The sequence below is a fragment of the Musca autumnalis genome, unplaced genomic scaffold (genome assembly GCF_047663935.1).
Source record: "Musca autumnalis isolate F117 unplaced genomic scaffold, ASM4766393v1 scaffold_1, whole genome shotgun sequence".
NCBI lineage: Eukaryota > Metazoa > Arthropoda > Insecta > Diptera > Muscidae > Musca > Musca autumnalis.
In genome coordinates this window covers 25,070,210-25,142,298 of record NW_027411644.1, presented here as the reverse complement: position 1 = coordinate 25,142,298, position 72,089 = coordinate 25,070,210, and the positions used below count along the sequence as shown (strand labels likewise).

The 72,089-nt window shown below is 37.6% G+C and overlaps 2 protein-coding genes across 6 annotated transcripts in view; one reads left to right on the top strand and one right to left on the bottom strand.

Moving 5' to 3' along the window:
* Kap-alpha3 (karyopherin alpha3) overlaps positions 1 to 2,788 on the bottom strand; it is a 6,667-nt gene extending 3,879 nt beyond the window's left edge. Inside the window, exons 1-3 of one of the 2 annotated variants that reach the window (XM_073970559.1) lie at positions 2,526 to 2,788; positions 1,940 to 2,180; positions 1 to 226 (exon numbers count right to left, since the gene is read on the bottom strand). The exon at positions 1 to 226 is cut by the window's left edge and continues 986 nt beyond it. In XM_073970559.1, the coding sequence (XP_073826660.1) occupies positions 1 to 226; positions 1,940 to 2,005 (292 nt within the window). In that variant the 5' untranslated portion in view covers positions 2,006 to 2,180; positions 2,526 to 2,788. Of the gene's footprint in view, positions 227 to 1,939; positions 2,503 to 2,525 lie in introns of those variants that run through there. The other variant, XM_073970548.1, reaches the window with a different exon arrangement.
* Positions 2,789 to 18,715: 15,927 nt separating this feature from the next.
* Positions 18,716 to 66,874, top strand: Rga (CCR4-NOT transcription complex subunit regena). Of its 4 annotated transcripts, none has more exons than XM_073970520.1 (9): positions 18,741 to 19,690; positions 19,957 to 20,458; positions 47,940 to 48,075; positions 48,249 to 48,406; positions 51,835 to 52,084; positions 61,903 to 62,574; positions 62,810 to 63,014; positions 66,241 to 66,405; positions 66,485 to 66,874. In XM_073970520.1, exons 3-9 carry the CDS (start codon positions 47,943 to 47,945, stop codon positions 66,708 to 66,710), a joined length of 1,809 nt encoding a protein of 602 aa, XP_073826621.1. In that variant the 5' UTR covers positions 18,741 to 19,690; positions 19,957 to 20,458; positions 47,940 to 47,942; the 3' UTR covers positions 66,711 to 66,874. The 4 variants fall into 4 exon arrangements, with proteins under 4 accessions (XP_073826628.1, XP_073826613.1, XP_073826621.1 ...); XM_073970537.1 differs by having other exon boundaries at positions 18,751 to 19,690; positions 51,835 to 52,066; XM_073970527.1 differs by having other exon boundaries at positions 18,716 to 20,458; positions 51,835 to 52,066.
* The last annotated feature ends 5,215 nt before the right edge of the window (positions 66,875 to 72,089 follow it).

Here is a 72,089-nt window from a genome sequence, read left to right as displayed (position 1 = left end):
ACGATAACAGTTTGCGTGCAGCTTGCACAGCGGCCAATTGCTGTTCAGGCTTTGATGAATCAGCAGCAGCTTCAGCTAATTTTTTCAAATTGATTTGATTTGGCAACTGATCATCTTCGTCTGTGTTTGAGTCCATATTGGGGACATTACGACGCTTGAGTATGGTTTCTTCACGTTTGTTTTTACGCAATTCAACTGTAACTTCATTGCGTCGTCGTCGCATTTCCTATGGGAAATAAAATAGATTTATAATAAATGAAAAATAATTAGAGGGGGAAGAAAACTTTAGCTATTGGAAAATCACATACATTAATGTCTGACAAAAAAATCAATTGGTACCAATGAAATAATAGCTATAACCTAATTGAGTACATTTTAACAGGTTAGTGGATTAATATCTCAACTTTGTGACAGAGAGTTCACTACCTTCAATGACAATAAAACTCTGCTAAAAAGCAATAATGGTCTGGTCGGGAGTTTTGTAGTAATTCGAACGAATTAGAATTCGAATCGTGAGGAACAGGCCATTACATTATTTCTTTAATATTTATTGCAATTTTCCTTTCTGAACTTCAAATACTCAGTTCATAATAATCGCTGCATCACTGTTGCAAAGTGATGCAGCGATATTACTTCACAACATTCGGTATATTTTCTGATGTCTCTCACCAAGAGAGCTTCCGTCATAAATTGAATTTTCTAACAGCTGGCGGAAAAATCGGAAATTGTTTACCACAGGTAGATCTTCTCGTCCTAAGGGCTGAAGTCCATACTTCCCGAGATATGGGCCTCTGAAATTACAAAAATTTCCTTGTTTACTTGGAAAAAAATTTACAATTTAAAAGAAAATTCTGTTCTTGATCTGCTCCTGTCCATAGGAGAAAATGTTAAATCCCCGGGCGAAGGCCGGCAATCTAGAGATACATTGCATTGTATATGATAGTGTATCCCGTAAGCTGTACAATGCTACCCATATTGTCATCCGTTCAAAAATTACGAAGTTATAAACAAGGGAATTTCCGAAACTTCAAATGCCCATATCTCGGGAAGTATGGATTAAAAATTAGGACGAGAAGATCTACGTGTGCTAAAAATTTCAGGTTTTTCCAACAGCTGTTAGAATAATCAATTTGTTCCAAATTCTGGGAAATTTATCCATTAAAATTAATTTAGTTGGTAACCCTATTCAATAATTAATGATCTACACAGGGTTGTATTGTGATAATTTGCAAAGAATTTATAAACAAAAGAAAAAAATGGAAAAATGTACTCTCTCTCTCGCTCTCCACACCATGTTCATTAACCTGTGCATGTGTGTGGTGTTTTTGGTGTGCAATAAGAGAAACAAACAGTAAATAAAGGTGCAAAGAATAAAAACGAAAAAATCACCGTAATTGAAGCAGCAACCACGAGGAATGATGGCAATGAACACATTAAGAAAACGAACGAAAAACGCCGATGACAGTTTTTTTTTTGTGTGAATATTGCAATAGGGATACATATACAAAAAATTTCATAACAAATTTCAATCATTTAGAATTAAATGACAAAGAGAAAAATCAATAAAATGTTTTTTTTTTTTTGTTATTTAAATATCTGAAAATAGTACATATAGACAAGACAGAGGACAGGAAATGGAGGTTAAGCTAATCATGTTCGTTTCTTTTGTATTTTGCCAATTCTCCCTCCTCTTTTGCTGGCTGTGGCCGACAAACGATGATGATGGGCACCTTACACATTCACACGCACCACCACACCACCATCATCAGGCTAGACGACGAACAACGACTGACTACATGATTACAACAAAAACATGTGCCTTTCTCAAGGAAATTTACACAAAAATGTGTTATTTTTAAAAAAGTCTTACTTTTTTACAAGTAATATGGGTGTGGTTATTCCAATAGCATTTGATTTTTGAAGGAAAAACAATACTTACATCTTGATCTTTGCCTTTGTTTTTGAAATTTTGCAAGCGATTCACATTTGGTTCCAGAGACGTCATTTTTTCAATTTTTCTTTTGTTGTTGTGTGTGTGTTATAAAGTTGCAATATATTCTCTACTGACTTCAACTGCTCGAAATTTCCGCCTTTAAAGGATTATCAATATTTTCCGTTTCTTAATTTCTTCTTAAATAAAATTTTTATATTTTTCTTTTCAGGTCTAGTATCAAAAATCACTGATTAAGTGGAAAGACGAACGAATCGCGGCCGACGTTTGATGACGAGCGAACGGATGAACCAACCAAACGAATTAAATGGCGAAAGAGAATAATAGAAGAGCAACGAATTTCAAGTGTATCGCCGCCGCCACAAAAGAAGACACACACAACAAACACAAAGTCAGTTGAAGTAACAGCAGACGGCGTTGAAAACGATTTTTCGGCAGGCATCACCAGCAAAATTTTCGATATTTGTTAAGTAAAAAAATAATGAAAAGAAAAAATATAAAACAAAAAATATTATTTTATATTTTTTATAAAGGAAAATGCTAAATTCCACAAACCAATTTTGTCACAACTTACATTTCTTGTTTCTCTCGTTCTATAATCAAAAAGTTTCTCGAATAATTCTTTTCGTTTGTCAATCGTTCCTTCGCCTCGCAATAAAACTTTGAAAGCAATTTATGCTGCTATTTAGCAAAACAAAAATGTTCCGTATTCGCGTTACTTTTATTATTATTCTCAATAATTGTTTTTTACTACGCTCCGTTTTTCTTATTAAAATTAATGTTCTCGACGTTTTTCTTTGCTTTGATCCAACACGAAAATAATTTATTATCCGGGTCGGATATTTTTTGCAAATAACGGCGTCAGTAAAGGAATGTCTTGCCGGCATGACTTACGCAGTTTGAAATGTATCACATTGTGCGTAACGTATGACGTTTTATAATATGTTTACATCAAAAATTCTTAAAACAAGCTGCGATTTGGTCGTTTAATCAGTACAAGTGTACATTATAATTGCCGTTGGAGTACACCTTTTCCTATGAATTTTACAAGAGAGCGCGCAGCTAGGATGCACTCCATTTTGCTTCCACAGCACACAGCTAGGATGCACTCCATTTTCGATCCAAACCACAGCTTTCGATGTAGTCGTTTGGATTGAATTTAAAGGCACTCTTCGGATTGCGTTTTTAATCAGTCTAAAGATGCAATAAAAATGCGAGCCATTGCGAAATATCCCAAAATAAATAAAAATCATTTATTATTTGTGTAAAACAAGAACACAAAGAACTTTATTATATAAACATAAATTAAAAAAAAAGTTTCCATTAAATTCAATCACATTTGAGCTTACTTCCTCCGTTCTCAATTTAATCCAAGCGCATCTGATTTTGCTTCATCATCCAAAAGGTTTTTTATGTTGCCTTCCCATCACTAGTTCAGCTTTCGACAAGGACTCCAACTCCGCTCCATTAAAAATTTCCGTCTCGTGAATTACCGCAAGAATGTTCGCAACTTAAGTTTTTATTTCTTTATTTTATAACAAATGGTCTGTTCCTTTACTTTAAAAAATGGTAACAGTGGCAGAAAATGGTAAAAGTGGTAAACTGCTATCATATAAATTGTATGCTATTAATAGTAAGGGAACACTTTACAGATTAAAAATGGTAAGAAATGGTAACCTCAGGCACGTAAAGGAACAGAGCTATTTTCTCCGAAATGTATACACACTCTTGTTTGTCTTTTGATGAAATGTGTAGGGATCAACCAACTGTTTTTTTCTGTAGGGATCTCTACAGCAACTGCTTATAAAATGTATCTAATGGCCCCGGCACATACGGTCCGTTGTGCGTTGCGTCACGCGTTGAAAACAACAACCACATGAAAAATGTGTAAGTGATGCCAAGTTTGTCCTTGAGTTCTTCATGTGGTTGTTGCAACGCAACGCCGTATGTGCCGCGGCCTTAACGGAGTGCATTTTTCATAACTCTGTTGGACTATATCGAAAGATGTTGTGAAATCATAACTCCAATTGCACAACTTCCAAAATTTTTTGCTGGGATAATAAGGTGTAACGCCAAAAATAGCTGATCTTCATACCAGTTGTCAAAATGCGTTATTGTGAATAACATCACATACAAAATGTAAACAAGCAATTCACAGTAATGCATTAATGTGAGCAAATTTGGCGTTTGACATGATTTGATGTAACCATGGTATAAATAGAAAGGTATAACAGAGCTCACATCTGATTTCAATTTTTTTTCTGAGTGTGTCCGACTTCTGTCAATGTGAAGTTTTTATTTTGTGTGTGTATGTGTTTGTTTTGAAAAATATTAAAAATGTTTTCAAAATAGATTCAAAATAAATTGCCGTTGTAGAATATATTTATCAAACTTAAGGCCTGCGTACATAAGCTGCTCTGCCTGATTGCCTTGCTTTTCTGCTTCATTTTTGACATAATAAAAATAAAAGAATAAAGAAGGCCGAGGAAATTTCGAACTGGGTTGCCCTTTTCTTTTTTATTCTTTTATCAGAAGTAAGCAAGGTAAGCAGGCAAGGCAGCTTATGTACGCAGGCCTTTAATTTGAAAATAAGTTTTTGACCGTGTTTCGATGTATTTGTGAAATCAAACATTTATGTTTCATTCATTTTCGCGCTGTTTTAACGAATTGGATAAAATGACAAAAAATATCAAACAAAGGCAACCTGTTGCATATGCCAGTATAACAATTCTGACAGGAAGCGGGCATGCGTGTAGGGTTGAATTTCTATCGTGTTTTCGAACCTGTTCTACCTTCCTTATTGTACCATGGATGTAACACCTTCTTATTCCACCATGGTTTTGACTGTCGATTTTTCTAAAGTGAGGTACACACGAGCTCTGTTCCTTTACGTTCAAGAATCTTCAAGTTTTACCACTTTTTACTCGAAAAGCGTTCCTTTACTTCAGGCACAGTACAATTGATATGGGAGCAGTTTACAACTTTTGCTACTTTTGCCGGTTTTACCATTTTCTGAAGTAAAGGAACAGACCAACGATCAGTTTTGACTGTCAGTTTTGCTCAACAGTTTGACATTTATCGATATTTATGTCAAAATATCGATTAATGTCAAAATGTCCGGCAACGACAAAACAGTTTGTGGTTGGCTGATGACGGGCAAAAATTAACGGCTACACTGACAAGAAACCGATTATTTGAGCAAAACTGGGACTGGATTCTTGTTCTATGAAAATTTGAAATGAAAAATTATTTCCTTTATGATTTTTTTCATTTGATATTTTTTTTCCTTTATAAAAGTTTTCATTCCACATTTTCATAGAAACAGAATTGAGCCCCTGATCGTGTGCAGCCCGCTATAAGGTCTATTTGAGAACCCAACATATAATTGTTACCAGTTCGTCTTCGGACGGCTAACCGTGAAGACGTAAATTTCAGTGTGGAGACTAACCCTGCGTTTGCGCATGACAGGACAGGTGAGTACATGTATTGATTGTCAAAAATCATGGTGGTTACTTTCCCAGCAAGAATTGACCAGCAAGAACTTTCTCAGAGAGTAAGAAGTTTTTATTCTCTTTTGCTAGAAAATTGTAAAAAGTAAACAGACAACTTCCCAGCAGAAACCAGCAAGCAATCAGCTGGCTTGCCCAAACAGAACAATTTGTCCGCCAATAAAGGAAGCAAACACGTTGTATTTTATTAAAAATAAAAAAGAAAATGTCCCAAAAAAGGATTTTCCCACTTTTCAACTTTGTTCTCCAAAAAAGCAATACAATTGCGCTTTCTATTTCCACAATAAAAATGTTTTTATACCCTCCACCATAGGATGGGGGTATATTAAGTTTGTCACTACGTTTGTAACTACTCGAAATAATCATTGTAGACCCCACAAAGTATATATATTCTTGATTAGCGTGCAATTCTACATCGATATAGCCGTGTCCGTCCGTCTGTCCGTCTGTGGAAATCACTCTAGCGTCCGAACAGATTGACGTAGGTTGATGAAATTTTGGGAAAATATGTTATATTTACGTAGGACTTTTGGTATTGAAAGCGGGCTATGTAGGTCCACGCTTTCGTATAGCCCCCATACAAAATGACGCGTCGCCGTTTTAAGGAATTTTTAAGATATTTGACCCATTTTACCACCGAATTGGTTGTAATTTGGTACTTTGTGTCTCCAGAGGCCAAAAAATATTCCTACCAAATTTGGGTTATATAGGTCCACGTTTTGGTATAGCCCCCATATAAGGCCCCATATAAAGTACGCGTCATTTTAATATATTTTTAATGTATTAGACCCATTTGACCACAGAATTGGATGTAATTTGGTATTTTGTGTCTTTAGAGGCCAGAAAACATTCCTACCAAAGTTGGGTTATATAGGTCCACGTTTTGGTATAGCCCCCATATAAGGCCCCTTATAAAGTACGCGTCATTTTAATATATTTTGAATGTATTAAGCTGGAAACACATACAACGTTTGGGTAAAGTTTTGTGTCGTTTTGGCCGTTTTTACACTGTTGGGCATGATGCCGAAAAATTCAAATACATTTGAAATATATGCCGACAAACAGATAAACGCTGGACTTTGGTGTCGTCGTCGCCCTGTTGTTGTTTTTTCTCGACGCCCAACGCAAAACTTTAATCAAACGTTGCATCTGTTTTCAGCTTTAGACCCATTTTACCAAAGAATCGGTTGTAACTTTGTATTTTGTGTTTCCAGAGGCTAAGAAACATTTCTACTATAAAATGTTTATATAGGTCCACGTGTTGATATAGCCCCCATAATACAATATCTCCCGATTTTCGATATTTTGAACGTTTTAGCCTCATTATCACACCGAGATGGCTGAAATTTTGTATTTAGTCTTCTTTAGGCGTATAAAACTTTCCCCCAGAAATTTGTAGGTATAGGTCCACACCATCATATAGCCCCCATAGAACGGTACCTTCCGAATTTCGGTATTTTGAAGGTTGTGGCCACATTAATCCACCGAAATGGCTGAAATTTGTGGTGGAGGGTATAAAAAGTTCGGTCCGACCGAACTTAACGCTTTTCTTACTTGTTAATTTTCACAAACGTAAATCAACGAAAATGTTAAAACAGATGATTGATTGTTTTCAGGAAGAAGAAGAGTGCAAGTGCTTGCTAGAAGAAATTTGTCCAGCAAGAATTTGCAAGCTCTCAGTGAAAGAACTGTCAAAATGTCTCTCTCGAATCGCTCTCTTTTGCTGACTTTTTGCGTCAACAAATGTTGACGTTTGGTGTGGTAAATGGCCCGATTATTGTTATCGATGTAACACCTTGTTATTCCGCCATGTCAAAAATACAAAACTTGCCTGTGTGACGTAGGCGTCCAGACAACTGCAAAAACATTTGTAAAATTATGAATGAAAATCGTCAATTTCTTTTCGTTTTCCGTTCACATATTTTGTTTTTGTTCGTGTTATTTATTTTCAACACATTTCAAATATTATCTCACTTATTTTTGAAAAAATTTCAAAAATTTGTTAAGCCGACTATCTGTGAAAAATTGATAGACAGCTGGGAAACAGCCGACAGATTTATGTATGTGTTAGTAAATCAGAGTTGTATTTGCAGACAGTCTGTTTTGTGTAAACACCTAGTAAGCCTACGGGCTTTAAAATTAAGTTACAAAACGGCGATTTGTTACAGTACGTTTATATATAACCGGATTTAACAAACCCGCCGGGTTTTAAATGTCAATTCCTATGTCGAAGGTCACACTAGAGTGGTTTCATTGAAACTTTAAGGGATTCTTAAATCGAGTTCCTCACTACAGCATACGTAAAATAAATCCTCAATAATACCATGTTTATATATAACCGGATTTAACAAACCGACTGGATTTTAAATGTCAATTCCATTGCTTATATTTCAAACAAATCCTCATAAAGAAGGTTAACCCTGCAAAAAGCTCTAATATAAACAGCATATAATATAAACATGGCTTTAAGCCAACGCTTGGCATGTGCGTTGCCGAGTAGTAACCTAACCCTGCGTTTACACATGACAACTGAAAAAACTGTTGTAAAATTATGAATGAAAATCAACCTTTTTTTTAAACACAAATATTTTGTGTTTTTTCATGTTCTTTTGTTTTCAACACATTTCAATTATTAGGCCTGTTCGATAACTTCGCAAGTAAAAAGTATTTGCAAGTTCTTGCGAGTACTTGCAACACCTCCCAGTCTTCTTTCGCTGAACAAGTTTGTTATCGAACAGTATTTTGTAAAAGTTTGTACAAACTTGTACAAACTTTTGAGTTATCGTACATACCTATTATCTCACACATCTGTCTGTCACACGATCGTCTGTGAAAAACTGAAGGACAGCTGGAAGACAGCCGATAAATGTATGTATGTGTTAGTAAATCAGAGTTGTATTTGAAGATAAACTGTCTGGTGTAAACGCCTGGTAAAAAACAAAATTTATCCAAAAAAGAACTTGTAACAGTTGGTCCCAATTTACATTAGGCGAGTTTACTTGCGGCAATTGTCAGTTTGTAGGTGAGAGAGGGTGCTGAGAGGCAAAGGGTTACCATAAGCCTCACCTCTCTCTCCTAAAAAATGACAGTTGCCGCAAGTAAACTCGCCCAATGTAAATTGGGACTTAGGCGAGTTTACTTGCGGCAATTGTCAGTTTGTAGGTAAGAGAGGGTGCTGAGAGGCCAAGGGTTACCATATGCCTCATCTCTCTCTCCTACAAAATGACAATTGCCGCAAGTAAACTCGCCCAATGTAAATTGGGACTTGGTCTCGGTCCACACCAAGGCATATTCATATAAGGTGGAAGTGACAATCAGCTGTATTCTTACTTTTTTTGTAAATTTAGTTTTCAAAATGTAATAGGGTCTACTCATGACATTTGAAACTTCGAAATCTGCTACCATAAAATACTGCTTTTCATCCTAAACGTGTAATAAAAATGACCTACGAGAGTTATGAATGCTTTATATTTACATTTTGCTTCAAATTTGTTCTATTCTAGAGGATTTTCAAAATGCATTTATGTTTTTCCTGAAAAAATTTTGGAACGACCCTATTATTCAATATTTTCTTTGACAATTAATTTTCAATAACAACAATGTTGTTTTTGTAAATTCGTTAGTTGTTGTAATTCATGCATATACCTTATAATAAATATACCTTGGTCCACACTAGGGTAATGTCAATGATATTAGGCCTGTTCTATAACATCGCAATTAAAAAGTATTTGCAAGTTCTTGCAACTACTTGCAAGTTCTTCTCATTTCTCTTTTACTGAACAAGTTTGTTATCGAACAGCATTTTGTAAAAGTTTGTACAAATTTGTACAAACTTTTGGGTTATCGTACAGACCTTTTTGACATAAAATTTGGCATTTTTTGGGAAAAACACATAATTTCAAGAAACTAGTGTACATGCTTTCATGTGTTCTGGAATTTTTCTTTGTTGCAATATTCGTATGAAACAAACTTACAGTTTTATTTTACATTTTCTTTTACTTTCATGTTAAAATTTCAGTGAAATTACTCTTAGTGTGGACCGGGTGTCTTTTTCGAAGACGTGTGTTTGTGGGAGAACCCCCGTGGAATCCGTGCTCTTCAATTCGTCAAATGAGTTTCCTGAACTAACCTGAATATCCATCCATGTGTTTGTGGGAGGATCACCTTGGAATTGTGCTCTTCATTTCTTCAATGAGTTCCTGTAATGCGATTCTCTTTCTAATTTTTTGTGTTACCGACAAATGTCGCTAAAATTAAAACGCAAAATTAGCTGTGTTCCTTTGCTTACCTGAGGTTACCATTTTTAACCTGCAAAGCGTTCCTAAGTCCCAATTTACATTAGGCGAGTTTACTTGCGGCAATTGTCAGTTTGAGAGAGAGAGAGGTGAGGCATATGGTAACCCTTTGCCTCTCAGCCCCCTCTCTCACCTACAAACTGACAATTGCCGCAAGTAAACTCGCCTAATGTAAATTGGGACTAAGTCCTTGGTCACACTACAGTGTTTCATTGAAATAATTTCATAAAAACAAGGGTTCCTAGGTCGAGTTTCACAGTAGAGTAATATCATAAAGTTGCTGTAGTGGGAACTCGATCTATAAATACCAAAAATGTCAATGAAATCACTATAGGGTGACCTTCGACTTAACACCAAAAAGTGGTAAAACTGGCAGCAATTTTTAAGAGAGTGAGAGAGGAGAGAGAGCTCAAATGCCTTTCTCTTCTACCACAGGCTACCAGACAAATTTCTGCAGGTAAAAAATGGTAGAACTGATTTTTCGACATTTGTTTGACGATTATTTCACAATGAAGAAAAAGAGAAGAAAAAGCGAACGCTGACATAAAAAAAATTAAAAACTGTTAAATAAAAGAAGAAAATTGAATTTTTATGTTTCTTTTTGACATTGCTACCAGATCTAACATTTTTTCGTTCCTTTAAGGGGTGTTTACACTATCTATCAATGTCATATGAGCTGTCATTTCTTTTATCCATTCGACAGTTTTAGTTTTTTGGTTTTTGCGTTCACACTAGCATACAATTTCATATGACCACAAAATATAAATCACGCAAATAACACAATTTATATTGTTAAAAACTTTAATCGCACTCACATTTTCGTTTTCTTTACCTATTTCCTTCATTTTTTGGTAAAATTGTTTTCTTCTAACAATTAATTTCTCAACTGCATACGAAAATACATGGCCGAGCGCTCCCTAATGGGTACTTTACACGATATGTTTTTTACATATGAGTTGTCACTTCTCCCATACAAAATGTATATGCAAAGTGACAGCTCATATGTAAAAAACATATCGTGTAAAGTACACATAAATGAAAAATTTACATATGAGTTGCCACATCATTTTGATAGATGAAAATTGTCATAGTGGTCACACTATTGCTGTGTTCTAGAACCTGCAAGAAGCTACTATTTTTTACTACGATAACATTTTTTCCTTTATGTTATCGGAAAAAATAGTAAAAATTAGTACCTTCTTGCAGGTTCTGGAACAGAGCATATGTGTACAACATTCACAGGTAGCAACTTTGACATCTCATATGACATTCATAGATAATGTAAACATCCCTTTACTTTCTGGTAAAAATAGCTTTGTTCCTTTACTTTTTTAATGGTAAGAGTGGTAAAAGAGAAAAGTGTCAAAATTGCTCTCTCATGAACATTTTTACCAGAAAAGTAAAGAAACGGAAAAATGGTAGATCAGGCAGCAATGTCAGAAAAAAAACATAAAAAATCATTTTTCGTCTTTTATTTCACAGTTTTTAATTTAGTGTTGTCAGTGTTCGACTTTTTCTTCGGTCAATCGTTAAACAAAAGTCGAAAAATCAGTTCTGCCATTATCTACCTGCAGAAATTTTGCTGGTAGCCTGTGGTAGAAGAGAAAGCCATTTTCGCTCTCTCTCCCCTCTCACTCTCTTAAAAATTGCTTCCAGTTTTGCCACTTTTCGGGGTTAAGGAACGCTTTGCAGCATGGTAGAACAAGAAAAGGTAGCAGCAATACCCAGCTGACTGAACTGGGTTGTAGTGTTAGTGTCAAATTCCATTCGACATTTTATGTATTTATTTCTATGTTCGATGTATATTAGGGATATATATTTTTGAAGAACAAATTTATTCATCAGAAAAAAAAAACTATTTCCCATAAAGACGGCTTCATATCATTGACATGTAACCTCCTCCAGGTCCGAACGACATGCCGCACACTAAAACACCGCTTATAGAGGCGGTACAATATTTGTTAATATGTGTGGTATTTTCTTAAACTTGAAAAGAATGAAGCCCTAATAAACATGTGCTTTTTTGTTTTCAAAAGCAAATGATTGAAACATCTTCTCTTTTTTCAATGAATTACCAGCGACCCGAAACATTTTTGCAAGTATTCTACTTTCTGCGAGAAGTTATGCATTTAGTGGAATGATATGGAAACATTCAAATTGAAAATCTAACGAGTTTTCATTTATGTTTTCCAAAATATTCAATCAAATGTGAAAAATTATTAGTTTTTTAAATTCCAATAATTTATAGACATTTCCTTGTTTTGTTTACATTTACGTTGACACTAAGGTTTACAAACAAAAACAAATTCCTTTGTGGTTGTTGTTTGAGTTGTATTTGTTGTAGTATTAACTTTACCTTGTATTTGTTCTACCATGGCTTTGCAGGTTAAAAATGGTAACAAATGGTTAAAATGGTAACCTCAGGTAAGTAAAGGAACACAGCTAATGTTAATGAGAGAGCAATTTTGAACAATTTTGACAGTTTTCTCTTTTACCACTTTTACCATTAAAAAAATAAAGGAACGAAGCTACTTATCGAAAAATATCGTTAATTACCGATATTATAAGCATTTTTATTTTACCGATTTTTGTCGCTAACTCAAAAAATTAGTTACATAATGGCACTACTCATGGTTCAATTATAAGAAGGTTGGGCAGGTTCATGAAATTATAAAAAAAAAAAACAACTTTAGATCTGTTCCTTTACGTGCAAGAATCTTCAAGTTTTACTACTTTTTACTCGAAAAGCATTACTTTTGGTCCGTTCCAGTACTGCAAGAATCTACTAATTTTTATTATTTTTTTCGATAACATAAAGGAAAAAATGTTATCGTAGTAAAAATTAGTAGCTTCTTGCAGGTTCTGGAACAGAGCATTTACTTCAGATACCATACAATTCATATGGGAGCAGTTTACAATTTTTACTACTTTTGCCTGTTTTACCATTTTCAAAAGTAAAGGAAAAGACCATCTGATGCCGGTTTGCTTATAACTTCAAATGAATAATAACAAATGCAACAGGTTGTGTTTATTTGAAATATTGTCAAATATTTAAATTGAAATATTTTATATATGTATGTATGTCAACGTTTTTCAGATTTTAGTTCAGAAAACTTGACGGTGGAGGATATAAAACTTTCGGCTCGGCCCAATGGACACTGAGCTCGCCGGAGTCAACTTGGTAGCTACCTTTAACATTCGTTAAGGGTAGTGAGTTAGCATGTTTACACATAAGAACGATAAAAACGTGAGTTGGACATTGGGCTAATAACCCTCCAAAACATCGTACAAGAAGAAAGAAACAGAAAACAACCCTCACATAAGTTACGACCTCGCAAAAGTTTTATAGGTTATAAACAGCGAATCTGCACATTGAATGTTCGGACCCTTTATTGAAAGTGCAGTTTACGCTTTGGCAGATGCATTTGAAAAATACAAGACCGATATAACTGCCATACAGGAAATACGATGAATTGGGAAAGGTGCCACAACAAGACCTAGCGGTGACGCAGCTTCACACCAGTGATTGAAAGACTTGCTACAATTCGTATAGAAGCAACATCAGTTTTATTTGTGCTCATGCATCCACAGAAGACAAGTACGAACAGTTAACAAATTTATTTTGTGAGCGCTTAGAAGAAACACATGGTTGTTGTGCTGCTAATGGCGAAATTGGAGGGGAGAATAACATTGGCCCAACAGTCCGAAAATTCAGTCTCCCCAGTGAAACTTCTGACAAAGGAATCTGGTTGATATACCAGATTTAAGCATCTCGACATTCATCTTTCCAAGGAGCTAACATGGACGCGGATCACCATATTGTTGCAGCAAATGTACGTGCTACGTATCCGAATAAACGTTGCAAATAAAGTTCGAACAGACACCACACGGAAGTTGGACATCGATAAGCTGCAATCACAACACATATCCACAGCACATTCCACTAATGCCTATATCACACCATATGCGTTTTCACATGTATGACATCAGCTGGTTTGTATATTAGTATACACAAAGTGACAACATACATGTAAAAAAGCATATGATGTGATATAGCCATAATCTGGCCCAATTGTTTAATAAGTCCCAATTTACATTGGGCGAGTTTACTTGCGGCAATTGTAATTTTGTAGGAGAGAGAGGTGAGGCATATGGTAACCCTTTGCCTCTCAGCACCCTCTCTCACCTACAAACTGACAATTGCCGCAAGTAAACTCGCCTAAGTCCCAATTTACATTGGGCGAGTTTACTTGCGGCAACTGTCATTTTTTAGGAGAGAGAGGTGAGGCTTATGGTAACCCTTTGCCTCTCAGCACCCTCTCTCACCTACAAACTGACAATTGCCGCAAGTAAACTCGCCTAATGTAAATTGGGACTAATGTAAATTGGGACTAAAAGCGCCCGTCGGCAATGTTGAAGTTATTTGTGTTTTCACAATAGCTGTGTTCCTTTACTTACCTAAGGTTACCATTTTTACCATTTGTTACCCCGAAAAGTGCAAAACTGGAAGCAATTTTTAAGAGAGTGAGAGAGGAGAGAGAGCGAAAATGGCTTTCTCTTCTACCACAGGCTACCAGACAAATTTCTACAGGTAAAAAGTGGCAGAACTGATTTTTCGACTTTTCTTTGACGATTATTTCACAATGAAGAAGAAAATGAACGAAAAACAGAAGAAAAAGTCGAACGCTGACAAAACTAAATTAAAAACTGTGAAATAAAAGACGAAAATTGATTTTTTATTTCTTTTGGACATTGCTGCCAGATCTACCATTTTTCCGTTCCTTTACTTTTCTGGTAAATATTTTCATGAGAGAGCACTTTTGACACTTTTCTCTTTTACCACTCTTACCATTAAAAAAGTAAAGGAACAAAGCTAATTTTACATCTCTATATATTTTTTTGTATGCATTCAATTTGATTTTATTTTTTAAATTTATTTTGTCGATTGTCAACTTTGTCAAAACGGTTTTGACATAATAGGAGGACCACAGAAAAAAATTGTAATCAGATGTTTGCTGTGTCCTACCTTGTAATGATTGTACCATGGGCACTACCGGGGCTGGATTCTTGTTCTATGAAAATTTGAAATGAAAAATATTTTCTTTATAAAAATTTTCATTTGACATATATTTCCTTTATACAAATTTTCATTTCAAATTTGATTTCCATTGCTCAAACGTCAAATGAAATCCGATGGATTTTAGATGAGTTTTCATTTGACGTATACGCAAAGGGGTAGTTTTGAGAAGTTTTTCAAGGCTGAAATACTCAGGAAATGTCGCCAACATTACTGAGGGGTATTTTGCCACCGTTGAAAAATGTTTGATGTTGCCTGGCCGGGGAATCGAACCCCTGACCTTCTGCGTGCAAGGCGGGCGTGCATACCATTGCACCACGGTGGCAACTTCTCAAAAGTGGTGTCTTAAGACACGCCGTTCGGACTCGGCGATAAACAGTAGGTCCCATATCATTGAGCTAAATATGAATCGGGGTGCACTCATTGATATGAGAGAAGTCTCCCTTGTCCCGTATGGGATGTTGTGGAACAATGTTTTTTTTTATACGCAAAGGGGTTGACAGTTGAAATCGAGTGGATTTCGTAAATGTAAAGGAAGCATAAGCCAACCTGAGTAGAGCTGACAAACCATCGATATTCAGAACATTAGATATTTTCGATATAATGTTTTAAAATATCGATTGCTATCGATATTATCGTTAAGTTGTCATCGCCATTAATTTGGAGATGAAAATGGCGGAAATGTCAATGATTTTCTTGAAGTAGTTCACAGAAATGTAAAGGAGAATAAACAACTGCTTTTATTTTATAAAAAATGTAAAAAAATACATTTTATTTTACCGAAAAATGTGTACGTGTGACTACGGACTTACTTTCTTACACACACATAACCGAAAACAGCGAAATTTCTATTTATTTCAAGAAGCTACTATTTTTTACTACGATAACAGTTTTTCCTTTATGTTATCGGGAAAAATAGTAAAAATTAGTAGATTCTTGCAGTTCTGGAACAGACCAATAGATATATCTATCGTTATTGATTTTTTAAATAATAATCGATATTATCGATAGTGCCATAGATTTTTTGCCAGCACTAAACCTGAGACTACACCTACGGGCTTTAAGGCCGCGGCACATACGATCCGTTCAGCGTCGCGTTACAACAACCACATGAAAACTTAAAGAACAAACGTCGCATCACTTACACATTTTTCATGTGGTTGTTCTTTTCAACGCGCAACGCGGCACACAACGGACCGTATGTATTTGGCACTTTAAATTAAGGCCGCGGCACATACGGTCCGTTGAGCGTTGCGTTACAACAACCACATTAAAACTTCAAGAACAAACTTGGCATCACTTAAACATTGAGCTGCCTCGCTTGCCTTGCTTTCCTGCTTCATTTCTGACATAACAAAAATAAAAGACTAACCCTGCGTTTACAAATGACAGGACAGTTGACTTCATATATTGATTGTCAAAATCCCACAACTTGCCTGTGTGACGTAACCCTGCGTTTACAAATGACAGGACAGTTGAGTTCATGTATTGATTGTCAAAAACCCAAAACTTGCATGTGTAACGTAGGCGTCCAGACAACTGCGAAAACAGTTGTAAAGTTATGAATGAAAATCATCGATTCCTTTTCGTTTTTCGTTCACATATTTTGTTTTTGTACATATTCGTTTGTTTTCAGCACATTTGAATTATTATCTCACTTATTTTTATAAAAAATGTCAAAAATTTGTTAACCCTGCTGTCTGTGAAAAAATAATGGACAGCTGTGAGACAAACGACAAATGTATGTATGTGTTAGTAAATCAGAGTTGTATTTGAAGACAATCTGTCTGGTGTAAACGCCTAGTAAGCGTCCCGACAACTGCAACAACAGTTGTAAAATTTTGAATGAAAATCGTCGATTTCTTTTTGTTTTCCGTTAACATATTTTGTTTTTGGTCATATTCTTTTGTTTTCAGCACATTTCAATTATTATCTCACTTATTTTTACAAAAATGTCAAAAAAAAATTGTCTTCCCTACTGTCTGTGAAAAAATGATGGACAGCTGGGAGACAAACGACAAATGTATGAAATGGTTTGTTCCAGTACTGCAAGAATCTACTAATTTTTAAAATTTTTTCCGATAACATAAAGGAAAAAATGTTATCGTAGTAAAAAATAGTAGCTTCTTGCAGGTTCTGGAACAGAGCATATGTGTTAGTAAATCAGAGTTGTATTTGAAGACAAACTGTCTGGTGTAAACGCCTAGTAAAGGAGGCCGAGCAAATTTCGAACTGGGTTGCCCTTTTTTATTATTTTATCAGAAGCAAGCAAGGTAAGCAGGCGAGGCGGCTTAGTCCCGGTCCACATTCATTCAAAAAATTGCATGAAATTATGTGTCTCTAGATCGACCTCCATAGTAGAGTAAAATCATAAAATTGCTGTAGTGGGTAATTCGATTTAAGAACACCTAATTTCATGAAACTTTTTAATGAAATTCACGTTAGTGTGGACCGGACTTATGGCCCCGGCACATACGGTACGTTGTGCGTCGCGTTACAACAACCACATGAAAACTTCAAGAACAAACTTGGCATCACTTACATTTTTTTCATGTGGTTGTTGTTTTTAACGCGTGACGCAACGCACAACGTACCGTATGTGCCGGGGCCATTATGTACCCAGGCCTTAACCCTGCGTTTACAAATGACAGGACAGTTGACTTCATGTATTGATTGTCAAAATGCCCCAACTTGCCTGTGTGACGTAGGCGTCCCGACAACTGCAAAAACAGTTGAAAATTTTTGAATGAAAATCGTCGATCTCTTTTTGTTTTCCGTTCACATATTTTGTTTTTGTTCATGTTCTTTTGTTTTCAACACATTTCAAATATTAGCTCACTTATTTTTACAAAAATGTCAAAAATTTGTCTTCTCCACTGTCTGTGAATAAATGATGGACAGCTGGGAGACAAACGACAAATGTATGTATGTGTTAGTAAATCAGAGTTGTATTTGAAGACAAACTGTCTGGTGTAAACGCCTAGTTAGAAATCAAGCTTAGTCTGTGTTTAGACACACAAATTTCTCGGGAAAGTAAATTGAGTTTTTGGGAGAGAGCGGAGAGGAAAGAGCTCCTCAATACTCTTTCGTACCCCCTATTGCCTAAAAACTGAATTTACTTTCCCGTATGTGTAAACACGGACTTATGCAAGCAAGAAATCCAAGATCGCATTTGTATTAGGTAGTACTTGGCCTTTGTTCATTTACATCAAGGCAAATTCATATAAGGTATATGCATGAATTACAACAACTAACAAATTTACAAAAACAACATTTTTGTTATTGAAAATTAATTGTCAAAGAAAATATTGAATAAAAGGGTCGTTCCAAAAATTTTCTCAAGAAAAACATAAATACATTTTGAAAATCCTCTAAAATAGAACAAATTTGAACCAAAATGGAAATAAAAAGCATTCAAAACTGTCATACCTCATTTTTAATACACGTTTAGGATGAAAAGCAGTTTTTTATGGTAGCAAATTTCGAAGTTTCAAGTTTCATGAGTAGACCCTATTACATTTTGAAAGCTAAATTTACAAAAAAAGTAAGAGTACAGCTGATTGTCACTTCTACCTTATATAAATATGCCTTGATTTACAATGAGCGTAAAGCAAGCAACAAAAGTCATTGTGTTTCTACCTTAAGTTCGTGAAACCGCTCTAGTGTTGACCGGGACTGGGTGACAAATAAAAAAGTGAAAATATCATCACCATCATTCTGTTTCCTTTTTAAATGTCAATAAATGAAGAATTAGCTATAACAAACACTAGTTTCAGTTGTCTGTGAAAATACGGCTTTGCCCCACAAATAGCAAAATACAACGCTATACATATTTACACACAATATTACAACCCTGTATGAAAATAAATGGATAATCGGTTTCGCACAATAACCCCTTCCAATTACTCGATTACTCATTTTCACATACATCACGAACGCACGAACGCCGAACGTCGTTTCTGTGTAATTGTATTCGTGCTATGATCCATAAAAAATTTTGCGGAAGGTTTTTTGTGTTTGATTTTTAGCTAAATAAAAATTCTACGCGAATTTGTACAACCGTGTGAACGATAGAAACAACTCCTTTGGGGAATTGGGACAATTTTCTCAAAGGAAATTGCATTTTCTATGGAGAACTGTAAAGCTGCGACAGTGGAAACAGCAGCAGCAGAAGCAGCAACCAAACCAACAAATTGATCCAACCAGCCAGCCAACCAAGTGATTTTTCTTATTCTCCTACATCAATTACCATCATCATCATGCACAGTCTCTTTCAATAAAGTTCGTCGGGTGAAATTTCATTTCATTGAACTGCTTTGAAAAACAACACACAAAGGCAAAAGTTAGAGAAGAGACGTATCACAACCACAGAGACACATAAGAAACCAACGAATAAAGTAGTCGTCGCGAAGAAGAACAAGCACAAAATATAGTCGAACAAGAAATAAAAAAAACGCAAACAAATAAAAACTCTGTTTGGTTGAATCGAATTCAACCAAAATAAAAACAACAATTTTACAAAATTAAAATTCCATAGAAATAGTTAAAAATAAGACATAAGAAATAAATACGAAAAGTTTTGGAAAACTTTGTTTTTGAGAAGAAGAAAAAAGTGATTGTTTTAAAGAAGAAGAAAAAAGTTGAGGTTGAGTTTGTGTGAGTGTTTCGAAGTAGCAGCAGAAGAAGAGGAAGCATCGTGGTGTTTGTGTGTTGCAATCAATTGGTGGACAAGCAACACCAACAACAACCAAAACGAACTGCTGAACAATAAAAAAGAAAACCAAATCAAAGACTCCATCGACGACAACCATCAGCTCTCCAAAACACCTCAAAGAAGGCAACCTCGGAAAGCTATCTGGTAAACATCCTGAGCAGCAAGAGGTTTCTGTGGCAACAAAACACAGTGTGTGTGGAAGAAGAGTGGAAAAACGTGCGAAAATTTTGTGATTTACTTTTCATTTTTATTTTTGCTATCCCCCCGCTCGTTGATCGCCCGTTTGGTGTATTAGTTAACGAGACGCCGTTTTTGTGCCATTTTTTTCTTCTTCTTCCTTACCTGCGCCTGCTCTCACGAAATTTCCTGAAATATTGAAATATCCATTACCCAATTTATTATTGTTGTAGTTGCTGTTAACTGACGGCCTGCCTAGCTCGCTGGCGGTGTTCAACAACAAAAAAATCGAAGTAATTGAAAATCTAAAACCAACTACAACAACCTTTAACCAGCTCCAAACCCCAACAACAAGAAAAAACAGCAAAAATCAACCAATTCAAGGTTGCTTGAATTTGCTTACAAATTTTCTCGCAATTTGACTCTACAACACCCCCTACGCCTGTTTGTTTGCCTGCCAACAATATTTCGACACCTTGCACGTTCGCTGGATTCCTCTGTTGGTGGCATCCTAATAAACTGGGCAGCAGCAGCTCTAGTGGTGGTTGCATCCACACAAAACTTTTAACGTTCCATTTTGCCGCTTTGGAATGTTAGATGCGGTGAACTCTTGTATTTACGGTCGTAGCAGTAGAAGCAGCAAAAGTTCGAGTATTACAAGTCGTTTGAAAACAAAAACAACAACAGCAGTAGCACATTCAGAACAAGGACATTTAACAATAACAGATTTATTCGGTAAGTTTGCGCGCGGGTAATGTTGGGTCGGGTGTTAGTTAATAGATGTATTTGGGACATGGTTAAAAATATACCTAGTTTGTTGGAATTTTTAGATTTTGTAGATGTCTGAAAAGATTTGTTTTTTAGATCTCTTTGTTGCCATCTATATCTCCAGAAACTATTGGATAATGATATTTTGCCAAACGGAAATCTGTTTGCGGACAATCTAAGAATAGAAAATAACTTTCTAGTTGTGTTGCTCAATTCCTAAAGGATATTTACTATGCATTTAACCGGATTTTATAAACCCACTGGGTTTCAAATGTCAATTCCATAGCCCAAACGTCAAATAAACCTTCATAAAGAAGGTTAACCCGGCTAAAAGCTCTAATGCAAACGCCGTTTAAGCTGCCAAAATATCAAAATATGCAAATAGAGGACGTTTATATTGTGGGATGTTGTCCCCCAATTAAAGCATTTTTGTTAAAAAAATTTAGATAGAAATCCTTTTGATGAATTGCAGATCCATGAGCATAAATGCCTGTATTAAATTTAAACAGTTAGTTTGTGTTAAACGAGCCTCATTTTCTGTCAACAATAAAGTTAAGCTTTGATTGAATCACACATCTAGAGATTTCCAATGAATGTTTCAAACTGAGGAGCCACATTTAGGACTTGATTAGCTTACAATGCTGCATAATTTTCGCATTGAAAGAGCCCATACCAACCTAGGGAACGGTGTATTTGTAATCCTGCACTTAATTAAGGGATGTTAGACAGGTTATCTGTTTATCTTTGCAAATATTCTTTTTCCACCGAAATATGTTGTTCCTCTATTAATCTGTTGTTGTTTGTTTTTGTAGCAGCACGAAACCTACGTTGAAGCATAGGTTTGATGCTGGGTTGGCAGCCGCTGGCCGAAACACTATGGTTCCGGGTCAATCCGGTACGTAAGAATCCGCTGCCGTGGGATTGTCTATTAATCTGTCACTTTTTACTGTGGCAGGAGCTGGTTGGATGGTTCCAAGAGTATTGAGGAGTTTTTTATTGACTTATCTGCTTCTGCGTTATTGAGGAATTGAGACTTTTGATTTCAGATGTCACCTTTGGAGAGGGAGGAAGATTGAATTCCGAGGTTCCTTTTGTAAAATGAGGCAGGGAATATATATTTGTTCGTCCTAATTACAAAATTATGAAGAGGAAAGAGGAACTTCTTACATCCCAAGATACAGTTGCGTTCAAAATAATAGGAGTGTCCATACAGACCAAGGGTATTGTCAATAATAAACATGGTTAAACTTCTCCATTTTGGCTTGTTTTGTATTTGATTAACATTGTTGACATCCCAACTGTTAATTCATTAACAGAAATGTGTTAATTTGTTTTAAATTATTTACTGTTTACACCAACATTATAAATCGTCTTCAAATTTTCTGTTCAAAAAATAGGAGTGTGGAGAAAAAAGGATCCCTATAGATTTGAAGGCGGTTTGAAAGCAAAAGTCCTTTGGAGGTGGCCACAAATAGGCTACTGTCCTTGCAGCGATTTTTCACATAATATGAGCACTTATTGAGAAATTCAATGGATTTTGTAAACAAACCCCTTATTGATTAGAGTTGCTTTACACGCTGGCTATTACCTCGAACAATGCATTATGATTGGTAACCCATAAATTAGTGTATTTTAATCCTTGACCCAAGTTTTGTTGCTGTTGTTGTAACAGTGTTTATTTTTTATGTTCAATCTGGCTCTGGGGCTATCTCCAGTTTCAGGAAAATGGCTGCTTCGATGGGGTGTAACCACAGATCCACTGGAGTTAGATGAGTAGGTTTGGCTGGGCAGTTGAAAAGGTGCTTAGTATCGTGCGGGCCCATGCCGCATACTGGGCAGATGTCTTGCACGACGCGGTCGATTTCCGCCCAATAAGAATTTAGGCGCCTGCAATATCCCGAACGTAGTTAAGGCAAAACTACTCTCGTTTGTCGTTGCAGCTGACGCTCCTCAGCTGCAATAGATGGGGGATGTATTTCGAGGACTTTATTCACACTATATTTGCTTATGGCCTTAGCAACTGCATCCGTGTGAATACTATTTAAATCTGATTGATATGCCTGTTGATCTAGGGGTTCTCTCCTATATTGTTGGACCTCCCTCCTTCCTGATATGCCTAAATGTGTCGGGCCTAGCCAGCAGATGGTGATTGGGATGGCTCTCACGGTAACACCCAAGCAAGTACTGCAACGAAAGCATCTCATTGTGTTGCTTTACTGGAAGAATCTTTGCCTCCTCATGTAGATTGTCCACTGAAGACTTGAGGAGGCACCCAGTTGCTGTTCTCAGGGCGGCATTCTGGCAGGTTTGAATATCTTTCCAATTCGTATCATATAGTCTCGGGGACCAGACTGGCGCCGCATAGCTTACCACAGACCGACCTATCGCGTTATATGTGGTCAACAAGTTTTCTTTATCTGCATCCCAAGTGCTGCCGGCTAGGGACTTGAGGACCTTGTTCGTACTTTTCAGTTTGTCGGAGATGGCTGTGGCGTGCGCGCACGTCGTGAAAGTAGTCTCTAATGTGACCCCTAAAAGTTCTCCTGTTCAATCTGGCTCTGGGTCTATCACCAGTTCCAGGAAGGTGGCTACTTCGATGGGATATAACCACAGATCCACTGGAGTCAGATGAGTAAGCTTGGCGGGCAGTTGAATAGGTGTTTAGTATCGTACGGGTCCATGCCGCATACTGGGCAGATGTCTTGCTTGGTGCGATCGATTCCCGCTCAATAGGAATTTAGGCGACTGCAATATCCCGAGCGTAATTGCGCCAAAACTACTCTGGTTTGTCGTGACAGCTGACGCTCTTCAGCTACGATAGATGGGGGATGTACTCCGATGACTGCATTCACACAATAATTGCTTATGGCCTTAGCAACTGCATCCGTGTGAATGCTGTTCAAACCTGCCTGTTCAAACCTGACTGATAGATCAACAGGCGATCTAGAGGTTCTCTCCTATATTGCTGGACCACCGTCTCTAGAGCATAAATATCCTTCCTGATATGTCTCAGTGTATCGGTGGCCAGCAGATGGTAATTGGGATGGCTCTCACGGTAACACCCAAGCAAGTACTGCAACGAAAGCATCTCATTGTGTTGCTTTACTGCCAGGTCAGGCAATGTGCGCTTGCTGAGAGCAAGTGAGCATACATTTCAATGCATTTTACATTGAAGTTTTCGCTCACTGGCTCTCAGCAAGCGCACATTGCCTGACCTGGCTTTACTGGAAGAATCTTTGCTTCCTCGTGTAGATGGTCCACTGAAGACTTGAGGAGGCACCCTGTTGCTGTTCTCAGGGCGGCATTCTGGCAGGTTTGAATCTTTTTCCAATTCGTATCACATAATCCCGGGGACCAAACTGGCGCCGCATAGCTTACCACAGACCGACCTATCGCGTTACATGTGGTCAACAAGGTTTCTTTATCTGCACCCCAAGTGCTGTCGGCTAGGGACTTGAGGACCTTGTTCCTACTTTTCAGTTTGTAGCAGATAGCTGTGTAGTGCGCGCACGTCGTGAAAGTAGTGTCGAATGTGACCCCTAAAATTTTGGGGCAGTTTGTGTTCGGAATTCTGCTACCGTCGACTACGACATTCAATTCTCTTCCAAACTGCGCTGTCCATGTGGTGAACAGAGTGGCTGTTGTTTTTGTTGCTGAAATCTGCATATTCCTCGAATGGAAAAAGGTGGTAAGATCGGTTAAATAGTTGTTTGACCCAAGTTGAAGCTAGTTTCCATCGGCTCTTTATGTAAGGATCGGCCAAAAATGCGTATCTATAAGACCAAATAATATTTTGAGGTCCTTGTTGTTGTTGTAACAGTGTTTTATTATTATGTTTGTATGTTCGTTCTCCTGTTCAATCTGGTGGGTCTATCTCCAGTTCCAGGAAGGTGGCTACTTCGATGGGATATAACCACAGATCCACTGGAGTCAGATGAGTAAGCTTGGCGGGGCAGTTGAATAGGTGCTTAGTATCGTACGGCCCATGCCGCATACTGGGCAGATGTCTTGCACGGTGCGATCGATTCCCGCCCAATAGGAATTTAGGCGACTGCAATATTCCGAGCGTAATTGCGCCAAAACTACTCTGGTTTGTCGTGGCAGCTGACGCTCTTCAGCTGTGATAGATGGGGGATGTACTCCGATGACTGCATTCACACAATAATTGCTTATGGTCTTAGCAACTGTGTCCGTGTGAATGCTGTTCAAACCTGCCTGATATGCCTGTTGATCTAGAGGTTCTCTCCTATATTGTTCGACCGCCGTCTCTAGAGCCTGAATATCCTTCTTGATATGCCTGGGTGTATCTGTGGCCAGCAGATGGTGATTAGGATGGCTCTCACGGTAACACCCGAGCAAGTACTGCAACGATAGCATCTCATTATGTTGTCGTACTGGAAGAATCTTTGCCTCCTCATATAGATGGTCCACTGTAGATTTGAGGAGGCACCCTGTTGCTGTTCTCAGGGCGGCGTTCTGACAAATTTGAATCTTATCCCATTGCGTGTCACATAAATTCGGTGACCAAACTGGCGCCGCATACCTTACCACAGACTGACCTATCGCTTTATACGTGGTCAACAAGGTTTCTTTATCTGCACCCCAAGTACTGCCGGCTAGGGACTTGAGGACCTTGTTCCTACATTTCAGTTTATCGCAGATAGCTGTGGCATGCGCGGACGACGTGAAAGTGGTGTCGAATGTGACCCCTAGAATTTTGGGGCAGTTTGTGGTCGGAATTCTGCTACCATCGATCCTGATATTCAACTCTTTTCTATACTGCGCCGTCCATGTGGTGAACAGAGTGGCCGTCGATTAAGAGGCGGATATCTGCATATTCCTCGCGTGGAAAAAGGTTGTAAGATCGATTAAATAGGAGTTCAGTCTCTCACAGATGTCATCAGGGTAGGTACCCAATGCAAGGATCGTATACGTTACGATCTCAATGCCGTCTGGAAGGGGCGGAATACAGGAAAGGTCGAGGTAAAACAGTTCCGGAAATATGACCCCTCCTTGGGGAACTCCCTGTTTCACTCTACGGGGCTTGGATTTCTTGTTCCTGAATTCCACATACGACTGGCGACCACGCATATAGTTGATTATCCAACGTTTCAGACTTGGCCGGAGGGTTGTCTGCTCGATGTCCTCGAACAGCGTGGAGTTCTTGACAGTATCAAAGGCTTTTGATAAGTCAAGCGCCACCATCACTGTTCTATCACAGAGCCGCTCCTCCACAAATATGTGTGGAGATGGCGTGCAGCGCTATTGTCGTGTTGGCAAAGAAAATGTTGGCAGCATTATGCTGAAAATGTGATGTTGTCTGGCCTATGAATTAAATCTGGACATTCAGCGTGTAAGGTGGTTTGACCCAAGATGTGTGAAAGTCTCCCGTTATTCCTTAGGGAATGTTTGTGGGGAATAGTTTTTAATAGTAGTTATCTATTTCACTTTTGATTTCAGTCAGATTTGGCTGTAAACTTTCCATTCTTTTCAATACTAAGGAAGAAAAGCTAATCGGTAAGAGTATTCAGGTAACTTCTGGCCTAGTTTGTCAGTTTTGAATAGGTACTTTGTCTCTTTCCATAGACTAGGTATGACGAAAAACACATACACACCTCAAAGATATTCTACAAGATTGTCAACACAGGCATCAATCGCCCATCATAGTCTTGGGCAGCTAGTTAACATTCCTTTCAGCTGTTCATTCTGCAGGGTGCGTAGTAGACTGTGATTTGAAAGCTGTGGTTCAGCATCAATCTCTATCATAGCGATTATGAATCTTCACGTAGGGAGCTACTCACAAGTGAGTTGCAGTTCACTTTCACCTGCTCGAGCTATTACGATTGGGCAGGGAGGAGCACAAAAAGTGAACAAGGGTTGACAAGTCGGAAAATGGAAAATAATGGCGCGACTTGTGAACCCTTGAAATAATAATTTGTGTTACCATACCGTCATTTTTTGCACAAATAACTTTGGGATTATTAAATTCTTATTTTTTGCATAAAAAGTAAATAAATTTTCGAATTAATAAACATTTCTAGCAAGAAAAATGTCGGTTATTAAAAATCCACTGTAAAAGAACATGAATATTGGTAAAAGAAAATACAACATTGAAACAACATGGCAACATCTGTAACAGCTGTTCTTTTGTTTTGACAGATATGTGAAAATTGTTTATTTACACTGAAGAATTCGTGAAATTTATTGGAAAATCGTAGAAAAGTGAACAAATGTCGTTTAAAAACGTCATTAAATGGCTACAATAAGTAAATGTTTAATGTTGCATTTTGGGTGATAACAGAAATGGCAAGTTCTGAGGAATACCAAGGAAATGGAGTGCAAGCTGTACCAGCGATGTTAGGACATCACAGGAGATCAATGATTGGTTCAAATGAGGTTCAGCATTTAGCCAATTCCAAGAATTGTAAATACAATTCGTGAAACATCCGATATTTTCTCCAGTATAAGAACCAATTCTATGAATGCTAAGTATAATTCCTAATGCTTTCTTCAACACTTAAACCAATTTAATGAATTTTAAATACAATTTCAATAAATTTCAATTGTAATTCCAATTTTTTTTGTTCATGGCATATAACAACCGGTACTTAAAATACTATTCCAGGAAATTGCTTGGTGTAGATACCATTCCACTGGGTTATCGACGATGACGTGATTAAGATCTCAAAATGGTTTGGATCTTTTTGGGGCAACGGTCTGGACTTATATTCCATCAAAATATTTGATTCTATTCAAGCTTGAGGGCAAGTGATTGGACATGTCATCTTTTTAGCACCAGCACCCATTTTTTCCAAGACTGCGACCCCAAAAGTTCCAAATCGTGTACATTACTCTCTCTAGGAACAACAATCGCAGACATGGGTTGCTCCAGATTGGGTCCTTGTATATTTGTGAACCGCTTTATATAGTATGCACCTTTTTGATCAGTCCATACCTGAAAACGGGGAACGCTTTAGTTACAGTACTTGCTTGGGCGTTACCGTGAGAGCCATCCCAATCACCATCTAGTAGGTTGGCCCGACACACTAGGTCCATCAAGAATGATCTTCACTTTCTAGAGAGGAAAGCCCAACGATACAGGAGAGAACCCCTTGCTCAACAAGCATTTCAAGTAGGTTTGTATAGCTTTCACATAGTCGCAGTTTCTAATGTAAACAAATATAGTGTAAATAAAGTCCACCACAAACCAGAGTAGTTTTTGCTCAACTATACTCGGGATATTGCAGTCGTCTAAATTCTTATAGGGCAAATGTTGATAGCACCATGCATAGCACTCTTCGTCTTTTAAAGGTGCGATGCCAAACCTAGTCATTTAACTTCAGTGGATAGTTACATCCCATTCTTGGAACTGAAGTTAGACCCAATTTTGTACCAAATTCTGAAAGAATTCAGAGATTCAGACCGAATTCGTAAATAACTCTGAAAAAATGTTAGCGGTAAATGTCCTAATATTTGTTTTTGTCGAAAACATATTGCGATTAAAAATATAAAGAAACTCTTATCACAATAAGGTAGAATCTATTCCATTTCCAATATTTCAACCATCTTTGATGGTTATCCTCAGGGATTGGCTTTCAAAAACAAGAACATTTGTTTTATGCAACTATAAACAATATGGTAGAAATTTATAATAACAATGATATTTCTTTCTTTTTATAAGAATAAAAACAAAAAAATTTTAATTCTTAAGTTGACCTCAAGCCAAAATTAAAACCAAAGAAAAAAGCGTCCAAAGGTCAACAATAACCTCAAAACATAAAAAATTTCTAATTATTTTTTGTTGCTTTCAACCTAAAATACAATTAATTATCATTACAGATACAAAATATTCGTATTTTTTAAAATAAATGACCACACTTAAATTTTTTTGTTCAACTCACTTTGATTTCGGTAGTGAGAAATTTCAGCACAAATTTGCCTCTTTTTCTCACTTTTTTTACATTTGTAATAGCTAATTTTTTCACGAACGTGAGTTTTGCTTACCCTCTTGTTGTTTATAATAAGGGAAGAGTGAGAACATAACAGCACTCACGGCGATATGATGTTTATAATAGGGGAGGAGGCGAGAAAGAGAAAACTCACGGTGAGATGCCGTTCATAATTGGGCTGTATATATCCTGGAAAGTAAATGCTAGATCGAAGTTCCGGCGTCTGTGGACACCTACTTCCCTAGTTCGACATATTTTGGGAGGTTTTCGTTAAATTTTTCGACCGACAGACTCTGTAAATTGAAACCATGTTTTCACAATATTAGAGTTGTGCCAAAGGTACTATATGGAACTATCTATGTAGTTCACTTCGCAGTTCTAATGGCCCACATTTTTTCTTTGAACAAACTGTGTATACTTAATATCACACGCTACATTTCATGATGTTACTCATACGTTTTGGAACTAGTACAAGGAACTAGGAACTAGATTGCCCAATTCTACACAAGAGGCGAACTATCATTCCACAATATATCAACAAGGATACAAATTTAGGGAAAGCACTTTCATAAAGGTACCTACCTCCAAACAATAAGAATATTGAATATTTCAAAAATGTTCGATTGTGTACAGTTTAAGTCCTGTTTGATATTTTTACTGAAATTAGTTTTTGTGTTCTTGATGAACACTATATAATCTTTTGTGCGGGAAAATTCATACTTAGTGAGAAAAGGATAAGGCAAAAAAACCGGTGCCCAAAAAAACAAAGTAACTGCTAAGCATGATAACACTTGAATATCATTTCGAACCAAATCGTGCACATCGTAACATTTCTTTTACAATTAAATGAAGTTAAGATAGTCCATCTTCATAGGTCCATTCTAGTCCATTTCTTCTGGCTCCTATCCCGAAAAAGTTACAATTTTTTCGATTAAAAGCACCTGTTTGAGAATCGTTTTTATACCCTCAGCATTTATGCTAACGAGGGTATACGGGCAAAATGTGCCTCATCGAAATAATGGTTTTAGACCCCAAGTATGTTTGGACGAAATAATCCGTTTCAGACAATTTGGAGTTGATTTAGCAATGTCCGTCCGTCTGTCTTTCTGGCTGGCTGGAGCGCACGATAACTCTCGAATGGATCAACCGATTCGGTCCAAATTTGGCTTTCATAAAATTTTTCCGGCCAGGCAACATCAAAACACTTTTCAACGGTGGCAAAATACCCCTCAGTAATGTTGGCGACATATCCTGTGTATTTCAGCCATGTAAAACTTCTCTGCAAAAGTGGTGTCTTAGACACGCCGTTCGGACTCGGCGATAAACTGTAGGTCCCATATCATTGAGCTAATATGAATCGGGGTGCACTCATTGATATGAGAGAAGTCTCCCTTGTCCCTTATGGGATGTTTGTGGGACAATTATAATTATATAATATTTTGCCCATACTTAGTTGAAGTTCGAAGATGGGCTATATCGGTCCACTTCTTCCGTTACCTCCCCCACAAAAGTTCGAAAATGATCGGAAAAGTTGTGCGCAAGATAACACTTGAAGGAAGCAACCGATTTGATCCATACTTTGCACGTCGTAAAATTTCTACCAGACTTAGATGAGGTTCAAATATGGACTCAATCGGTCCACTCCTTCGGGTACGTCCCACACAAAATTTCAGATAAGTTCAGATAAGGACCTGCTCTCGAATCGCCTCGATTTTTTGCAACAACTTATATTCACTGCCCCCCATACAACGGTACAAGTTTCATCAGGGGCATGTCCATACTTCCTGAGAAAATAGCCTGAAAGATGCAAAAAAACCCTATGACACCGTATGTAGTTGTTGGAGCGCAAGATAACTCTCAAAAAGGGATCTGCCGATTTGCTAGAAAATTTGGCCTTCGAAATATTTTGTCCAAACATAGTTTAAATTCGAAGATAAGCCATATCGGCCCACTCCTTCAGGTACCTTCCCCACAAAAGTTAAAAAATGTTCGGAAAAATTGTGCGCGCGATAACTCTTGAAGGGAGTGACCGATGTAATCCATAATTTACACATCCTAATATATATATAACAGATATAGATCAGGTTCGAATATGGACTATATTTGTCTACTCCTTCTGGTACCTCTCACACAAAATTTCAGATAAGTTCACTATAAGACCAGCTCTCGAATCACTTTGATTTTTGTTAAAGCGATTTGCATTCGCTACCTCCATTACGACGGTAAAAGTTTTTTCAGGGGAAGTCCATATTTCTTTGGAAAACAGCACGAAAGGTGTAAAAAACCCCTATGTCATCATATGTGGCGGTTGGAGAGCACGATAACTCTCGAACTGTTCAACCGATTTGGTCCAACATTTGGTCTTTGTCATATTATATCAAACTTAGTTTCATGGGCAATACCGGTCCACAACTTCCGGTACTTTTCCCCAATATTTAAAAAATGTCACTAAAATGCTAGGACGATATCACATGAATAGAGCAACCAATTTGGTCCAAACTTTGGATCTCCTAATATTTTGTCAAAATTTAGTTAAACTTCTAAAATGGCCCATATCGGTCCGCGCTAAGGTTACCTTCCCCCACAAAAGTTTAACATTTGTGTCTTAGTGCAGTTAATTCCTAATCCACATTTTTGTCGGCAAGCTCAAATGTCTCAAAAAGGCCAAACAATTCTGAAGAGACCTTAAATACATACATTCGATCTGTCCGTAGGTGAAAGTTTCACTTCACATTGGTTGAGAGTATATATCTGTCGGCAAAGCCGACAGACACTTTTTTACTTGTTAAATTTGAAAGTAGTTTTTGTGGTCCTGATTACAACTATATAAGTCCACACTTTCGAGATAATGACCAGAAGAAAGAAAAAAAACTACTGAACACGATAGCTCTAGAGTTCCGTTTTGGTCCCGATTTTGTACATCGTCATATTTCTCCCATACCATGGCACAACTACCAGGTACTGGTATCACACCAGCTGTTCGAATATGAAGTGTCAAATCCCTTTGTAAAAAAATTATTTTTGTTGTAATTTCCCCAACAACATAAAGAAGATTTTGACATAACATATTCAGAATTTGTCGATGCCAGTACCTGGTAATTGTACCATGTCCCATACTTAGATCAAGTTCGAAAATAAATTATATCGTTATACTCTTTCGAACACCTAGGTCCCTCCCTCTTGAAACCTACCCTGCGTACCTCTCTGGTTCTGCTACAAACATTGCAGATCTTTATATTATGTACTTATTAATTTAGTTCATTCAACTATATTGGTTCATTCCTACCATTACCTAGCTCAGAAAATTTTAAAAATGTTCCAAGAAGTTCAGTTTAAGACCTCTCGGAGAATCGAAATTGAAATTATTACCAAAGGAAGTTATTGTGGTCCGAAATATAAGGGTGTATTTTATTTATTGGGCTAGTGTATAGTTCTAGAAATATGGGCCCCAAATTTTCCCAAAAATCTTACTTTCACCAACCAAACCACTAAGAAAATATAGTCAAAATCGCTTATAACAACTGTCAGGGACCGATAGAATTGCTCGCTTTAACCGATATGTCGTTATAAAAGGCAAAAAGAGCCGCACAAATTTGGGAATTTTGGATTTCCTCATTTTAACCGATATGTCCTTATAAACGATATAAGCGATTTCGACTATAATGCGGGTTTATTCGCGTCCCTGCTGTTTCATAAGAAAGTAGAATATGTAGGGCCACCTCCTTTGATACCTACCGGACAAAAGTTCAAAAATGTTCCTTAAGTCTCGGAATGTTTTGAATTTTAAATGGATCATTAAATTAAATTACACTATGCAACACTGTTCGGATTTTATGGATTCATCTAAAACCGGGCTTAATCTACACTTTTTTGCATTTATCAGGCCTTTAACTCAGAAACGTTGTCTTTAGCAATATTGTAGCCCTAAACTCGTACAACTTATCTTAAAAAAAAAAAACACATAAGAAAAACTCCATCTAGGGCATCAAAATCTATAAAGTATAGAAAATATTACATAATTGCTGAAATTCTGGTCAGTATCGGCTAAACTATTGGGAGTTGAACCAAGTAACCTTTTGCAAAAATCTTCCAATTCTTTAGAACATTCTGAAACTCTAAAATGCTTACTTAATGATGTTTCAGCGGTATTTTGCAGCATATCTTTTACAACACGTATTTCAAATACTGTTCACACCAACAGTTGATTCTCGCATTTCGGATTTCACTACATTATTGAAATTTTTATTAAATCGTAGGCATAGAGACATTTTACAACAATGTCATGTTCTGAAGAGTTGTGTATTACATACCAGGAAATATTTTTCCGAAAGAAAATATTCAGAAACAAGTAAAAAAGTGTCAGTCGGCTTTGCCGACAGAGGTATACCCTCAGTCAATGTGAATTGAAACTTTCATCTACGGACAGATGGAATGTATTTAGCGTCTCTTCAGCATTTTGTGGCCCTTTTTCAACATTTGAACTTGCCGACAAAAATGTGGATTAGGAATTAACACAAAGGTTGAACTTTTGTGGGGGAGGAGGAGGTACCCTTAGGGAGGACCGATATGGGCCATTTTAGAAGTTAAACTAAATTTTGACAAAATATTAGGAGATCCAAAGTTTGGACCAAATTGGTTGCCCCATTCAAGTGATATCGTCCTAACATTTTAGTGACATTTATTAAATATTGGGGAGAAGTACCGGAAGTTGCGGACCGGTATTGCCCCATGAAACTAAGTTTGGATAAAATATGACGAAGACCAAATGTTGCACCAAATCGGTAGAACAGTTCGAGAGCCACATATGGTGACATAGGGCTTTTTATACCTTTTGGGATGTTTTCCCAAGAAATATGGACCTGCTCCTGACAAAACTTTTACCGAATGCAAATCGCTTCAACAAAGTGATTCGAGAGCAGGTCTTAAAGTAAACTTATCCGAAATTTTGTGTGGGAGGTACCCAAAGGTGTGCACAAATATAGTCCATATTCGAACCTGATCTATATCTGGTAGATATATTAGGATGTGCAGAGTATGTATTACATCAGTCACTCCCTTCAAGAGTTATCGTGCGCATATTTTCCCGAAGATTTTTGAATTTTTGTGAGGGAGGTACCTGAAGGAGTGGACCGACATCGTTTATCTTCGAACTTAAACTATGTTTGGACAAAATATTACGAAGGCCAAATTTTGGACCGAATTGCCAGATCCGTTCGAGATTTATCTTGCGCTCCAACCACTACACACGGGGTCATAGGGTTTTTTTGCACCTTTCAGGCTATTTTCTCAGGAAGTATGGACTTGCCCCTTATGAAACTTGTACCGTCGTATGGAGGGCAGTGAATACAAGTTGCTACAACAAAAATCAAAGCGATTCAAGAGCAGGTCCTAAACTGAACTTTTCCGAAATTTTGTGTGGGAGGTACCCGAAGGAGTGGACCGATTGAGTCCATATTTAAACTTCATCTAAGTCTGGTAGAACTTTCACGATGTACAAAGTGTGGGCCAAATCGGTTACTCCCTTCAAGAGTTAACGTGCGCACAAATGTTCCGAACATTTTCAAACTTTTGTTGGGGAGGTACCGGAAAGAGTGGGCCGATATAACCCATCTTCGAACTTAAACTAAGTTTGGGCAAAATATTACGAAAGCCAAATTTTGAACCGAATCGGTTGCTCCGTTCAAGAGTTATCGTGCGCACCAGCCAGACAGACAGACGGACGGCCACGGCTAAATCAACTCCAAATTGTCTGAAAGACATTTCATCCAAACATACTTGGGGTCTAAAACCATTATTTCGATGAGGCACATTTTGCCCGTATGAACGTGTATATACCCTCGTTAGCATAAATGCTGAGGGTATAAAAATTAACGGTTTTGGAAATACGGTGCGAAATGTATAAAAATTGTGGAATTTTTGCATATATTTTAAAATTTGAGGCATTAAATGTAGCTTTTCTACTTCATTATTTCTCCAAATATTTTATTCTTGTCCTTATCTACAAATTTGCTTCAGAGGTCAGAAGAAGATTCGCATTGATTTCAGAGATATAGCCCCGAATTTCTTTAAAAACTCAATATTTAACCATGTGCCATAAAATCCGAGCTAGATCTGACACAACAAAACCCAACTAGGGTTTCTTGTCGTTTGGGTCTGTACTTTCAAAAAATCCTCAGTTCGAATTGTTTGCACAAGATCAGCTTAAAAATGTTGCATAGTGTTATTGAGCTGAGCTATCACGAAAAATGATATTAGCGAAGTCCCAAACACCCAAACAATATGCTACGATCGCTTCGATGGTTGTTATTCAGCTCACCAGGCATATCAGGTGTGATTAAGCTTGACAAAAGGGGCGATTGTTGTTGGTAATTCTGTCGTTAACCAGTTACAGTTTCGTTATACTACTCTTCAAGGTACATTTGCTCTCCAGTTGTTCTTTGTTTTACAGTCATATGCTAAGGGTATATCGTTGATGGCTATGGCGACTGATTCATTTGTACGTGCTTTAATACACATCAAACAAATTACACTGATTTTTATTTAGCTCGACCTTGATTATAATCTCCCCCCCCCCCCCTTCACGGCATTTTTTGTCCCTAAACATTAACGTAATAATGTTGATGCCTATCGAAACACCATAATAATTTAATCACTATTAGCAATTCCCTATTCCAAGGAGTAATTACCATTACCAAACTACTTATTTGAGACACTTCAGGGATTCCAATAGCCACCAACAACAGTTCATTGCCAAAAAGAAAATATTCAGAGGACTATGAACAGCAACAGATTTGCTTACATTATAAAAACATTTAAAAACCTTTCAACCTGTTGTCCTTTTTTAACTCTGGCACAAAGTCATCGCAAATCTGTAAACCTTATTCAGGCAAACTGTCTAAGCGCGTACATAATCTGTCGATATCTGTCTTCATAATCATCATCGCCATCAACATCATTCATAGCCATAAATACACTTTAATAACATTGCCGTGTGGTGGCTACCTTATTTTACCTGGCGAGGTATCTCATTTGTTGTTGTTGTTTCGTTGTGTTGTTGTTTCATATCAATGTATGCATGCGTAGGAATTTTTTATACTTGTCGCCGTCTAAATACATATAATATGAATGTAGAAGAATGCAAGCTGCTGGCTCACACACACACTCTTACATAAGTATATATGTTAGCTATAAATTACCTATGTATGCTTGTGTGTAAATTTGTTTTTGTTTCATTTTAGCCAAATGACCCTTACCACCACTGGCCATTCAATGGTTGGGTTTTTACGTTTGCAACTAAATTCTCCTACATTATCCCTTAACACATACTAAAGATAGATAACATTAAATTAATTTACAGAGGGGTTCGTTCGAAACCACGGTTTGATTAGGCCTTAATTTGTTGGTAATATGAAGGCATTCAGGTGTCTCGATTAGCTTCGATTTTAGAACATATAAAAGAAAAGGACTATCATCCCAAAAAATATTAACAACAAAGATACAAATTTATGGAAGGCGCCTTCATAAAAGTGCTTCCAAATAAGGGTAAGTGCACCAATAGTCGGCACTTTAAAAATTTGCCTAACTTCAAGCATTCACCATTCACGGTGCTCTTGAAACAAATTTAAATGGAAGGTGCTTACACCTCGGAAGTTTTTGCGGATTCTGAAACTACAATGTTCATAGATGAGAAAAATCACAAAACTAAAAAAATCGCGGGAGCGCTTTTTAAATAAATCGCAATTCAAGTTGACATTTTTAAGGGTTGTTTAGGTTTTCACGATTTTGCTTGGAAACCGCAGATCCTATTGAAATCGGACTAAAGAAGATGGTGTAGCAGTGAAAATTTCCTACAAGATTGACCTTTCTGACATTTTCGTAGGTTTTACCGTTATTGAGATATATAAGTTCAAATTGGGTAAATACATTGACTCTATCGCTTCCTTATAAAACAATGTCATACATGGTGCGCCTTAACTAACTTTAAGTGAAAACCGCATACATCTGGGAAGTTTTTGCTGATTTTGAAACAGCAATGTTCATAGATGAGAAAAGTCCAAAAACAAGAAAAAATCGTTGGAGAGATTTTTAAATAAATCGCGATCAAAATTCAAATTTTTAGGATTTTTTTAGGTTTTCGCGATTTTGCTTGGAAACCGCAAGTCCTATCGAAATGGGGCTAAAGAAAATGTTGTAGCAGTGAAAATTTCCTACAAGATTGGCTGATTAATATTTTCCTAGGTTTTACCACTTTTGAGATATAGAGGTTCAGATCAAACTTTCCGATTTTTTTCTTAGGTCTTCAGGATTTAGCTTGAAAACTGCAAATGCTATCAAAATGGGAATAAAGAAAATATTGTAGCAGAGAAAATTCACTACAAGATTGGCTTTTGTAATTTTTTCCTAGGCTGTACCATTTTTGACATATATAAATTTAATATGAGAATTTGCCGTCATTACATTGTTTTATAAGGAGGCGATACAGGGACAATGTATTGACCCAATTTGAACATACATATCTCAATATCGGTAAAATCTACGAAAATTCCATAAAGGTCAATCTTGTAGAGAATTTGCATAGCTACAACATCTGTCTTAGTTCGATTTAGAAAGGATTTGCGGTTTTCAAGCAAAATCGTTAAACCCAAAACAACCCTTAAAAATTCCATATTGAATCGCGATTTATATAAAAAGCGCTCCGGCGATTTTTTTAGTTTTTGATTTTTCTCATCATTGAACATTGTAGTTTCAGAATCCGCAAATACTTCCGAGGTGTAAGCACCTTCCATTTAAATTTGCTTCAAGAGCACCGTGCATTCCGAGTAAAAGTTCCCAATTGCTATGAACTAAATTTTGTTTACCTTTCGATGAAATGAAAACAATTTGAATTATTTGTTATAAAATTTGAAAACAAGTAAAAAAATATCAGTCGGCTTTGTCGACAGAGATATACCCTCAGCCTGTATATATTGAAACTATTTTTTCTCAAAAAACGTATGTATTTTGGGGTTTTTAAAAATTTTGGGAATTTGAACCGACAAAAATGTTCATTAGGATTAGAGATCAAAAGTTTTGCTGAGGAGATACTAAAAGGAATGGATCTACATTGACCATTATGGAAGTGGATCTCCAGCCACTACATATTGTGCCATAGGGGGTTTTTACACCCTTTCGGGATGTTTGCTCAAGAATTATGGACTTGCACCTGAAAAAACGTTTGCCATCGTAATTGAGGCAGCGAATGCAAGTTGCTTCAACAAAAATCAAAGTGATTCGATGTCAGGTCTTAAAGTGAACTTATCCGAAATTTTGTGTGGGAGGTACCGGATGGAGTGGACAAATATAGTCCATATTTGAACCTGATCTATATCTAGTAGATATATTAGGATTTGTAAAGTATGGACCAATTCGGCCACACCCTTGAAGAGTTGCCGTATGAACAAATTTTCCGAACATTTTTGAACTTTTGTGGGGGAGGTACCTGAGGGAGTGGACCGATATGGCTTAAACTATGTTTGGACAAAATATTACTGAGGCCAAATTTTGGACCGAATCGGCTGATCCGTTCTAGAGTTATCTTGCGCTCCAACCACCTCACACGGTGTCATAGGGGTTTTTTGCAACTTTCAGGCTATTTTCTCAGGAAGTATGGACTTGCCCCTAATGAAACTTGTACCGTCGTATGGAGGGCAGTAAATACAAGTTGCTAAAACAAAAATCAGAGCGATTCGAGAGATGGCCCTAAACTGAACTTTTCCGAAATTTTGTGTGGGAGGTACCCGAAGGAGTGGGCCGATTGAGTCTATATTGAAACATTATCTAAGCCTGGTACGCATTTTACGATGGGCAAAGTATGGACCAAATCGGTTACTTCCTTCAAGAGTTATCGTGCGCACAAATTTTCCGAACATTTTCGAACTTTTGTGGGGGAGGTACCGTAAGGAGTGGAGCGATATAGCCCATCTTCGAACTTAAACTAAGTTTGAGCAAAATATTACGAAAGTCAAAATTTGAACCGAATCGGTTCATCCATTCGAGAGTTATCGTGCGCTCCAGCCAGCCAGACCGACAGACAGACGGACGGACGGACATTGCTCAATCGACTCCAAATTGTCTGAAACACATTTCGTCCAAACATACTTGGGGTCTAAAACCATTATTTCGATGAGGCACATTTTGCCCGTATGAAAGTATATATACCCTCGTTTGCATAAATGCTGAGGGTATAAAAATGCGAATTTAGTGAAATAGTGTTTTTTGCTAGTTGTTGTTGTTGTAACAGTGTTTTATTGTTATGTTTGTATGTTCGTTCTCCTCTTCAATCTGGCTCTGGATCTATCTCCAGTTCCAGGAAAGTGGCTACTTCGATGGGATGTAACCACAGATCCACAGGTGTTAGATGAGTAGGTTTGGTGGGGCAGTTGAATAAGTGCTTAGTATCGTGCGGGCCCATGCCCCATATTGGACAGATGTCTTGCAAGGTGCGATCGATTCCCGCCCAATAGGAACTTAGGCGACTGCAATATCCCGAGCTTAATTGAGCCAAAACTACTCTGGTTGTTGTTGTTGCAGCAGCATTTAAACCTACGTAGAAGCATAGGTTTAATCCTGGGTTGGCAGCCGCTGGCCGAAACACTATGGTTCCGTGTCAATCCGGTATGAAAGAACCCGCAGTCGTGGGATTGAAACTACTCTGGAACTACTCTGGTTTGTCGTGGCAGCTGACGACGCTCTTCAGCTGCGATAGATGGGGGATGTATTCCGATGACTGCATTCACACAATAATTGCTTATGGCATTAGCAACTGCATCCGTGTGAATGCTGTTCAAACCTGCCTGATATGCCTGTTGATCTAGAGGTTCTCTCCTATATTGTTGGACCTCCGTCTCTAGAGCATGAATATCCTTCTTGATATGCCTGGGTGTATCGGTGGTCAGCAGATGGTGGTTGGGATGGCACCCGAGCAAGTACTGCAACGATAGCATCTCATTATGTTGTCGTACTGGAAGAATCTTTGCCTCCTCATGTATATGGTCCATTGTAGATTTGAGGAGGCACCCTGTTGCTGTTCTCAGGGCAGCGTTCTGACAAATTTGAATCTTATCCCACTGCGTGTCACATAAATTCGGGGACCAAACTGGCTCCGCATAGCTTGCCACAGACTGACCTATCGCTTTATACATGGTTGTTGTTGTAGCAGCATTTAAACCTACGTAGAAGCATAGGTTTAATGCTGGGTTGGCAGCCGCTGGCCGAAACACTATGGTTCCGGGTCCATCCAGTACGAAAGAACCCGCTGTCGTGGGATTGTTATACGTGGTCAACAAGTTTCTTTATCTGCACCCCAAGTGCTGTCGGCTAGGGACTTGAGCACCTTGTTCCTACATTTCAGTTTATCGCAGATAGCTGTGGCATGCGCGGACGACGTGAAAGTGGTGTCGAATGTGAATTCCTAGAATTTTTGGGGCAGTTTGTGGTTGGAATTCTGCTACAATCGACCCTGATATTCAACTCTCTTCTATAATGCGCCGTCTATGTGGTGAACAGAGTGGCCGTCGATTTAGTGGCGGATATCTGCATATTCCTCGCGTGGAAAAAGGTGGTAAGATCGGTTAAATAGGAGTTCAGTCTCTCACAGATGTCATCAGGGTAGGTACCTGACGCCACGATCGTACAATCATCCGCATACGTTACGATCTCAATGCCGTCTGGAGGGGGCGGAATACAGGAAAGGTAGAGGTTAAACAGTTCCAGAGATATCACCCCTCCTTGGGGAACTCCCTGTTTCATGCTACGGGGCTTGGATTTCTTGTTCCTGAATTCCACATACGTCTGGCGACCACACATATAGTTGATTATCCAACGTTTCAGACTTGGCCGGAGGGTTGTCTGCTCGATGTCCTCGAACAGCATGGAGTGCTTGACAGTATCAAAGGCTTTTGATAAGTCAAGCGCAACACATCACTGTTCTATCACAGGGCCGCTCCTGGTTGAGTCCTCGACAAAAATGTGTGGAGATGGCGTGCAGCGCTGTTGTCGTGTTGGCAAAGAAAATGTTGGCAGCATTATGCTGAAGATGTGATGTTGTCTGGCCTATGAATCGAATCTGGACATTCAGCGCGTAAGGTGGTTTGACCCAAGATGTGTGAAAGTCTCCCGTTATTCCTTCGGGGATGTTTGTGGGAAATAGTTGTTAATAGTTATCTATTTCACTTTTAATTTCAGTCAGAATTTGCTGTAAACTTTCCATTGTTTTCAATACTAAGGAAGAAAAGTTAATCGGTAAGAGTATTTAGGTAACTTGTGGCCTAGTTTGTCAGTTTTGAATAGGTAAACTTTGTCTCTTTCCAAAGACAAGGTATGACGAAAAACACATACACACCTCAAAGATATTCTACAAGATTGTCAACACAGGCATCAATCGCCCATCCTAGTCTTGGGCAGCTAGTTAACATTCCTTTTAGCTGTTCATTCTGCAAGGTGCGTAGTAGACTGTGATTTGAAAGCTGTGGTTCAGCATCAAACTCTATATATCCTGGAAAGTGAATGCTAGATGGAAGGTCCGGCGTCTGTGGACACCTACTTCCCCAGTTCAACCTATTTTGGCAGGTTTTCGGTAAATTTTCGACCGACATACTCTGTAAATTGAAACCTTGCCTTCACAAGAGGCAAACTATCATTACACAAAATATCAACAAAGATAGAAAATTTTGGGAAAACACTTTTATAAAGCTACCTCCAAACAATACGAATATTGAATATTTCAAAATTGTTCGATTGTGTGCAGTTTAAGTCCTGTTTGATATTTTTGTCTGATGTAATTCGAAACATTTTAGTTGTAATTCGTAACATTTCATTTGTAATTCGAGAATTCTATTTGTAATTCGTAATATCCCATTTGTAATTCGAATTATTCCATTTGTAATTCGAATTATTCTATTTGTAATTCGAATTATTCTATTTGTAATTCGAATTATTCTATTTGAAATTCGAACCATTCTATTTGTAATTCGAATTATTCCATTTGAAATTCGAATTATTCTATTTGTAATTCGAATTATTCCATTTGTAATTCGAATTATTTCATTTGTAATTCGTATTATTCCACTTGTAATTCGAATTATTTTATTTGAAATTGCAAATGGAATAATTCGAATTACAAATGGAATAATTCGAATTACAAATGGAATAATTCGAATTACATATGGAATAATTCAAATTTCAAATGGAAAAACTCGAATTACAAATGGAATATTTTGAATTACAAATGGAATAATTCGAATTACAAATGGAATATTTTGAATTACAAATGGAATAATTCGAATTGCAAATGGAATAATTCGAATTACAAATGGAATAATTCGAATTACAAATGGAATTCTCGAATTACAAATGAAATGTTACGAATTACAAATAGAATTCTCGAATTACAATTAAAATAATTCGAATTACATCTGAAAAAGGTGTATAACAAGACCGATCCTGGTTGAGTCCTCGACAAATATGTGTAATATGTGTGGAGATGGCGTGCAGGGCTGTTGTCGTGCTGTGCTGCTTACGGAATCCATGCTGATGATCGGCAACTTGATAGGTATTTCTAATGCTGGGGAGGACTAAGGACTCAAGGGTCTTCGCTACAGGTGACAAAAGCGAAATCGGCCTGTACGATTCACCTTTGCTGGCATCCTTGCCATGCTTCAGTAGCTGGACCACCCTGCCCATTTTCCAGACTTCGGGAACAATAAGGGTGGCTAGTGACAGGTTGAGAACATTAGTGAGATACTCCACTCCCGGCTCATCCAACTGTTTCAACATTATCATGGAAATTCCGTCAGGGCCCAACGCTTTGGATGATTTAGCGTTCCTGATGGCATTCGCAACATCATCCATTGTAAACTGTGGTGGTGGTTCATCCTCGGCAGGAAGATACCTAATGAGACGTAACACTCTTCTCTTCACCCTGTCACTCTCGGGGTGCTCGACAAACTGTCGATTGAAGTAACTTTCACACCTCTTCGGGTCAGTCAACGTAACGTCGCCAAACGTGACTGAGGTCCTGTCATCCCTCCTTCCGGGGTTCGAGAGTGACTTAACCGTTGTCCACAATTTACTTATACCGGCTCCAATGTTGCAACTCTTCAGATGATTTAACCACTTGTTCCGCTTATGTTCGCCGACCAGCCTGTTAACTTCCAGTCAGCTCCCTGACTCTGTGGTCGTCGGGGTTGGTTCGACGAAGTTCCACAGCTCATTTGCTAATCCCGTCGCCTCTCCTGGCATTGGCTGCAGCATTGATGATGTTTCGAAAAGTCCTTTCCGCAACCCGAACATCAGAAGGATTGGGCAATTCTCTGAAGCGGTGATTGGTGAACTCTCTGAAACTCGGCCAATCAGCTTTCCCATGATTGACGAATGTGCGGCGTTCAGAGGTGATGAAATCGGGTGGTCTGCTGATGGAGACAATTATGGGGAGATGGTCTGATCCAAGGGAAATGACGTGTTGCCAGGTGACGTCATTTATCAGACCAGGTGACACGATGGTTATGTCTGGCGAACTGTGACACGCTTCTCTAATTCTGGTAGGGGCGTCCTCATTGACTGAGTAAAACGTAGAGCTATCAATCAGCTCAGCCAGCGGGGTATAGCCCTCTGGTCGTTTTCGAGGGCCGAATGCCACATCTCATGATGCGCATTAAAGTCCCCCAGGACCAGACGATTATGACCTTCCAAAAGCGGGCTAATGTCAGACTTATAATCTGAGACACAGCTATTTCTCGGCGGGATGTATACGTTCAGCAACTCTATCTCGGCAGTTCCACACCTGACTGCTACCCCCATACATTCCGTGTACGGGTCGTTAGAGGCCGGCTCAAGCGAGATAGGTCTGTATTGAACAGACTGGTGCAAAAGAAAAGCTAATCCCCCACTTCCACATCTGGTGCGATCCTTCCTTATTACGTTGTAACCATCACTACGAACTGAGCTGTGATCGTTCAGCATGGCTTCCTGCACCGCCGCGACCTAGCTCTTCTTTCGATTCATAAAGTCCACTATTTCATCGATCTTACCTCGGAGCCCATTGCAATTAAATTGCAAAAAGAATGCATTTTCTGGGATTGGAACAACAACGGCTGGTGTTAAATGCTGCGCGTGCGGCTGTTGTTGGGGCGACTGCGCGGGAGTTTCGTAATCCGACGACAAGGAGTTTCGTAATCTGACGACGACGACTCACTTGGGGCTGTGTTCGCGCAGCATGCAGCAACATAGTCCCTATCGTAGTCCCTCGCATGGGCAAGTCCAGAGCAACCCCTTAAATGCACTCACTCCTGACATCTATTGCATCTCACCGAAGATTGGCTATGGGTGAAGATGCGGATGTGACAAACCGAGCACAAATATATTGGTCCTGGGTTTTCCTCCGTCCCGGCATGGACCAAAAGAATCCGGAGCAGACATTCCGGGATATGCCGCTCTCAGCACAGAAAAACGAAACAAATACAAACACGTGTACACTGAGGTGGCAGCCGCTGGCCGGAACGCTGGTGTTGTGTGGTCCCGGGTCAATCCGGTACAGAGAACCCTCTGCCGTGGCCATCCCCCTTTAATCTGCAATTAAGTAAACATGTTGGACTTTTAAGTATGATATACCCGAAGGAGTTGTCGGATATACAACTTTTTCGAACTTGATGTACGTTTAGAAGAAATGTAACAACCCACAATGTTTCGGACAAATCGAATACTCAATTCGTAAGATATCGTGCTTATCAATCGTTCTATTGGGTGTTGGCAGTTTTTTTTACCTTTTGAATCAAATGTTTGAGAACCGTTGGGGCCTTAAACCTCAAATTGTGTTATGGATGTACACCAGCGCAATTGGAACAGTGGAAAAGAAAATCAATAGAAAAACTATAAAAAATGTTACCACGATAATATGATATTCTTGATAAAATTCTGAGTCGATCTAGCCCTGCCCGTATATCGTAATCACTCTAGCGTATAGCGAGTATCTTTTTTTTCCATACCATAACCCCACAAAAGTGGTAAAACTGGAAGCAATTTTTAAGAGAGAGGGAGAGGAGAGGGCCGTTATGCCTTTCTCTTCTACCACAGGCTACCAGACAAATTGCTTCGGGTGAAAAAATGGTAGAACTGATTTTTCGACATTTGTTTGACGATTATTTAACAATGAAAAATATAAACAAAAGCAGGAGAAAAAAAAGCGAACGCCGACAAAACAAAAACTGTGAAATAGAAGAAGAAAAGTGAATTTTATATTTCTTTTTGACATTGCTACCAGATCTACAATTTTTTTCGTTCCTTTACTTTTCTGGTAAAACTGGTCATGAATTTTGACAGTTTTCACTTTTACCATTAAAAAGGTAAAGGAACATAGCTAATGTATTATCGTAATGATATAAAGGTGTCTACAGCATCAGACTTTAACATGAATAGTGAATTTTGTAGAAGTTGTTAAATAAATGCATAAAGCCCTTGCTCCCGGGGCTGATTAACAATTTTTTACATTGAGGTTGTTAGGGGTCACAACACTTCTTGTCAACTTAGATCTTCGGTTTAGGGTTCCCAGTGCTAAAAAAATGTATATAAGTTGTGTTGTTTTCAAAACCGTATATATTAAACATACCAATTGAGGCTATGGAGGTTAAAGCTACTACGTAATCCAACCAACAAACCACCATCCTAGAAAAGCCAGCAGGAGGAAGTTTACACTATCTATCAATGTCATATGTGCTGAAATTTTCCATCGTTATATAGTGGCTAATGTGTGCAATATTGGAGATTTTCCTTACGCCATTTACTTTTTGCGTCCACACCAGCAAAAATGCAGTGAAATTACGTCTCCATATTGCCTGTGTGGGTAGATATGGAATGTTTTTATTTCGTGTCATGAGACATTGATACATAGTGTAAACTACCTCTAAGCTGCACTTATTCGAACAAATTTAAGCACGTATTATCTCATTATTATCGAACAAAGCTCTATTTACATTAATGGGTCGATTATCGATAGCTATTATCATTGAGTGGCGTTGTCAGTTGCAAAAGTATGGCAACTTTCAACTGAAGTTGCGAATCTCAGTTGACGAAGCGGCTATTTTTCAGCAACCACCTATTTTAAGTTGCAGTGAACATTTTTAAAGAAACAAGAAGTAAAATAGAAAGGAAAATACAAATTTTCTTAACAATTACGAAGTCGCACAAAACACACGAAAACTGGAAGGGAATGCAATTTTATTTATTTCCATAGAAGCACAGAAGAAGAAATACCGCAGATTCTTCATATTATGCGAATTATTTGTTTGACACATTTGTTTATATTTTTGTCTTTTTTTGTTTGTCATCTGCTTATCGGGGTTGCCATCAATCAACATATCACAATTATTTTTGGACAAATTTGATTACATTTTTTTCTTATTTTTTGTTTGTCATCCTGTTTATCGGTGTTGCCATCAAGTAGCACATTTTACGTGCAGATGCCAATGAAAAATTCACAAAATAAGTATCTTGGAAACCCTAAAATATAAAAGCTTTTATGAAATAGACGAAAGCTTTTAGATAAAAACGAATGGTTCGTAAAATTTCACAAGAACCAAATTTTGAACGTATACGTTTTAGTACGAACGGTTCGGTTCGTGTGACAGGTAAACATTTGTACAAAAACACGCTGTAAATTTTGCTAGTTAGAAATACAAGTTTCTGCTCGCTTATAAAGACTTCTTCAGATGCATAACGACATCCATCAGCTTGTATATACGCACCGGTCTGTAAAGACTTCCTGCAGCTCTTTTCAAAGACGATCTTTCAGGTCGTTTGTAAAGACAACTTCCAGCCCACTTATTGGAACACCCTTCCGATCGACTATAATGACACCATTGTTGGTGTCTATAAAGACTATCATTAAGGGGTTGTGGCCACTTTCCGAGCACGAAAACAACATTTTTCATGATTTTTTTACGAAAGATTTTTTATAAGATTTTTTTTTCATCTGAAAGGTCACACCTTGAGCTACTTTCGGATTTTTTTTGTTTTTGAAAAATATTGCATTGTCAGAACACTGACAAATGGCCGCCTACGAAAAACTGAAGCAGTTGGTGGTGCCCACTGTAGCTCGAAAACGAATGAACCGGTCATCATATATTTTTGTGGTATTATTAAAAAACTAATTATATTAGCGGTATTCACTCATTGTGGTAGATTTACAACTCCTGTATATGTACTAGGATTTTTACAACGAAGTGTGAATGTCTTTTTTGTGAATATCGTAAAGAAATCAAAGCATCTTAACGTCGTCGTAAGTCTATCTTTTAGTTTCAGTTTTATCACACTTTTTTCATAATTTTTCTACAAAAAAAAAAAAAAAAACAAAACTCCGACATATGGCCTGTTCCCGTACTTTAAAAAGTGGTAAAAGTCGTAAAAGTTGTAAAAGTCGTAAACGATTTTCATATAATTTTGTGTACGGGAACGCAAAATGTGTAAAAGTGGTAAAAATTGTAAAAACTTTTTAGTTCTGGAACAGAGCTATAAATAAAATTCACAACAAAGTGACGACACAACAATCAGCTGTTCTACACCCTTGTAAAAGTACATTGGAATGTTTACAGTACTTTTAGGTCGAGTAAATTAACAACCCTGTGGTAAATTAAACTTTCATGTATTTTGTTGTTGTGGTATTTGGTCTGTTCCTTTACTTTTGAAAATGGTAAAACCGGCAAAAGTAGCAAAAGTTGTGAAATGCTCTTTGCCCTTCAGCGAAACGGAAATAAAAATCCATGAAAAAAATGGTGAACTGTCAAAGTCAACATTTCAATTTTAACTAGAAAAAATTTTTTTTCGCCATAAATTTGTCAAACATTTTTGTTTAAAAAAAGTCTCTCGCTTAAGGACAAGCTTTTTGTGTCTATAATAAACCCAGAAAAACGTATGATGATCGGATCATTGCTCACATAGGCCATAGTTTGGTTGGCTATGAAGACACCGAACTGGTCATCTACACCGTACTGGTCATCTTTTGCCAGTTTAGAAGACAAATATATAAAGAATCCCATTTCGTTTAGTATATAGCCTAATTTGAAAAGTCTTTTTTAAAGACTACTTACTATAAAAACAAAAAATGTTTTGCTGTTTATAAAATGCCTATGCTGCAGATCCAGCAAACAAACAATAGGGAAGATGGCCTTGATTTTGAAAAGGTTATCTAAATCAATGACAATTTCTGTTCTAAACATAAGAAGCGTGTCTATAGCTAATAAATAAATGCAATTCTTTAAAACAACAAGAAATGCATGACATTCAACATTGTCTACCTCTTAATATAGACTCGTGTTCCCCTACCTTTCTATACAGAGTATTATTGTTAGAAATTAAATAATATGTATGTAATTAATTTGTTATCGTGTCTTATAAGTCTCTATAATATAATAACAATTAAATGTTTCTAATTTGCTTGTGTTTTCTTTTTCTTTTTTGTTATTCCTTAACAGATTATGGCGAATTTAAATTTCCAACAACCCCCAAGAAGCATAGCAAATGCATCTCTAACGGGCAGAACTACAGGCGGATTTGGTGGTAGTTCATTATCCGGTCATGTAACACCCACGTCTGGCATGTTTCCAAGTGGTAAGTCGAGCGCTAGTTAATAGCAGTCGGTAGTCCGTCTTCACATACATGTGATACAATTTTATTGATGGTTACTGTTGTCTAATTTTTATTTTGTTTTTTTTTTTGTTGCTGCTATTGCCGCCTTACTTTCTTCATATGTAAATGTAAACACAAACAAAAAAAAAAACTAGGAGCAAATTATGGACAAACGCAACCTCAATTATCACCGAATCGTAATGCTCAGCTGTCGGTTGGTGGTCCTGCGTTAAGTAGTGGTAATCGTGCAAATGTATTCAACCAGCGTCCATATGTGGAAAGACGAATGCAAGGCCTGGGAGCTGGACCCATGGTAAGTTGTACAATTACACATATAAATTTTTATAATTAATAATATAATTTATCTTTGAAAAAAAATAGAACATTTTGTGTCGATTCGTAAGTGTTAGAGTGGAGTATTTTTAAGGACTAGCTTCAGATCGTCATTAAGAACAACAGCTCGTCTATAAAGACTCCCTTCAGCTCGTCTATAAAGACTCCCTTCAGCTCGTCTTTATATATATAAAGACCTTCAGCCCGTCTATAGAGACGACCTTTAGCTCGTCTATAAACAAGACCTTTAGCTCGTCTATAAAGACGACCATTAGCTCGTCTATAAAGACGACCTTTAGCTCGTCTATAAATACGACCTTTAGCTCGTCTATAAAGACGACCTTTAGCTCGTCTATAAAGACGACCTTTAGCTCGTCTATAAAGACGACCTTTAGCTCGCCTATAAAGACGACCTTTAGCTCGTCTATAAAAGACGACCTTTAGCTCGTCTATAAAAGACGACCTTTAGCTCGTCTATAAAGACGACGACCTTTAGCTCGTCTTTAAAGACGACGACCTTTAGCTCGTCTATAAAGACGACGACCTTTAGCTCGTCTATAAAGACGACCTTTAGCTCGTCTATAAAGACGACCTTTAGCTCGTCTATAAAGACGACCTTTAGCTGGTCTATAAAGACGACCTTTAGCTGGTCTATAAAGACGACCTTTAGCTCGTCTATAAAGACGACCTTTAGCTCGTCTATAAAGACGACCTTTAGCTCGTCTATAAAGACGACCTTTAGCTCGTCTATAAAGACGACCTTTAGCTCGTCTATAAAGACGACCTTTAGCTCGTCTATAAAGACGACCTTTAGCTCGTCTATAAAGACGACCTTTAGCTGGTCTATAAAGACGACCTTCAGCTCGTCTATAAAGACGACCCGTAGCTCATCTATAAAGACGACCTTTAGCTCGTCCATAAAGACGACTTTTTTTTTTTTTTTTTTTTTTTTTTTATTTATTAATTTATTTTTAACTGTGAAATTATGTATTACAATGTTAATATGGCCTCAGCGCCATAAAGGCATAATTGAGGCAAGCTGGCAATGTTATGAGCATTCACAATTTAGATAGTGTTATTAAGACATAGATTCGCTGTAAATTCATTGGAATTACTGTATACTTATTTAAATTGATAATTGAAAATTAGAATTATATAGATATATATGTTTGTAAACTAGCTTAGAAGCATCTGTAGGATAGATTGCAAATATTTTTTTAACAGTTTTTTGAATATTGGTAAAGATATTGCATTTTTTATATTATGTGGTAGGTTATTAAACAAAGAAGTTCCCATGAATGTAATTCGCTGCTTTGTAGTTTCAAGTCTGCATCTGACAACTCTTAAATGATTTCTGTTCCTTGTATTGAATCTCGTTATATTTTGAGAAAATTGTATTGTGCGATAACCAATGTCATTCATAGATTTAAAGATGTATATTAGGGCTTGGTATCGGTACAAGGCATGTACTGGAAGAACACTTTTACAAACATCGTTATACAGGCTTATGGTTGGGTATGTTAATGGCAGATTAAAAATAGTTTTTATGGCTTTATTTTGCATACATTGCAAACTTTTCAATGCATTTGTATTTTTCGCCGCATAAATAACAGCTAAATAATTGATATGGCTTTGTATTAGTGAATTATATATTAAGAGTTTGGTTTTAGTATCTAATATATACTTCATTTTATACAATATTCCTATGGCAGGAGCAATTTTGGCTTTTACATTATTAATTTGGGCATCCCAACATAGATTACTTTGTAAGATTGCACCTAAATATTTCACATTGTTTACTTCAGCTACCTCATTTCCATCAACATTAATACAAAAAGAGTCATCGTTATGATAAGAATGTGGTCTAAAACGAATTAATTGAGTTTTAGAAACATTAAGACATAATTTATTAATTCGAACAAACTCAAGAAGAATTGACATATCTCTTTCCATTGCTATTTTTAACGGAAGACGCTGCTTATAGGGATAAAACATACATATATCATCGGCAAACATAAACTTTTAGCTCGTCTATAAAGACGACCTTTAGCTCGTCTATAAAGACGACCTTTAGCTCCTCTATAAAGACGACCTTTAGCTCGTCTATAAAGACGACCTTTAGCTCGTCTATAAAGACGACCTTTAGCTCGTCTATAAAGACGACCTTTAGCTCGTCTATAAAGACGACCTTTAGCTCGTCTATAAAGACGACCTTTAGTTCGCTTATAAAGACGACCTTTAGCTCGTCTATAAAGACGACCTTTAGCTCGTCTATAAAGACGACCTTTAGTTCGTTTATAAAGACGACCTTTAGATCGTCTATAAAGACGACCTTTAGCTCGTCTATAAAGACGACCTTTAGCTCGTCTATAAAGACGACCTTTAGCTCGTCTATAAAGACGACCTTTAGCTCGTCTATAAAGACGACCTTTAGCTCGTCTATAAAGACGACCTTTAGCTCGTCTATAAAGACGACCTTTAGCTCGTCTATAAAGACGACCTTTAGCTCGTCTATAAAGACGACCTTTAGCTCGTCTATAAAGACGACCTTTAGCTCGTCTATAAAGACGACCTTTAGCTCGTCTATAAAGACGACCTTTAGCTCGTCTATAAAGACGACCTTTAGCTCGTCTATAAAGACGACCTTTAGCTCGTCTATAAAGACGACCTTTAGCTCGTCTATAAAGACGACCTTTAGCTCGTCTATAAAGACGACCTTTAGCTCGTCTATAAAGACGACCTTTAGCTCGTCTATAAAGACGACGTTTAGCTCGTCTATAAAGACGACCTTTAGCTCGTCTATAAAGACGACCTTTAGCTCGTCTATAAAGATGACCTTTAGCTCGTCTATAAAGACGACCTTTAGCTCGTCTATGAAGACGATCTTTAGCTCGTCAATAAAGACGACCTTTAGCTCGTCTATAAAGACGACCTTTAGCTCGTCTATAAAGATGATCTTTAGCTCGTCTATAAAGACGACCTTTAGCTCGTCTTTAAACAATGCCTTCAGCTCGTTTATAAAGACTCCCTTCAGTTCGTATATAAAGACTCCCTTTAACTCCTATAAAAAATCCCTTCAGATCGTCTATAAAATTGTCCTTCCGCTCGTCTTTAAAGAGGCACTTCAGTTCGTCTATAAGGACGTCATTCAGCTCGTCTACAAAGTCGGTCCTTTAGCTCGTCTTTAAAGGCTGCATTCAGTTCTTCTATAAAGACCGCCTTTAGCTCGTTTGTAAAGACTGCCTTCAGCTCGTTTATAAAGAGTCCCTTCAGCTTGTCTGTAAAGACTCCATTTAATTCGTCTTTAGTGATTCCCTTTATCTATTCAATAAATACTCTATTTCTTCTATACTTACCTCTAACTTCCCATAAAAAAAGTAATATTTATTATTTTATTTTTATTTACAGTCGAACATGGGTAATTTCATGCAAACAGGCCGAGGAGGTTACGGTAATAGTGGTAGTGCCGCTGGTGGTCCTCTAAATAATTTCCATAATGTGTTTGGTGGCAGTGGGGACACAACAACGCCGGCCCTACTCGATCCATCAGAATTTCCATCACTGACAAATGTCCGCGGCCAGAACGATCAATCACTGCCTCAGACGAATCCCCTCCAGCCGCCGGGAAGCAAACCTTATGGTAATTTCTTTACCTCTTGTGAGTTTTTCAATGAAATATTTATCCTCCGTTTTTTTTATTATTTAATTTAGTTTAAACAAAAAACACTTCATACTTTCTCTTAGTATATGTATATCATATATAATTTGTGTGTGTATTTGTATTCATTTTAGTGTTTTATTTTAATTTTTTGTTGTTAATTCATAAAGCCATTTTTTTGTGTTAATATTTTCTTAAAATTTCTATCATTCGGTAGTTTTTGGTTGTAATTTTTCGTAGATTTTTTTTTGGAATTGTATTAGGGGTTTTTTCAGTTTGATATTTTTCGGTGTTGTGTTCTCTTTGAATCTGTGATATGTTTGAGTTAATGGAATAATGATTTGATTGGTAAAACGTTAGGTGTGTTTCAGTTTCTGACAATCAAACCAGATAATTGCCTTTAGTTGAACCACTAAATATTCTTCATTACCCTAAATTGGTATTTTACATCTTCTTCTTAAGCGCTTTTATTATAAAATCACTGAACCACATTGGCAGGCTCTTTATATTTTTTGTTGTAATGTCATCTCTATTCGAAATTGAACAAAGCTTGGAAAGACTTTGGTCATATTTTCCGCCTTGTATTCGATGAAAAAGGTAGTCCATTTTTAATGGAACTTCGTGCTCCACAAAAGGTCAGGAATGGTTGAACAGATCTTAAAGTGCTCCTTAAGATGTTTGAGAATTCTTTTGGAATTTTTATCGAGGCATTTCTTGTGCTCCTCATTACAATAATATGCATTTATTCGTGGGAAAGTCCATAGCTGCCTAGCTAATGGACCAAAGGCTATAAAAATTCTACCGGCTCCAACTAAAAACATGAGCACGAACTCAGTATCTGATTTCTCAGAAAATTTGCAAATTGTAAAAGGTCTTCCAAACCTTCCAAGAAGGTCTGTATCGGTCTAATTTTTCGGTTGCCACCCTCGCAAAAGTTCCAAATTTTTGCTTAAAAGCAGTTTAAGAATAAGTTTTAGATTTTCACGGAAGATAATCCTTGTGGTCCTGATTACAATGGTCTATTTTTTTGTGGGCAAGTCCGTGCTTCCTACATAATGACGCAAAAGCTATAAAAAAATCCTACAGTGACAAACAAAAAATGGCGCATGGAGAGTGAGTGATGTTGTTCCAACAATGTAATATTTACCAGTACCCACAAAACCCACAGTTTTTTTCGCTTAAGTGTACTTCAATCCCTGTTCGGGAACCGTATTGAAATTTTTACCGGAGATAGTCCTTGTTGTCATGTTTACAACGATATTAGGTTTTTCGTTGGCAAATCCATGCTCCCTAACATAATGGTGCGAAAGGTCTAAATAATAAGACTTTGTCGAAAGGTTGGCTCTCAAACTTAGATCCATGATGGACGTTGTCGGTCCAGTCCTTCAGACACCACCTCCAACAAAGTTTAACACTTTGTCGCTTAAATCCAATTGAATGGCCATTCTCGGATCATCTTGAAACTTTAATAGCGGCTAGCCTTTGCGATCATGTACAACAGAACAATTTTCGTCTAGGGAAAGTCAATGCTTTCCGAGATATATGCCCCGAAGTATCCACTATTTAGGACCACTCGGAAGGAGGAGTATGACTCCCGTACTGAAGTTAGGTTTTTCGGAGACATCGGAGAATTAATGGTTAAGAAGAGGAAAACAAGTTTCCCTGATATTGCTGTGCTGTTGATCGGACGTTTGTACTCGTGGAAATGGTGTGCATTTTCGTCGCATCCAATGATTACCAAGCCTATGATCCCCAGCTCCTGCGTGACCTTGCCTGATTGATAGAGGTCCCCATACGGCATGTAGGTCGAGGTCAGTGTCAAAAGCCTGTTACGTCCGCCCTCCTTACATCCGTACTGTACCATTACTTGTCCCCATTCCAGGTGTAGAATACCGTGGATAGGTCATGCAGTTAGTCTGCTCACCTCCCCCCACCCCTTCAACTTCTTAGATAATCTTCAACACACTTATCGTTGGTAAACTTAATGAAAAGACTGTTGTTCTTCAGAAGCGATTTAGAATTCTCCTCTTCCCCATTTGAAGACCGACGTTCTGATTCTCGACTAACTTCAGTATTTTGTCCAGCTCTCTGGTTTCTCACATGCCAATGATCGCTAGCCCCTGAGATCATTTGAGGCCAATCGTCGAGCAGCATTGTCAACATGATTTGGGGTAGATGATCATGGTTTTTGAGAAGATCTGGACTTCGCGCTATGCTTTTTGCTGCCCTTCGCAGACGTACAAGATTTCAGCGGAGATGCATTAGCGATCCTCTCACTAACATTCTTCGCCACCGATGCATACGAAGTAGAAAAATGGATTGGCTTTTCCTCAGACGACCTTATTATCTTAACTAGCAAAACCGTCTTGGAGAATTTATCTACCTCTTTCGCTTTTTTTGGCTTCTTCTCAGTGTTCTTTGAAGACTGTGACTTGGCTGCCTTGGTCGATGACGTACCCCTATCTGAATTAGCGGTTTCTTCGGACGTCATCCCCCTTAGGGCCCTCGACAGGGGTTCCTCTTGTTCTAGAAGTGTGAATTTCATTCCGTTCAAATACATTTGGTATCTCACTGCAAACCTTGAAAAATACCCATCTCTTTTAGGGTGGTGCAAAGGTAAGCACATCTGCCTTGCACTCAGAAGGTCAGGCCGGGCAAAAATAGTTTATTTTCCAACGGTGGCAAAATACCCCTCAGTGTAATGTCGGCGACATTTCCTGATGTCGAAAGACACATCGTTCGGACCCGGTGATGAAAAGTTGGTCCCATATCTTTGAGCTTCTATGTATCGGCGTGCGCTCATTGATATGAGAGAAGACTTCCGTGTCTCCAGGGGATGAGTATGGAAACATATGCATGTATGTATGATCACTATCTCGAGAGCGGTGTTCTTGTATATGGGTGAATATTGTGAAATATGGCTTGTTTTGGGGGCAAAGTACAAAAATGGGCTTAAATAAATATTTTTCGGCTTATACTGTTGTATAAGACTATTTTATGCATTTATTTGCGGTGGGCCATGTATATTTATGGATTTTAAGGATTTTTAAAAAAACCACGGGAATGACAGTATTATTTTTGAGGGTGCGATGTTGTTTGTTTTTATAACCTCAGCCTTTAGGCTAGAAAGGGTATATACACATTCATACGGGCAAAATGTACCTCATCGAAATAATTTAGACCCCAAGTATGTTTGTACGATATCCGTTTCAGACAATTTTGAGTAGATCTAGCAATGTCCGTCCGTCCGTCTGTCTGTCTGGCTGGCTGGTGCGCACGATAACTCTCGAATGGATCAATCGATTCGTTTCAAATTTTGGGTATCGAAATATTTTGTCCAGATTTGATTTAAGTTCGAAGATGGGCCATATAGGTTCACTCCTTCAGGTACCTCCCCCACAAATGTTCAAAAATTGTCGCAAAACTTGTGCGCACGATAACTCTCGAAGGGAGTAACGGAATTGAACCTCTAGGCATACATTAGGTTCGAATATGGATTATATCGGTCCACTCCTTCAGGTACCTCCCACACAAAATTTGAAATGAGTGCAGTTTAGTGACACCTCACGAATCGTTATGAAATTTTTTGTAGCAGGATGTTCGTGCGGCCCCCGTTACGTCATTGTAATTTTTTTCGAGGGCAAGTCCATAGTTCCCGAGATAATGGCGCATAACCTAAAAAAAACGCTGCACTATGTCGCGAGTTCAAATAAACGGTTGCCAAATATAAAAGGAGTTGGCGTTGGCAGATGAATTTTGGTATAAATGCTTATAGTTCACTGACAATGTCGAGAGCAAAAAATTGGGAAGGTCGGTCCACGTTTTGGGATAGTCCCCATGCAACGGTACTTCTTAATGTTTTGGTATTTTGAATATTTTAGCTAAACTTATCAACCAAATTGGTTGAATTTGGTCTAAAAGTTGGCTATCGCAATATTTTGCCCAAACTTAGTTTAAGTTCGAAGATGGGTTATATCGGTCTACTCTTTCCGGCACATCCCCCAAAAAAGTTCGAAAATGTTCGAAAAATTTGTGCGCACGATAACTCTTGAAGGGAGTAACCAATTTGGTCCATACTTTACAAATCGTGAAATGTGTACCAGACTTAGATAAGGTTTCAATATGGACTCCATCGGTCCACGCCATCGCGTACTTTCCACACAACATTTTGGAAAAGTTCAGTTTAGGACCTGCTCTCGAATCGTGTTGATTTTTGTTGTAGCAACTTATATTCACTGTCCCACATACGAGGATACAAGTTTCATCAGGGGCAATTCCATACTTCCTGAGAAAATAGCCTGAAAGGTGCAAAAAACCCTTATGACACCGTGTGTAGTGGTTGGAGCGTAAGATAACTCTCGAACGGATCTGCCGTACCACTATGTGGTGAGGGGTATTATGTGTTAGTGCATTTGTATGTAACATACAAAAGGAAGCGAGACAGACCCATAGTTCCTTCTAGGGATATACATAGAATCACTTTCTGAGTCGATTTATGCATGTCCGTCCGTCCGTCCGTTCGCAACATATAGGTCGCATTTGTTGACCGATTTCGCTGAAAATTGGGGAATACCATTTTTTTAGCCGTCGGAAGATCAAGTTCAAAGATGGGCTATATCGGTCCAAGTTTTGGTATAGCCCCCATATAACGGTACCCCCCGATTTGCGGTATTTTGACGTTTTTAGCTACATTTTCAGACCGATGTAGCTATAATTTGACAGTTAGGGTTCTTAAATGTCAATAAACTTATATAACAAAAGTTGTGGACATAGGTCCACGTTTTGGTATAGCCCCCATATAACGCTACCCCCCGATTTGCGGTATTTTGAAGGTTTTAGCTACATTTTCAGACCGATTTAGCTATAATTTGACATTTAGGGTTCTTAAGTATCAATAAACTTATATAACAAAAGTTGTGGACATAGGTCCACGTTTTGGTATAGCCCCCATAAAACCCCCGATTTACGGTATTTTGACGTTTTTAGCTACATTTTCGGACCGATGTAGCTATAATTTGACATTTAGGGTTCTTAAATGTCAGTAAACTTATATAATAAAACTTGTGGACATAGGTCCACGTTTTGGTATAGCCCCCATATAACGGTGCCCACTGATTAATGGTATTTTGACGTTTTTAGTTACATTTTCAGACCGATTTAGCTATAATTTGACATTTTGGGTTCTTAAGTATCAATAAACTTATATAACAAAAGTTGTGGAGATAGGTCCACGTTTTGGTATAGCCCCCATAGAACGGTACCCCCCGATTTACGGTATTTCGACGTTTTTATCTACATTTTCAGACCGATTTAGCTATAAATTGACATTTAGGGTTCTTAAGTGTCAATAAACTTATATAACTAGTGGACATAGGTCCATGTTTTGGAATAGCCCCCATATAACGTTACCGCCCGATTTCAGGTATTTTGACGTTTTAAGTCACATTTCTAGACCGAATTAGTTATAATATTACCGATTTTCGGTATTTTGAGGATTCTAGCTAAAATTTTTAACCGAATCAGGAGTTATTTGACATTAAAGGCTCAAAAACTGTCAACATAGGCCCATGTTTTATTATAACACCTATATAACGGTACCTCCCAATTTCTAGCCCACCAAAAATTGTCAACATACATAGTTAGATATATGCACCATAAAAAAGGGTCTCCCGAATGAAGCATTTTATGTACATTATCTGACATTTTAACGTACCCACTTAAAGTTGGGAACAGGAATGAAAACTAATTATTCCATTTTAGTTCAGAATATTTTATGGTGGAGGGTATGAAAAGTTCGGCCCGGCCGAACTTAATGCTTTTTTACTTGTTTTTTTTTTTAAGTATTTCAATCCACACAGGCTGAGGGTATATCTCTATCGGCAATGTCGAGTGATACTTTTTTACTTGTTTTTTAATATTTTTAATCCTAAATGTGTCGGGACACAGAAACAAGTCTTTTCGCAATATTCACCCATCACGGTGCTCTTGAAACAATTTTAAATGGATGGTGCTTACACCTTGGAAGTTTTTGCGGATTCTGAAACTACAATGTTCGTAGATGAGAAAAATCAAAAAACAAAAAAAATCGCCGGAGCGCTTTTTAAATAAATCGCGATTTAAGTTGACATATTTAGGGGTTGTTTAGGTTTTCACGATTTTGCTTAGAAACCTCAAGTCCTATCAAAATGGGACTAAAGAAAATGTTGTAGCTATGAAAATTCTCTACAAGATCGACCTTTATGATATTTTCGTAGGTTTTACCATTTTTCAGATATTGAAGTTCAAATTCGGATCCTTAAAACAAACATTGTCATGAAGGGTGCGCCTTAACTAACTTTTGATGAAAACCGCTTGCGCAGGGGAAGTTTTTGTGAATTCTGAAACAGCAATGTTCATAGATGAGAAAAATCCAAAAACAAGAAAAAATCGCTGTAGGGATTTTTAAATAAATCGCGGTCAAAATTCAAATTTTTAGGTGTTTTTTAGGTTTTCACGATTTTGCTTAGAATCCGCGAGTCCAATCGAAATGGAGCTAAAGAAAATGTTGTAGCTTTGAAAATTCTCTAGAGGATTGACCTTTATCATTTGTTTCCAGCCTGTGCCATTTTTGAGATAAAGAAGCTCAGTTTACATTTTTAGGTTTTTTTGTTTGGGATTCGCGATTTTGCTTGAAACCGGTAAGTCTTATCGATGTGGGACCTGAGAAAATCTTAAAGCTGTGAAAATTCTCTGCAAGACTGGCTTAAGTAACTTATTATCCTAAGTTGTACCATTTTTTTAGATATATAAGTTTAAGTTGGGAATTTGCAGTCATGACATTGTTTTATAAGGGGGCGATACAGAATTGAATTGAATTTGAATTGTCCCAATTTGAACTTCTATATCTCAAAAACGGTAAAACCGACGATAATACCATAAATGCCAATCTCAACATTTTCTTTAGTTCCACTTTGATAGGACTTGCGGTTTCTAAGCAAAATCGTGAAAACCTAAACAACCTCTAAAAATACCAACTTAAATCGCGATTTATTTAAAAAGCGCTACGGCGATTTTTTTTTTTTTGTTTTTTGATTTTTCCCATCTATGAACATTGTAGTTTCAGAATCCGCAAAAACTTCCAAGGTGTAAGCACCTTCCATTTAAAATTGTTTCAAGAGCACCGTGCCATATTGTACATATGAAGTATTGTTCGTGGAATATTACGGCCCACTGTAGATAATATCTACCCCACAAACGCCTTAAAAATTCACGCAGGAAACTTCCAAAACTTCTTCTTTGTCACCAAGAAAATGCCTTTCCATTTAACATTTGGGATAAAAGTAGGGATTATATATAATTTAGGTCCACCACTACTGTTATTGATTTTTATTTATGCACAGTCATGGGCTGAGGATATTTAGATGTCGGCAAAGTCAAATGATGAAGGTTTATAATTAAGTTGGAGAAAATTTTTATTATATCCTAGTTATTATAAATTAAAGCTCGACGGTCTGATTTGGTTTAAGCGAATGAAGCGATATGCCCCAGAATCGTTTTTCTCTACGGAACACTAACGCAACTTTACATCGATTATTCCACAGCGCTTGAAGGATATAGAACGTTTTCCCACCCCACCTACCCCTCAGTCCAACTAGGACCAGACCTATGGGATTAGTTTTAATGAAAACTTTCCATAAGAAAAATACACGGTGTGCCTTAACCAAATTTAAATGAAAGGTGCTTACACCTAGGAAGTTTTTGCAGATTCTGAAACTACAATGCTCATAGATGAGAAATCTCAAGTAACAAAAAAATCGCCGGAGGGATTTTCAAATAAATCGCGATCAAAATTCACAATTTTAGGGGTTTTTTAGGTTTTTACGATTTTGCTTGGAAATCGCGAGTCCTATGTAAATGGGCCTAAGGAAAATGTTGTAGCTGTGAAAATTCTCCACAAGATTGATCTTTATGATATTTTCGTAGGTTTTACCGTTTTTGAGATATAGAAGTTCAAATTGAAACAGTGCACTGACTGTATCGCCTCCTTATAAAAAAATATCATGCTCAGTGCGCCTTAACTAACATTTGATGAAAACCGCTTACACATAAGAAGATTTCACTGATTCTGAAACAACAATGTTCATAGAAAAGAAAAATAAAAAAATCAGAAAAAATCGCCGGAGGGATTTTTAAATAAATCGCGATCAAAATTCACAATTTTTGGGGTTTTTTAGGTTTTCACGATATTGCGTAGAAACCGCAAGTCATATCGAAATGAGTCTAAAGAAAATGTTGTAGCTGTGAAAATTCTCTACAAGAGTGACATTTAGGTTTTTTTCGTAGGTTTTACCATTTTTGAGATATAGAGGTTCAGTTCGATTTTTTAGGTTTTTATCTTAAGTCTTCAAGATTTTGCTTGGAAGCCACAAGTCATATCAAAATGGGTCTAAAGAAAATGTTGAAGCTCTGAAAATTCTCTACAAGATTGGAATATTTATTTTTTCTTAGGTTGTACCATTTTCAAGATATATAAGTTTAATTTGGGAAATTGCAGTAATGACATTGTTTTATAAGGAGGCGATACAGTCAGTGCATTGTCTCAATTTGAACTTCTATATCTCAAAAACGGTAAAACCTACGAAAATATCATAAAGGCCAATCTTATGGAGAACTTTCACAGCTACAAAATTTTCTTTGTGCCCATATGCATAGGCCTCGCGGTTTCCAAGCAAAATCGTGAAAACCTAAAGAACCCCTAAAAAAAGTGAACTTAAATCGCGATTTATTTGAAAATCCCTCCGGCGATTTTTTTGTTTCTTAATATTTCTCATCTATGAGCATTCTAGTTTCAGAATCTGCAAAAACTTCCCAGGTGCTTACACACCTTCCATTTAAAATTAGTTAAGGCGCACCGTGAATATGATATTCGAAATAATAACTTTAATGTTGTAAATTGTCTATAAATGTTCAGGCAATTATTATTTACATTCAAATCATTCATTTCCAAATAACTTCAATAGAGAGATTCTTGAAAGCACACCCGATCAATTCAAAACATTATACATAAGAAAAAAAGTAATTCTCGTAATTATTTCGTTGGCATTCGTAATTAATATTCATACGATTCGATGTGCATTCGTAAGTAATTGTAGTATTTCGAAATTTTGTTAGAGTATATTAGAAATAGTTTTTGCCATGGGATTTCCAAATCAACAAAAGCAAATTTCGATATTAGGACTTTTTATTTTAGATTGTTGAATGTCTGCAGGCAATTGAAATTTTTAAAAAATTCCCTACTTGGAGTTATTCAATTTGAAATTGAACTTTCTAATATTGAAATCTTTGCTAAAAATTGAATTTGTACCCATTCAAAACCCCACTTCCTACTTCAAAACTTAAATACTTTTTTCAATATCTGTATGTATGTAATAACCCCAGGATCAACGTCAGTAGAATAATCATGAGAATTATTACCAAATTTGAATATTGATAGCACACTAGAAAAACAAATCAATTACTTCCCTTCTTTTTCACTTTATTTGTCGTATGGCCTTTGTGTAAAATTAACTTCTTCTCTAAGTACTCTGCTCCTTAACTTGACAAAATGAGATATACATACAAAAACAAACATCAACAACAATCCGTATGCTAAGAGTCTTTTTCTCTTTCTTTTTATTTCTCCACATTTTTTTCGTAACCATTGGAATGATCGATGAATCGAAACTTAAACATATACTCTTCCTCCGTCCACCACGCACAAATCCAAATCGCGATCCAAAATGAAAACGCCAAACGCCATTGAAACTCCACTCCTCCCTCTTTCTATTTGCGCACAACAGTTGGCATGGTGAAACAACCAACGTCAGAACAATCCGAGTTCACGATGTCCAATGAAGATTTCCCTGCGTTACCGGGCACACACAATTCCGATGGTACAACGAATGCGGGAAGTATTGGACTAACAGATAGTAATAATTTGGATGGTACGGATAAGACGATGAATTCGATTGTATCCAATAGTGGGTTGGGCGCTGTGGGTAGCGGTGCGGTAGGATCAGGCAGTGGTTCAACAACAGGATCAGGAGCTGGCGTTAATAGTGCGGGTGGCTCAGGTGGAGCGGCGGGAGTTGTTAGTGGTAGCTCCGGCGGTGCGCCCGGTAGTACATCGGCAACGAGCAGTGTTGGTGGTGGTGTTAGTGGAAGTGGTGGTGTGATTGGCAGTGGTATTGGTGGTATCGTTAACAACTCTGGTGTGAGTAGTGTACAGCCCAGTGGTAGTAGTGGTGGTGGTGGTGGTGTTGGAGGCAGCAATACAACAGCTGGTCTTAGTGGTATGGGTAATAGTGGTAGCATTGAACAACAACAACAGCAACATCAGCAGCAGCAACAACAACAGCAGCAGCAACAACAGCAACAGCAGCAGCAACAACAACAGCAGCAGCAACAGCATCCGAACGATAATTCCAGCGAAAATAAATTGGTGAAAACCGGCGTGCAAACATCTCCTGATGGTACGCTTCTTTTCCCACTTATTTACTACCCCCTCTCTCACATTAAAAAAAAAGAAAAACAACAAAATAATAGTCCTCCTCCCATTAAAAAATGCATGAAACTCATTTGTTTTCTTTTTTGGAATTAACTCTTTATTATTACTTGATGATGATGATGAACACGATCGCTTTCCACCGGATGAATGTCTAATCTTGTACATGTCTTCTTTTTCTTTCTCCACCCCTTTTCTTGCAGGCAAAGTCACAAATATACCAGCGAGTATGGTGAATAATCAATTTGGAATGGTTGGGCTGCTGACGTTTATGCGGGCCGCTGAATCCGATCCAAATTTGGTGACATTAGCATCAGGCATTGATTTGACAGGGTTAGGTTTAAATCTAAATTCCCAAGAAAGTTTGCATCCAACATTCGCTGGACCGTTTGCGGATCATCCCTGCAGGTAAGTCTTAAAATTCAATTTTTAAGGAATCTTTGGTTTCGTTTTAAACGATTTTATTTATTGTCTCATCGAGCGACATATGATATGTGATAGATCACTTAACGCCGGGTTTGCAGTCAGTAAACCGACTGTAATAGAACGGAGCCTCGATGATGGCTGGACGTCTCAACGAGTAGTAATAAATAGGCTTAGTAGTAAAGGGCTATCGCATGACCGTCCTCATGGATGTTAGGAAAATTAATAAAACAAACACCAAAAGTTCTACTATGAGCAAATGGAAAGACTTCCCTCCGTCAGTTGATGAGATGGACACTACGGTCATACCATCTTAATCGAATATAGAGACACTCTCCCCAATTGCTCTAGCAAGCAACGACTCAGAGGATGGAACAGGCAGTAGGCCTTGACGGATAAGGCAGCGGATGAAAAGATGGATCACTCCCCCCACATACCCAACCAACTATGAAGAGTAGTAAGTTCCGGGAAGAAAGGACCAGCACGGCTATAAGAGAGCGGTGCAAAATTGTGCCAAGTTCGTGGGCAAATCCGCAGAAGAAGTTTTGAAGGCGGAATTCCGGAAGATAAGGACGGAGGTTCCTTCGAAAGAAAGTACCTTCATGTTGATAAGTGTTCGCTAAATATGGAACGGATTCCATTCCCTGGCCCGCAGGTAGCCGTCACTCTAAAAACTGCGATGACTACAGACAAATTGATTCCATCCGCCCTACGACACGATCGGGCTGTACTGCTCCAAACTCGGACAAGCCAAGGGGGTAGATGCAATCGAAGCATTTGCACAAGGCTTCAGTTAGTGTGACCGTTAAATCTGCGGGGGAAACAGGAGCTTGAAGGGTACTGGAGCTCCGAATTCATAGAAATCTGGTAAACATATAACTGCAAATTCTGTTGCAACCAAAAATGTCTCAGGGAAAAACGGAACTGGTTTAATGATGAAGAATGGTGCGGCGGGAAGTCAGGTGGCTGACTTCCATCAAACTCAAAGCAAGCTAGTGGCCCGAAGACAACCACTTGGTGACAACATGCGTGTGTGAAAAGAGTGCGGATCCACAGCTAGGTGCTAAGAGGATGGTGGAACGTGCGTAGAGCAGTCACACGGTTCTTACGCGAAAGTCGCCGCTCTTTATACAGCTAAAGGAGTCCATCCTGGGAAGTCCAGCAAAAGTAGCCGGGGGCAAAAATACCAAAAGTATTGTGTTAAGAAGACACAAGAGCCCGCCAGACCTGCAAGGATGATCGCTCCAGATGACTGGTAGCAATCACTAAAAGTTCTGATACTGAGGGCAGGATCAGTCAGGTTCGTTGATTGCTGGTGGAAACTCATCTGAGGAATGTTATAACTTCCGAAGACACATGAGGCCGCCAGACCTGTAAGAATGATCGCCTAGACGACCTGGTAGTTTTCATTAATAGTTCTGATCCTGATGGCAGGATCAGTGAAGTTAAGACAATGTGGATGACTTTGACAGGGCTGTGATTTTCAAGGGTGTCAAAGTCAGACAAAAAATGGCTCTGACGCACTTTAGGCAATTTATTAATTGTCAGAATAAAGAATCGAAAGATTTCCCAATCCAGACAAAAAATGGCTCTGGCGCACTTTGGCAGGGCTGCCGCTGCTGGCCGCGATCTCTACTGCCGAAATCATACGCTGAGTTGCAGCCACAACATTGTTGTCACCTTCTGATTTGGGTGTGGCAGCAGTGTTAAAGCTGATCCGGAAACATGGCTATTCAGACATGGTGAAGAGTTTTACGTCATGTGATGTTATCTGGCCTGGAAACCGAATCCGTGCATTCAGTGTGGAAATCGGGTATGCTTACGATTGCACTACGTGGCACCCAAAGGGTCTTTTCTACTGATGACAAATATATAGACAGTCAGCGTGGATTTCTAAAGAATATTTCTCTCAGCGTGGATTTCTAAAGAGAATTTCCCCTCAGCGTGGATTTCTAAAGAATATTTCTCTTAGTGTGGATTTCTATTTTTACAGACAACCTGAGCTTCATAAGCATGGATTTCTAAGAGAATTTTCTTAACCAACTTGAGCTTCATAAGCGTGGATTTCAAAAGAATATTTTCTACACCAAGCCGAGCTTCATAAGCATGAATATCTAAAAATATTTTTTTACCCAACCTGAGCTTCATAAGCGTGGATTTCTAAAGAATATTTCTCTCAGGCACCCTAAGCTTCGTAAACGTGGATTTCTAAAAATATTTTCTCAGCAGCCTGAACTTCATAAGAGTGGATTTCTAAAAATATGTTCTCAGCCAAACTGAGCTTCATGAGAGTGGATTTCTACAAATATTTTCACATCCAAGCTGAGCTTAATAAGCGTGGATTTCAAAAGAATATTTTCTACGCCAAGCCGAGCTTCATAAGCGTGGAATTCAAAAGAATATTTTCTACGCCAAGCCGAGCTTCTTAAACCTGAATTTCTAAAAATAATTTTAAGCCAACCTGAGCTTCATAAGCGTGGATTTCTGAAAAATATTTCTCTCAGCCAACCTGAGCTTCATAAGAGTGGGTTTATAAATATTATTTTCTCAGCCAACCTGAGCTTCATAAGAGTGGATTTCTAAAAATATGTTCTCAGCCAACCTGAGCTTCATGAGAGTGGATTTCTAAAAATATTTTCACATCCAAGCTGAGCTTCATAAGCGTCGATTTCTAGAAATATTTTCTTAGCTAACCTTTCATTAGCGTGGATTTCAAAAGAATATTTTCTACACCAAGCCTAGCTTCAAAGGCGTCGATTTCTAGAAGTATTTTCTTAGCTAACCTTTCATAAGCGTGGATTTCAAAAGAATATTTTCTACACCAAGCCTAGCTTCATAAGCCTACATTTCTAAGAATATTTTCTACACCAAGACAAGCTTCATAAGCGTGGATTTCTAACGATTATTTTCTACACCAAGCCGAGCTTTAATAATCTGGATTTCTAAGATTATTTTCTAGACCAAGCCAAGCTTCATAAGCGCGGATTTCTATAGAATATTTTCTACACCAAGCCAAGCTTCATAAGCGTGGGTTTGTAAAGAATATACCGGTGTATATTATCTTTGCTGGTATAACCTTACCCATTTCCATGATTCTAATGTCCCTATGCTTTAATCGTGCTCTTCAGAAACTCCTCATAATCTTTCCATATCGTTAAAATAAATATAAAAAAATAAAATATTTTTTAACCTTTTTTCCTCTTCATTCCAGAGCACAAGATGTTGAATATAATGTGCCACCCGAATATCTGATTAATTTTGCGATAAGAGATAAACTTTCCTCGCCTCTGTTAAAGAAACTTCAAGAAGATCTGCTGTTTTTCCTCTTCTACACAAATATCGGCGATATCATGCAACTTATGGCTGCCGCAGAATTGTAAGTTTTCAATATACATCTTCCATGGCTCTTGTCTTGGTACTCATCTCCCGTTCTTCTTCTTCTTCTTTTTTCCCAGACATAGTCGTGAGTGGAGATATCACATAGAGGAGAAAATCTGGATAACTCGAATTCCTGGCCTCAACCAATATGAGAAAAATGGTACAAAAGAACGTGGCACCTTTTACTACTTCGATGCGCAGAGTTGGAAACGTTTGTCCAAAGTTTTCCAAATCGATCCCGAGAAATTAGATAAATGCCCCAATTTAAGTGCGTTTATGAACATAAATGGACAGTCTGTATAATATTAATAAAAAAACAAAAAAATCTTAAAAACACGAAAAAATCTTTACAAAGTTATTTAAAAAGAACTTTTTATTTTAAATTAAGGATAAACAAAACAAAAAAACCAACAAACACACAAAGCATGAAAAAATAAAAAAAACTTTAAAATATTGTTTAAACAAAATTTTCTGAAGGCATACGATCTCGCTATTCGTTAGAGGAATTTGAAATATCCAAAAAAATACTCCCAGTGTGCAACAAAAATATTGCTCAATGAAAAGCTTATCTTTGCAAATGTAGAGAAAACATTGACAAACATTTTCACAAAAAATGATTTTGTGCTTTCCTTCATTGTGTTTTATTAATTGCAAATAAATCACAATTATTATTTACAAAACATTTGCTTTAAAATGTTTATGCACAAGAAACTGGATTTTTTGAGGTTAGTTTATTAGATTTGAAAGACGGATCCATAAAGGACATACATATGTACATATGTATATTTTAATAGATTATTGGGAGATCCCATAAATTACAAAATGCGTGGATTTTTGATAGATATTTTGCAGGAATCACAAAGGAATTAGGCGTGGAGTTTTAACAAATTTTAGGTATGACCCACAAAGGACACGAGGCTTGGATTTTAAATAGATTTTTAGGTGGGACCATAAAATACACTAGGCGTACATTTTAGACAAAAGGCGTGGAATTTTAATGGATTTTTGGGATGACCCTTAAAACACAAAAGGCGTGGATTTTTAATGGATTTTTGGGATGACCCTTAAAACACAAAAGGCGTGGATTTTTAATGGATTTTTGGGATGACCCTTAAAACACAAAAGGCGTGGATTTTTAATGGATTTTTGGGATGACCCTTAAAACACAAAAGGCGTGGATTTTTAATGGATTTTTGGGATGACCCTTAAAACACAAAAGGCGTGGATTTTTAATGGATTTTTGGGATGACCCTTAAAACACAAAAGGCGTGGATTTTTAATGGATTTTTGGGATGACCCTTAAAACACAAAAAGCGTGGATTTTTAATGGATTTTTGGGATGACCCTTAAAACGCAAAAGGCGTGGATTTTTAATGGATTTTTGGGATGACCCTTAAAACACAAAAGGCGTAGATTTTTAAGGGATTTTTGTGATGACCCTTAAAACACAAAAGGCGTGGATTTTTAATGGATTTTTGGGATGACCCTTAAAACACAAAAGGCGTGGATTTTTAAGGGATTTTTGGGATGACCCTTAAAACACAAAAGGCGTGGATTTTTAATGGATTTTTGGGATGACCCTTAAAACACAAAAGGCGTGGATTTTTAATGGATTTTTGGGATGACCCTTAAAACACAAAAGCCGTGGATTTTTAATGGATTTTTGGGATGGCCCTTAAAACACAAAAGGCGTGGATTTTTAATGGATTTTTGGGATGGCCCTTAAAACACAAAAGGCGTGGATTTTTAATGGATTTTTGGGATGACCCTTAAAACACAAAAGGCGTGGATTTTTGGGACGACCCTTAAAACACAAAAGGCGTGGATTTTTAATGGATTTTTGGGATGACCCTTAAAACACAAAAGTAGTGGATTTTTGGGATGACCCTTAAAACACAAAAGGCGTGGATTTTTAATGGATTTTTGGAATGACCCTTAAAACACAAAAGGCGTGGATTTTTAATGGATTTTTGGGATGACCCTTAAAACACAAAAGGCGTGGATTTTTAATGCATTTTTGGATGACCCTTAAAACACAAAAGGCGTGGATTTTTAATGGATTTTTGGGATGACCCTTAAAACACAAAAGGCGTGGATTTTTAATAGATTTTTAGGATGACCCTTAAAACACAAGAGGCGTGGATTTTTAATGGATTTTTGCGATGACCCTTAAAACAAAAATGGGGTGGATTTTTAATGGATTTTTGGGATGACCCTTAAAACACAAAAGGCGTGGATTTTTCAATTGATTTTTGGGATGACCCTTAAAACACAAAAGGCGTGGATTTTTAATAGATTTTTAGGATGACCCTTAAAACACAAAAGGCGTGGATTTTTAATAGATTTTTAGGATGACCCTTAAAACACAAAAGGCGTGGATTTTTAATGGATTTTTGGGATGACCCTTAAAAGACAAAAGGCGTGGATTTTTAATGGATTTTTGGGATGACCCTTAAAACACAAAAGGCGTGGATTTTTAATAGATTTTTAGGGTGACCCTTAAAACACAAAAGGCGTGGATTTTTAATAGATTTTTAGGGTGACCCTTAAAACACAAAAGGCGTGGATTTTTAATAGATTTTTAGGGTGACCCTTAAAACACAAAAGGCGTGGATTTTTAATGGATTTTTGGGATGACCCTTAAAACACAAAAGGCGTGGATTTTTGGGATGACCCTTAAAACACAAAAGGCGTGGATTTTTAATAGACTTTTAGGATGACCCTTAAAACACAAAAGGCGTGGATTTTTAATGGATTTTTGGGATGAACCTTAAAACACAAAAGGCGTGGATTTTTAATGGTTTTTGGGATGACCGTTAAAACACAAAAGGCGTGGATTTTTAATGGATTTTTAGGATGACCCTTAAAACACAAAAGGCGTGGATTTTTAATGGATTTTTGGGATGACCCTTAAAAGACAAAAGGCGTGGATTTTTGGGATGACTCTTAAAACACAAAAGGCGTGGATTTTTAATGGATTTTTGGGATGACCCTTAAAACAGAAAAGGCGTGGATTTTTAATGGATTTTTGGGATGACCCTTAAAACAGAAAAGGCGTGGATTTTTAATGAATTTTTGGGATGACTCTTAAAACACAAAAGGCGTGGATTTTTAATGGATTTTTGGGATGACCCTTAAAACAGAAAAGGCGTGGATTTTTAATGGATTTTTGGGATGACCCTTAAAACACAAATGGCGTGGATTTTTGGGATGACCCTTAAAACACAAAAGGCGTGGATTTTTAATAGATTTTTAGGATGACCCTTAAAACACAAAAGGCGTGGATTTTTAATAGATTTTTAGGATGACCCTTAAAACACAAAAGGCGTGGATTTTTAATGGATTTTTGGGATGACCCTTAAAAGACAAAAGGCGTGGATTTTTAATGGATTTTTGGGATGACCCTAAAAACACAAAAGGCGTGGATTTTTAATAGATTTTTAGGGAGACCCTTAAAACACAAAAGGCGTGGATTTTTAATAGATTTTTAGGATGACCCTTAAAACACAAAAGGCGTGGATTTTTAATGGATTTTTGGGATGACCCTTAAAACACAAAAGGCGTGGATTTTTAATGGATTTTTGGGATGACCCTTAAAACACAAAAGGCGTGGATTTTTAATAGACTTTTAGGATGACCCTTAAAACACAAAAGGCGTGGATTTTTAATGGATTTTTGGGATGACCGTTAAAACACAAAAGGCGTGGATTTTTAATGGATTTTTAGGATGACCCTTAAAACACAAAAGGCGTGGATTTTTAATGGATTTTTGGGATGACTTAAAAAATAAAAGGCGTGGATTTTTAATGGATTTTTGGGATGACCCTTAAAACACAAAAGGCGTGGATTTTTAATGGATTTTTGGGATGACCCTTAAAACACAAAAGGCGTGGATTTTTAATGGATTTTTGGGATGACCCTTAAAACACAAAAGGCGTAGATTTTTAAGGGATTTTTGTGATGACCCTTAAAACACAAAAGGCGTGGATTTTTAATGGATTTTTGTGATGACCCTTAAAACACAAAAGGCGTGGATTTTTAATGGATTTTTGGGATGACCCTTAAAACACAAAAGGCGTGGATTTTTAATGGATTTTTGGGATGGCCCTTAAAACACAAAAGGCGTGGATTTTTAATGGATTTTTGGGATGACCCTTAAAACACAAAAGGCGTGGATTTTTAATGGATTTTTGGGATGACCCTTAAAACACAAAAGGCGTAGATTTTTAAGGGATTTTTGTGATGACCCTTAAAACACAAAAGGCGTGGATTTTTAATGGATTTTTGGGATGACCCTTAAAACACAAAAGGCGTGGATTTTTAATGGATTTTTGGGATGACCCTTAAAACACAAAAGCCGTGGATTTTTAATGGATTTTTGGGATGGCCCTTAAAACACAAAAGGCGTGGATTTTTAATGGATTTTTGGGATGGCCCTTAAAACACAAAAGGCGTGGATTTTTAATGGATTTTTGGGATGACCCTTAAAACACAAAAGGCGTGGATTTTTGGGACGACCCTTAAAACACAAAAGGCGTGGATTTTTAATGGATTTTTGGGATGACCCTTAAAACACAAAAGTAGTGGATTTTTGGGATGACCCTTAAAACACAAAAGGCGTGGATTTTTAATGGATTTTTGGAATGACCCTTAAAACACAAAAGGCGTGGATTTTTAATGGATTTTTGGGATGACCCTTAAAACACAAAAGGCGTGGATTTTTAATGCATTTTTGGATGACCCTTAAAACACAAAAGGCGTGGATTTTTAATGGATTTTTGGGATGACCCTTAAAACACAAAAGGCGTGGATTTTTAATAGACTTTTAGGATGACCCTTAAAACACAAAAGGCGTGGATTTTTAATGGATTTTTGGGATGAACCTTAAAACACAAAAGGCGTGGATTTTTAATGGTTTTTGGGATGACCGTTAAAACACAAAAGGCGTGGATTTTTAATGGATTTTTAGGATGACCCTTAAAACACAAAAGGCGTGGATTTTTAATGGATTTTTGGGATGACCCTTAAAAGACAAAAGGCGTGGATTTTTGGGATGACTCTTAAAACACAAAAGGCGTGGATTTTTAATGGATTTTTGGGATGACCCTTAAAACAGAAAAGGCGTGGATTTTTAATGGATTTTTGGGATGACCCTTAAAACAGAAAAGGCGTGGATTTTTAATGAATTTTTGGGATGACTCTTAAAACACAAAAGGCGTGGATTTTTAATGGATTTTTGGGATGACCCTTAAAACAGAAAAGGCGTGGATTTTTAATGGATTTTTGGGATGACCCTTAAAACACAAATGGCGTGGATTTTTAATGGATTTTTGGGATGACCCTTAAAACACAAAAGGCGTGGATTTTTAATAGATTTTTAGGATGACCCTTAAAACACAAAAGGCGTGGATTTTTAATAGATTTTTAGGATGACCCTTAAAACACAAAAGGCGTGGATTTTTAATGGATTTTTGGGATGACCCTTAAAAGACAAAAGGCGTGGATTTTTAATGGATTTTTGGGATGACCCTAAAAACACAAAAGGCGTGGATTTTTAATAGATTTTTAGGGAGACCCTTAAAACACAAAAGGCGTGGATTTTTAATAGATTTTTAGGATGACCCTTAAAACACAAAAGGCGTGGATTTTTAATAGATTTTTAGGATGACCCTTAAAACACAA

What these genes read in the sequence shown, in the direction of transcription:
- Rga (XM_073970512.1), top strand. Translation starts at nt 47,943, where the DNA reads ATGGCGAATTTAAATTTCCAACAACCCCCAAGAAGCATAGCAAATGCA. An exon ending in TGGTAATTTCTTTACCTCTT is followed by an intron (nt 52,085 to 61,902) that starts GTGAGTTTTTCA and finishes TGCGCACAACAG; the next exon opens with TTGGCATGGTGAAACAACCA. An exon ending in CGTGCAAACATCTCCTGATG is followed by an intron (nt 62,575 to 62,809) that starts GTACGCTTCTTT and finishes CTTTTCTTGCAG; the next exon opens with GCAAAGTCACAAATATACCA.